The following is a 72,089-nucleotide window of genomic DNA, read 5'->3' as shown; positions in this document are numbered from 1 at the left end:
ATTTAATCGTGATTATGATTTTGGCTCCCAATGATCACAAAAACAGAATAATCAAGACAATTATGTTATTATATAATTATTATTATAAAACAATTATTTAGCTCATTACGTTTTGCAAGTAAACTCTTATTTTCTCTTGTTCTGAAAGAAAAAATACAGTTTCAATACGAAAAGTATTAAGGCAGAGTTCAGTTGTATGTGATTTTTTTTTTTTTTTTTTTTTTTTTACTGTTGATTTATTTAACTTTTTCCACTGTTTAATTTCAGTAATTGCAACATCTTTCCAGAAGTCAAGTAATCGTGTTAAATTATCGTGATTTCAATATTCACCGAAATAGTTGTGATTATATTTTTTTCCATAATCGAGCAGCCCTACATGTGAGCCGTGAAGATTTGAAACCACATTCCATAAAAATATCATGGTATAGCTCAAATTATGAAACAACATGGCAATAACTAAATGAGCTATGGCCTAAATGACCAATTAGTGCAAGAAAGGTTAGCATAGTCTGATATTTCATTCTAAACTGAATAAACAATATTACTCTGAAACACATTTATCTCTATGTATGCAAATGTCAATAAAACAAAGTCGATACAAACAACGTTTTGTTTGCCCCCCTAAAACTATTATTTTGGCTGATATGACTTCCTGTTTACATGCTCTAGTTGGTTGCTTTTGATTGGACAGCACTACAGAAGTTCGCACCTAATTTACACAATGTGACAAACCCTTCTTGGCCTTGAAGAATCAAAAATGTATTTTAACATTTAAAAGCTCCACCAAACAGAACTATTCATTTACTTATTCTTCAATGCAGACACAATCAGTGGCTGCTTGTGAAATCATTTTCTATTGTAAGCACAAACTGGTGGAACTAGTAATGCACTGTGACCACCGCTAATGTCAACATATTTCCCAACTAGTATTATGAATTTGCATTTATGCTAGGACCTAAGGATTGGCCAAATTAGTCATCATTAGTCACCAAAGGAGTGTAACATTTATGCTGAAGATCAGTGAAGTTCACCTTCACTCTACTTAGAGCCAGCAGAATTTAACACATCACATTTTGTATAATAATATGTATTTTTGTATAACCTGCACAGTGCCGTTAAAGGGCGTCACGCTGAATGTATAAACTGATTATAATTGATGAGCAGTTTTGCAGTAGGTCATAAAAGTATGTTGATATGACATAAGCTATCCTGATTCACAAAATAGACAGACACAGTTCAGTGCCTCCTGTATTCTCTTAGCCTCTAATATCTTGCTCTTTTTATCTGTTGTCACCCTGTGACACCCTGGCTGCGCTTGATGGCTCTCTGTATTGGGTGTCTTTTTCCTGACCACACTCTGGCGAGCCGAGCCGTTGAGCCAGCTGAGATTAAACAGCAGGCTACATCAGCCAGGAACCTTCAACAGACAGAGGAGAGAACAAAACAAACCTCTATCCCATTTGATCCCCCCTTCTTTCTCTTTCTATCCGGGCCAGGAAACCTTTCCGTGACTATATTAGGAATCAAAGGGACTTCTACAGAAGGCAATGACCCTGCCACAGCTTTTGAACTTTTTGCTTTGCTCTTTGACAGCCAAGTTGTGAGTCATAGAAGAGAAATACATGTTTTCATGGTTGCTTTGAAGCTTCCCGAAGTTGCAGTGTATATGATTTTTTTCAGCCCTATTGCAAATCTGTCTTTGGGATAGCCGTGTCCATGCACCTGACTTATGTGAAACAAGACAGACATGCAGTCAGAAATGGACACAAACAGCCTATTTACAACATTGATTATTTCCTCTGAGAAACCATCCCAGCAACAGGCAACATGAAGCCAAAAGGTCAAAAGTCTTGTCAAGTGTGTCCTGGCAACAAGATGACCCTGTGTCGTTAGAGGAGCAGAGCTGGGGTTACCCCTTGGTTGGCAAACATGGTTGAGTAAAATGCTTCCCTGTGGATGACTGCTTTGTAATTCCCTGGACACTCATTCAGGTCACACAAGGGCAGTTTGGGGTCAACACAATTGATTGACCCAGAGAGAAACGTCAAGAATCGTTGATCTGATGACTTTGTAGTTAAGTAGTTTGCATATTCTACCAATCTGCTAGACGTAAGCTCATGGTTTTGTTCTGCTGCATGGAGTTTTTTTCATGATGGTATAATTTTACTATCCTAACTGGTGCACATTTGCATTTGTCTGCATAATAGACACATACGATTTAAAGTGAAAGACTGCCAGTAGGAAAAAAACAGCTGTCATACATCATGTTTGTCTTGTTTACTCTTAAGTATTTTTGTATTTATTTCAAGGCTGATAAAGAATACTTCTGAGAAATTTCGTATTACAGTTACTGTTTCCTCAAGCTCTTCGAGTCCTTCCTTCAATTCGTCATTTTCTGCCCATGTGAGTTGTGGACCTTTCTTTAAATTTGCTCCTCTATCTTCATTACTGTACACAAGAGTATCGCAGCTTTTCTTGTCACAATGGGATTCCATTTTCCCAATTGTTCTGTCTGCACTCTCTCATAAACTGTCATTTTTCCTGGGAAAGAGATGTGATCCTCTTGGGAAAGAGCAAATGGTGCACTCCCCCAAAACTGTCCTGCAATGCAAAATCCCCTCCCATGGTCCTCTCATGGTCAATGCTGTAGTCTGAAGAGCTGTTGTGAAATTAGTTTTGTAACCTGATAAAAATAACAACATACAGCTTGGTTATTTATCACATACAACCATTTTTGTACCAGTTCCACATTTGTTTTATAATCCTTTTGTGGCTTATCAAGACTTAGCTTTCGTCCGTTTATTGTGTGAAAGAGTAATTTCCGCTCATTCTCAGTCTTCTGATCAACTTGATATATTTCAGCCAGCCGAGTTTGATTCCACACTGACAGACAAAGTAGTTGTCAGTCCCTTCATCCCTGATATGCTAAAATGTGGCACACATTAGGATTAACTGTTCAGCTTGATCCTGATAGGAAATAAAACCCTCTTTTTCTTCCTGGTAGCACTGATCGGGGAAAAAAAAGTTCCCAGGGTCATCCAACTTGCCACTAAAACCCTCATCTGCATGTCAAAACTGGTGTAACAGGACCTAGAAGATTTTGCTAAAGTGCTTTAGTTTAAGAGGTAAAGGACCTCTAACATCTCATGGGATTAGGATGCAAAACTGGCATGGTTTCCTTGGCACCCTCTTAAAGCCCCCTCATTCAAACCCAGAGCTTCAATAAAAACACAAGATCATTTCTACTTGAGTGGGATTTGGATGGTCTCCACCGCGGAAGTGTAATTTTGGAAGGTTTAAATTACCGTCACGCCCCATCTACCTGAAAGTTAGCATGCAAAAGTAGATTTACAGTCAGGGTGTAAATGTGGACAGTTGGATAGAGATTCCTCATGTCGATTTATGAACCATATGATATTAGATTTTTAATCTTATCAACAAATCCACATTTGTCATCACCTTAATGGATTCAAAGACAATCAAATGCATTGATTTGTAAGGTTCCTAAAAGCATCTATGTTAGGGACTGGTCGGAAATGATTTGGGTGGGGAGGGGCTTAACGTTATGCCTGAATTTAAACTTTAACTTTTGTTCCCCTTTTTGTGAAGGTGGAAACGACGTCCAGTGTATTCTATGTTTCTCAAAACAGCCCTACAAGATATGACCCACCGTGCACACTAAAGCCACCACTGATTTGTAGTATTTTAATCTTTTTTTCTTGCATTAAATCTTGCAAGGGGAGGCTGAAATAAAATAAATACTCAACCCCACCCCACAAATCATTTTTGTACAGTCCCTAATCGAAAGGAGTTCAGTAAAATGTTTTTATTTTCATGTGTCCAGGCAGCAGGTATAGACATTCGAGATGGACAAAAAAATAGTGTTCTTATTTTTCTTCCTTTGCTGTGGTGTTCCTCTCCATCAAAACATTTAACCCACAACTCAACAGTTGGAAACCCACACCGCTGAAATAACACCATGCTTTTGTCTTGACTTGTCTCTGATTACTCCAGCGTTCAGCCTCCCAGCCCCCACGTACATACCCTGTGGGGATAGCCACCTGTCTCAGCTGACTCCTGGGATGCCTCGCTGGCCTAACAGACAGCTCTTTGTGCTGGGGGGAGGAAAGCCTCTTAGCAGGCTGTTACTGATAGGACTCAGGAGACTGCTGCTCTCGGGGAGGGGTTACAGCAGTGTATTACAGTGACGTCGTTCAGCTACTGTCACCATTGATATTTTTCATGATACAGCTTTGGTGGGTTTTGGTGTATGGGAAAGTCTTAAAATGCAGGGCCAATATTACAGTACAGGCCAGCTAAGGTGACACCAGCTACAAAACACACTGTATATCTGCAGAGACTGATAACGGACCTAACAGTGTTCGGGTTAGTGTTAGTGATTGCCCCTGTAGGGATCATCATTTGAATCACTGGTGCGGTACTCGCTGACAGCCTGTCTGCCCATGTAGTCAGATGGCTGGATGTTCTGCCCCCACCTTCTCTTGAGTGCTGCAGCCACATGGGTGAGGATGTTGTACTTGCTAAGAGACTAATGAAGACAAATGATTGTGCAGATTGCGGATAGGGTAAAAAGTGCTGGAAGAGCAAGGTAGATTTCCTTTCAAGTGCCGAATGCATTCAGTTGTGAATAACTCTGCTAATGGCTTTTAGGGAACATTTCCTCATCCATTTACACTCGGATAGATGAAGTTTTAAACCTTTTAAACTATTTTAACTTTAGAGAGATTCAGCAAATAAATACTGATGACATCAAGGAGAAATTATTTAGAAATTGGACTACCATAAGTCCCATATTTGTAGAGGCCACTGCTTTCCGTAATAAAAAAAAAAATTCTAAACTTGCAGTTCCCTTACTAGCTTTTTCTGTAACTTTTTACTGTATTTCTCAGCCATCTTAGGCAAATGGACCTTGCTCAGGTGCCATCAAGTTCTGTACAACAAGTCTAGAAATGCAGCAGGAGATGGACTGGAAATAGGGGGGGATGACAATAAAGGTCCCCAGCCCGGAATCAAAATAGGGACAGCTGTGAGGTACAGTCATAGGCCCTGGAAAAACTAGTAAGTGAACGTTGAGTTATGTTTTGTTCCAAAAAGGTCAAGAACGAAGCTGCATACTCAAGCTCCAATTTTACACTCCATCATATCTAAAATGACTATTTAGTCCACATTTAGTTTTATTCTGGAGGGGTTCAACCTCAGAGGAATATAGCGAAGACAATTCTACAAAATAAAAGCCTTTTTCTGTATCTTGCTTTTTGGAATTACTTGAAGCTAACAAAGCATTTGCCGCGTTGTTTTAGTGCTAAATTTCCTTCAGGAGATGTGTATGTAACATGAAAATGAATTGAATTTCAATTACAAGCTCTTTCTTTACAAAGTGTTGGAAAAGGAAATTGATGGGGCATCTCTGGATCTTGGCAAGCAATGCAACATAGCAGGGATTCCACTACAGCCCTCTTCTGAAAACAGTGGGAGGATGGATGTATGGCTGCAAGGCTTTGCAAAAAGCATTCTCTTTTGTTTGGGGGATGCTGACATTCCATCTTTAGGTTAGGTTTGCAAAGAGCTATTTGTATGTGGAGGATACTTCTGCGTTTATACAATGGAGTTTTGTAAATCTGATATTGCCTGTGTTAAATGAGCTTAATTTAGTTTACTAACTAATTATTCACATTTAGTTTACTACGTGCATGCATTTGTTAAGTTGTTGCAAAGTGTCTACCTCAACATTCAAAGGAGCTGAATAAAAGGCATGGTCTGAATGCTGATTAAATTGTAGTTAAATGGTTTGAAATACAAAGGGCGTGTTAGCATTTACATGGAAAAAGATGAGCTTTACACAACACTGAATACAAGCCATTATGTAAATTAAAACACAAGTTGTTACTAAGGAATACCCAATTCTTGGCATAAATTTGCAACAGGGGGGTTACTCTTCTGATGTGATCTGATTGATCTTGTTCCTTTTTTTTTTTTTAAGATGATTTTTTGGGGCTTTTTTTCCCTTTATTTCAGAGTGACAGTGGATAGACAGGAAAGGTGGGAGAGAGATGGAGGATGACACGCAGCAAAGCGCCACAGGTCGGATTCGAACCCGGGCCGCTGCAAAGGCCTCAGCCTACGCTCTTACTGGGTGAGCTAGAGGTCGCCCCCATTTTTCTTTAAAATGTGATGCATTCTGGAGAAATTGGTGCACTGATCTTCAAAGGACAGAATAGCAGGATATCTGTGACAATTCATTATTTCGGCAAACACAACAGCATATAAACTTTCAAGAAATGTGTGTCGATGATCTGGCCCCGGGAAAATGAGACCTGTCAGGTCATGTGAAAGTGTCCACTAATGATGTCATGTGTTAGTAAGACCCTGCAGCCATGTCTGTTGGCTGCTCACTCTCTGTGCTTTTCAACAAAACACAAATGTGCTGCTGACTTAATAACTTTCAGAAAAACAACAGCACTGACTCGGCCAATGTCTACTTTCGTCCTAGAAGTCATTAAATAAATCCTCTGAGCAAGGTAGCAATTTAGCCCAAATTAATCCAATTTCATTGGATGGTGACGGCTCTTTGCCTGTAGGAAAGTAGATGAACATTGCAACATATCAAGAGTGCATAAATCAGTTTGGCTCCTTGCAAATAACAGGTTCATGCAGGTCTGGTGGAAAGTGTCTCCCTAAATACCCTACAGCTTTGGTGTGATGGATGCTTTATAGGCTGCTGACACTTCTGTGCTCTCTTTTGCTTTTGACATTTTCTCATGCGGGACCTGAGTAAATGTGCTCTTAATCAAATAATGTAGAGTGCTGCATACATAGCAAAAGGCCATTTATTGTTGAACGGATTTTCTTTTGGTCTTCATATGCAGCTATTTTGTATTTGCATTTTATGGCGTTGCTAAATAACTGCATATGTATTTCCTCCAAGATATGGTCCTGTATACACACACTGCTAAATGTTTTATATTGTGTTTGACTTTGAGTAGGATTGACAGTTATTCATTTTAAAATTCCAATCATTGCCGTTCTCCACATGCATAAAAGGATTCCTTTTGAAGAGCTCTTCAAAACATTTTCCTCTTAGATGCATTTGCAGAATAAGTCAGGCTCAAGCATGCGTTTTTATCTTTTAAGGACATGAAACATTATCACCAAGTGACATTTCTTTCTTTTATAGCTAGTGTGACCTTCAACCAGATGCATGTCAGATAGATAGCAATCAATGAAATCCAGTCTATGACACCCATGGGTGTTGTCTTTTTATTTGCAATGACTAAATGGCAGCAGAGGACGTAAGCATGTGCAGGAGAAACACGTTTCTGTTCCCTATTTGCCTGATTTTACAATGACTAGAGGGCATGATTACACCTGTTTAAAGCTTGGAATCCACTCAGGAAGTATAACGCCAGCAGAACTATCTAGCATCTGTGATCTTGAGAAAAAAGGGCAGTGGAAGCAGACACTTTAACAGCACAAACAGACATTTACCGCAGGGATAAATTCACCTGGTCAGGGGCATGTAAACCTGTTTTAAAACACTGCTGAGCTCTGCGTTCAGCATGTCGTGGTCTCGTTCAGAGGCAACTGGAAGTCCTCATAAATCAAGCAGAGGAGCAGCAGAGCAGGATTTAAAGTGTACTGACACAGCAGTGTCATGGTTTGCAATGGCCACGGAACAGCTTCACACACTGCTGCTGTTGGATAAAAAAGGCAAACTTTTGTTGAAAGTCAAGGAATTTAGACTTTAGATATTTTTTTGTGCTCCATAACTAATATATTTTATAAAATGGGTAATGCAGTTTCTCCTGAAATGGTAACTTTGTAAAATGTGCATGTTGTTTAAAATCAAACTGGCTAACATACCAAAACTGAATTCAACTGTGGGAACTTAAATGTTTGGTCCAGAGCCTTTTTAAAAAAATATTTATAGGTCTGTCTGAGAATGCAACCTTGCAAGAATGCCCTCAAAATCCCAACCTCATACCTCACCAGTATTGTTTGGCATCTTCAAGCCATCACTGGAGCGCTACTCAACAGATAAGATGATAATAATAGAGTAGCGCAAAAAACCTTGCAGGCTTTGAAGCAAAAAATTGCAAAATAACTTCCACACAGGCTGAATTTTATGACTTTATCAAGCCTTTGTTACAGTATAAAACGACAATTATAGGTTAAGGTGAGTTAATGGTTGCGTGATGCAAGTAATGACTTGGTAAGATGCCAGATCAAAGACGGCAGAAAGCTCTCTGGGGAAACAGGTTTGAGTATGAATTGTTTTTAAGGGTTTCAGCTCCAGATTAAGTGGATTGGGGTCTCTGAACATGTCATCCTCAGAATAATAAAAACTAAAGTTAGACATTCAAGTCGAAGCCTGAGCAAAAGGTTATTTATGGAACATCATTTAATTTGATATGCGTTGCAAAGTCATGGCACAGGCAGATTTGCTGAGGGAAGATGGAAATGGGCGCAAATGGCAGCGAAGGCGTAAATGGGCTTTTATCACTAGCTAATTTTTCCATCCTGCCTTAAAATCACTAGGATGCCTTTGTTTTTACACCAGCAATGCAGAGAGACGGCAGTCAATAACACATACCATTAACAAAGGTGGAACAAGCACATTGCAGTGTTCTAGATCTTTGCTATGTTACAGTACTGTGTGTTGGCTCTAGTCAGCTTGTGGGTTTTTCCACCACTTCACCGATATATTTCGACAACTGACGTGTTGCCATAAAAGTTTGTACATACATTCATGGTCCCCAGAGGATGAGATCTACTGACTTTGATGATCCCCAGACCTTTCCTCTAGTGCCTCCATGAGGTTGACACGTTTGTTTTTTAGTGAAATGTTTAACTAACTATTGGATGGATTTGCTACAGATATACATGATGAATCTTTATAACTTTAGTGATCTTATTGACTTTTCATTTAGCACCACAAGCAGGTCAAATATATGTTCACTTATCCACAGCCTAATGACTGGAGATTTCCTGACTTTTTCTTCAACCATGAGGGTAAAACCTGTGATTTTGAGTGAAATTTCTTGACAAATATTGTATGGATTACCATACCATTTTCGTACATACATTTATGTTCCATACAGAAATAATTGTTATAACTTTGGTGATCCTCTGACTTTTCCTCTAGTTCCACCAGCACGTCAAATTATTTTCTTTAATACTTTGGTTTATGACCAAATGCTGATGACATTTCCATCAGCATCAGTTGCACTTTGTGTTTAATGCTAATAGCAAATCTTAGCATGCTAATACGCTAAAGTAAGGCAACATTCAACTTTAGCCTTGGCATGCATCATTTGATGTCATCTGGTGTCACAGCCTTGCAGCCGCGTCCTTCCACACGGTCAGACATGTACACCTCTCACGGGCAAACACAGGTGATTGTTGCACCCTCAGTTCTGCAAAAATTTCCCAGCGGCTATGTCACCGCATTACTTTACACACAGCTCATAAAACAATGATTACACACTCTGCCGTATCAGGCCTCAGCCACGGTGATGTAATTTGGAGCTGTAACTGAAATGCAAACATACCAAGAGAAACATGGAAGGTGTGTTTAAGACAAGCGGTGGCCTTATGGGGAAGCAGCTTCCTGTTTTCAGAGATAGTGTAGTAGTTTACTGTATGGGATGGGTCATTAAAAACTGTCTCGTCTGTTGTGTTGTCAGTGTCTGAGTAGTAGACTGTATTGCCAACATGTAATAACTGCAGTTAAGGGTTGAACACCAAACATTTAATGTCAGTGTTTGGTGTTCCCTCGCTGAACATGTGCTCTGTTGTCTGTGTAAACACGTGCCTCAGCCCTCACACTCCACTTTGTGCAAACACGCCAAAGGTGAGGAGGAAATCGGATCTTGCATGATGTCATCGCTGCTTTGGTTAACTCCCTTTTTTTTTCTTCTTTTTTTTTAAACAAGAGCGCAAGAGTGTGTGCCGAGCTGTAGCTATACTTGGAACTGTAAATCATGATAGCATCCAGCTTCCTGCTTGCAAAGTATGACTCTGGCATAATTTGGGTCTATGGAGAAGAAGCAAAGTATGTGTTTGTTTGCATCTTGCACTCAGAAAAACATAATTGTTAGCATCTAAAAAAAGGAGGATAGTTATATATGTTTTTGTTTGCTCTGGAAACAAGACACCAGTGTGAGATATGTAAAACTAGAGTAAACAAATTAAAACGCCAAATAAGTAGGGCTGAATAAAATTTGTCATGCAAAAAGAAATTTGTCTTACTCCCTATTTCTTATACTAGCAATAATTCCACGTTCCCAGTTTGAGTTGTTGGACTTGTTTATTAGTCTTAGGTATGCACTCGACAGCATGATGAGTTGCTTCCTCCCATTCCAATGTTTATTAGCCATTTAATGATACTGATTTGCAATACATCAATTTAAGACAGAAATGTTCATGTGATAGATTCACAAACAATCTCCACCCAAATTTGCCTGCAGTTCCACCACTGCGTTGAGAGGAAAGGACTGTTAAAGAGCAACTAGTGTATGCTGGCTCAAACAATGCCGAGGATTGTGTGCGCCTGTGATGTGCTAATCTGTTTGACAGCTAAGTAAAGACTTGAGGCAACAGAGTGCACCGTGCAGGAGGGCCAAACGATTGCCTCAGAAACCTTTTTATCATTAGCTCTTCCCTTCAAAGCTGGTGAAGGGAAAGTATTGTCTTCCTCTAGAGCGGTGTGTTCATCAAGCAGCAATTTTACACCCTTGCCACAGTGGAAATTTAATTCTGTTTGCTAGTTTGTGTATGCAAGGGCAGGCAGGGGATTGGAAGGTGACCTTTTAAGACCCTCTGATTTCCATGACAAAAAGTCACTCAGCGTGTAAAAGGAGATGTCTGATTATGTCTGACTCTTTTTCCGTGACAGCGGATCAGGTAGTCGGGAGATGAATTATGTTGTTTAACCAAGCGTGTCTGCTCAAAGCTGCATGTGTTCCTTGTGACAGTTTGATATGTCGGCAGGTTTGAGAATGGAAAGATGATTTTAACACTGGTAAGAAAAACAAATACTGGCTGTTGTACAAATACTTACTTTCCTCATACTGTCATGTGAGGGCGTGCCTCTGTGAGACTTGTAATATAAGCTGCCAGTTTTTAAAAAGACTAGAGTCTACAGCCATGTTGACGGTTCTGTGTCTGTATAGGCACAGCTAAATGCTAATGATAGCATGCCAACAAGCTCACAGTGACAATGCTGACATGTAGATGTTTAACAGATATAAGGTTTACCATGGTCGCAATTTTAGTTTAGTGTGTTAGTATTCTAATGTTTGCTAATTGACACTACACACAAAATACAGTTGAGGCTAATGGGAACATTGTTAGTTTTGCAGGTATTCGGTCATAAACTAAAGTATTTAAATTCAATATTGTGACCTGATTATGGCGCTAGATGAAAAGTCACGGTGTCAGCAAAGTGATTACAATTCATCGTAAGGGGGACTTGAATGTGTGTAAAAGAAATCATAGCAATCCAATTGCTGTTGAGTTTTCACTTAAAAAACAAAATTGTAAACCATGTGTTCATGTAGACCATGAACATCTGTTCAAAATTGTGTACCATGCCGTCCAGTAGATGTAGAGATATTTCACAAATTATAGTTGACTTATTGTTTGTCATGGAGTGACAGGATCAAAACTACAGTCAACTAACAAACACACATGAACATTAATCTCAGTCAAATCAACAAAACGAAATACCACATGAGGAGGAGGTTGGGGTGATGGGGGGGATATGAATGAGCCAATGATTCTGAAGTGAATTAGAAACATCTGACACTCAAGTGTGACTTGTGTTGATACATTTGAACCTTTATCAAAGTATTAGTTACACCATGTTTGCTGACACAATTACACGTAATGGTTGATGAAAACCCAATTTAAACATCTCTTTGATGCATTTCATGTTTGGCACAATTCATTGGCCACATTTCTCAGATGATAAATGATACATTCCTCAGTTCAGAGAAATCCACTGCCTTCCAAGTTTGAACAAAATCCACTTTGACAATGTCATGATTCAAATTTGTCCACCACCTCTCCCTATGTGCCCTCTGATAATCAATGATAAACAAATGAGCAAAACTATCATCAACTATAGGTTTCTGTTTGCTTAACCTCTTGCTAGCCAGTGTGTAGCTAGCATGAGTCATGATGATACTGAGCTCTGAAATGTTTGAACGGGCGGCCGACAAACTTATCATACAGGCTGCATCTAAAGCTACGGGGGCAAACGCTTTAGTTATGGAGTTGACATTTTGCGTGGAACGGGACAGAAACGCTGTCTTTGTTATAACTCTGGTTTATTAGGTTCAAGAAAGAAGTCTTTTTCTTAGTAGAATCCCATGAAAATGTACAAAGAGGCCTGACTGACATCTTGATAATGCAGTCTTTTAAAGTGATTTAGCTTTGGCGCCATCGATGTGGTAACTTTACACCATTCGCCCGCATTCAAGCCAAGCGTGACGCAGTGGCAACATCTGATCTCACATCTAAAAGGCTTGTGCAGACAAGTCTTGTGTAAACCAACCAGCGTCTCCTGAACCTGGAGGGAGGCTGGGTGACCTCTAAAACCCACTGGGGCCATTAAAACAACAGGTGCTTGAGGAAAGCTCAGCTGTCGAGTGCAGGCGGTGGCTAGCCGGTTTGTGGTTTTGCTCGCGGCAGCTGCAGGTAACTGTTGGGTCTTGACCTCAGGGTGAAGGAGTCGCCCAACAGTTGAGCATATGTACTTCTACTAACAGCCCACTGAATCTGAACGCACCCCAGACCTCATTAGACAAAGGGCTTCAAAGGTCTTGCGTGACTGGTGTGATTAACTGGTAGCCCCCATGTTTGCTGTAAACTGGCTTAGGAAATGGACTTTATGCATAGGACTCCACACAAACCACGCAGCAGGCTGTGAAGCAGCTGTGCTTGTCAGTGTACAGACAGATGGGATGCCATATTTTAAGGGAGAGCTCTGTGTCTCTCTCTATCCATGCTTTATTGAGTCTCAAGTGACAATAGAGTCTATTCAAGCAAGTCCACACGTGCTGTTCCACATGGCCGTATTATCCCATATCTATAAATTTTTATTCATGTGCATTTAATTTCAGTGCGTTTTAGCTTCTGACCTCCTGCAACAGTAAATTGCTGGATAGAAAACGTATTTATGTGATGTATGGCAGATGTATACTGTGCAATAATCCAAAGTAAGGAGCAGTTTGATAGAGTAACAGCTGGTGCACTTGGAAGGTTGCCCTGCCTTTCACGATGCTTAACTATTTTTCATTTAAGAACATTATATTTTCATATTTGAGTTTATAGTCACTCTACTGAGGTTTAACTAGCTACTTTTCTCATTGGATTCAATTATGTGTTTTCAATTACTGTACAAAAAAGGATGCTGAAATAAGAATGATGTCTTCTTCAGGCATAAAAGGCACAACAAAAAGCAAAAGTGGAACACATTGAATCCAAAGGTCACTTTTATTTAATTCAGTGTGAATAACTTTAATACTGTCACATTGACAGTGCTAGAGACACATATTTAAAGTGATAAGACAGAGAACAGACACATTTCTCATAGACTAGACCACACAACACATGCCTAATGCTTTTAGGAGGTACACACTAGATGACTTTGTTTTGGGTAAACAATAAGGTCAGAATAAGCTCAGGTCCATTATATATTTATTTAACAATTTAAAAACTTAGGAAGAAACAATTGTCTACTCCAACTAGATAGCAGGTGCTTTTCCGTGCACTTCCATGAAGTGATTACTTAATACTTAAAAAAAATCCAAATACTGACATAATACCTTATATATTGGCTTTAGCAGCACTATATTTCAGTGAGTAGGTCATACACACGCACTCACAATTCTTCATCTAGCCAAATGTGCACTCAAACCACGCTTCTTAGTTTAAGGATTTCACATCTTTGTGTATTTACAATATGAGACTTCTAGCCATCAGCACTTAAAAAATGCTCTATTGGCCATTTTTGCTAAAACAACTGCGACTTTATGATAAGTTGATTAACACCAGTTGGAGCAGCATCGGCCTTACCGGATAATCAGCATGGTTAGTGGCCAACAGCAGTGCAATGCCAAAGACAAATAATGCTGTTATCAGCTAATACAGCCATTAGCTTAATTCTGCTAATCTGTTAACTGCCTCAAGGCCGTTTTCATGCTGCTTCATGCTCTGAATTTAGTGGGAGGTCATCTCTATAAGTAGACCCCAGACTGTTAAAAACCTTGAAGAATAGACCTCTCCTCTGTAGAAATAGTCTGATTTTGCTATAGGGTGCTCTCTGTTGTAAAAATACTCCTGAAAATAATGATCTTCCAATGCATTTATTTCAATGCAGGAAACGGCAAAAAAAAAAAAAAAAAATGTTTCAGTGAATACTTCAATCCAGAGCCATGGAATGTAATTGAGTTGAGCCAGGATTCTAATACTATTTACGGCCTCTTTAAGATTCATATAACAACTTAATTAAAACTGTATGGCTAGTTATGAATTCATATATCTACTTAACATACTATTTTGCAGGACTGTTTCAGTGATAAAAGCTCTTATCATGACTATACAGTACATAAGTCTACTTGCTGTAGACTTACGTGGGTCACAGTGTTCAAAGCTACATTGAGCAATAGGCCCCTTCATAATTATCAGTGTATGGTTGTTCCTATTTCAGTGTTCATATTTTCACAGATGAACAGCTGGTGATTTTAACACAATCGTCTAGTCGTGAAATAATGCTGGTTTGAGTTCTCCTACTGTTAGACATGACATCACACCTGCAAGCTGTGTTTCTATTTTAAAGTTTCAGTCTTTGTAGATGTGGATTAACTGTGGGTGTGATAAGAAGTGTAGGAAAATAACTGAAGATTGTGTGTGTGTGTGTGTGTGTGTGTTTTCGTGCACCTGTAGGTGGTAGCGGGTGTGTGTGTGTGCAATTGTGTGTCTATGACAGCACTGTGAGCGTGACCGTTCCTTTGGTCCTTTTCAGGATGCCAACGGCTTCTTCATGAGTGACGCCCTCCAGAGTCTGCCCGTTAACGGCCATTATCTGGTCTCCTCGCTTCAGGCGGCCGTCCTCCGCTGCTGCCCCCTAAACACACACACACGCAAATAGAGTTGCTTAATAACACACTGTTTGTCAATTCTGCAAATTTGAAATGGAGAAATGTGCTACGTACCTTTCCAAAAACAGTTTTAACGTAGATCGGCAAGTCTCCATGCGGGCTGCCGTACCCTCCGACTATACTGAAACCCAGTCCGTCTGGTCCTCTTTCAAGATTGATGGTCTTATACTGAGGTGGGCTGATGGGAAGACAAAGACAGTTAGGGACTACTGTATACGGACTACATTCGCTTCCGCAAAAAGAAGAAAAAAACATAACCGTCCCATTTTTTGTGACCTCCCCCCACCCTCATTTTCATACAGTACTTAGACAGGCTGACATAAGGGGTAAGATTGATGTTGACACACAGCAAAATGTTCTTTCTGTGTAATAACCACTTCATACCCGAGGTCATCCTGGAAGATGCAGCTGGGTGTGAGACCTGCAGCTGCCTGCTCCTGAGAGGGACCCGTCACGGTGGTGTCACCACCCGCTACCACCTACAGGTGCACGAAACACACACACACACACACACACACACACACACACACACACACACACACACACACACACTTTTATGGTATGGTAGACTTGCAAGATAAAGACTGATAGCATTGTGGTTGTGCTGGATGAGGGAGACAAGTTTTATGGTACTTCAAAGCCTGCCGCTGGTAGCCTTCGACTTTTCTTTTCAGGTTTGTACTTTGTACACAGATAAAGAATAGACTAGATTATTTAACTGTGTCTGCGTGTTTATCTAATTAGAACACAAAGGGAGTGTGTGTGTGTGTGTGTGTGTGAGTGAGAGAGAGAGAGACCTGCAGCTGTATGGTGCCTGTGGCGTTCTTGAGCAGAGTGACAGCCTGTGAGTGGGTCATGCCTTCAGCAGAGGTTCCACAGATACTGACGATGCGGTCCCCAATCTAGACAAGTGAGAGTTTCATACAATTAAAAGGATACATGAGAGAAAACCAACTTGGCACGTTCAGCTGTGAAGCTGGCTTTCTCCATGTTTCTGACACATCAGTGTTTGGGTTGGAAATAGAGATGTTCCGATAGAGGGTTTTCACGACGCGTCATCAGACGCGTCATCAGACCCGAAGTCGCCATGTTGGAGGTACTCCGCATCACAACAAAGCATAGGCACTGAAGTAAATCCCGAACGGCGTCAAGGAAAATGGTTAATTATTGCCGTGTTTTAGGTTAGGTCAGACCGAGAAAAACATTTGGAATATTATCGACTTCCAAAAGTTATTAAAAACAAGGGAGAGGAATGCCAGAAGTTATCAGAGGAAAGGAGGCACTTGTGGTTGGCAAAGCTTAACCAGGATCTACTGAGGGAAAAATCTTGTTCGGTCTTTGAAATGAAAAAAAAAAAACTATTGAGAGTCAATTGGCTACACCTTGAGTATCACAATGATATCATACAGTTAAGGTTAGGTTGATTAAAGACGTTATTGCATTACTTACTTTGGCTTCACAACACATTGGTCGTTAATGACTTGGTACTGCGTCTCCCTCACCCATCCACACACCATCTGGTTATAAGCCTCCAAACTTTTGTAGGATTTAAGGTCTTCCGCTGTGTATGGGCTCGGCGAAAAAAACAGGTAGTTGACTATATCGGGATATGCAACTGAAGGAAGAATCACCGGGTCGCCATGGATCCAAGAAGAGGGAGCCAACTTGTAGGGATCTGCACCGCCAGTAAACTGTAATTTCTCAATATATCGCGCCTTTTTTGTGGTCCAAGTCCTTCCATGCCTTTGCATCTTGGACGCGTTTTGATGAGCTTTTCTGTTGTTTAGATATAAAGTATTAAAGCATCCAAAGTGCACAATACTCCATTACTCCATTCAGTTGTTTACACCGAGTGCCTCCAACATGGCCGCGCATCCAGGTTACCGCCCAGAACGTGACGTCGGTGAAAACCCTCTATACCGATACCAGTATCGGCTCCGATACTGCCTAAAATGCTGGTATCGGGAAGTACTGGAGTTTATGCACCGATCCGATACCACGTAATAAAGCCCTAAAGAAAATCTACGTCAAGTAGTTTATTTATGTTCTTTTTCTGTTATGACTGACTGTCAAACTGCATAGAGTGACCTGTGAAAGTTCTGTGGCGTTCATTGTTTGTGTTTGTTCATGTTTCACAAAGAGTTTAACCTAAGCCAGACTGACATCAAAGATAGAAATCATATCACATCCATACAGGGATAGTAGTATACAGTTGTTAAAACATAATAAAATATATGACACACTGGTATTGGATCAGTACTCGGTATCGGGCGATACGGAAGTTCAGGTATCGGAATCGGTATCGGGAAGCAAAAAATGGTATCGGGCGATCTCTAGTTGGAAACAATGGTAACAACAATGGAAATGTAACACAAGTTAGCTCTGTGGAGTATAAAACACTCAAATGTTTTCTTAATCCCTAAAACCGGTATGAATATGTGTCACCACTTTTCAAAGCGTGCAGAAGTGCCGTTATGTGATTTCTATGATGTTACTTCACAAAGGTCTGGATAACTCTGCATGATAACAGGATGTGGCTAATACTATTTGAAAATGTAATTCTCCAAACCTTACAAAAGCAAAACTATGCTTGTGTTCGGCTGAGTAATTTCAATATGTAGCGTTCTTATCTCTCATTCCCGCAGAAAAGATAAAGCAGCATGAATAAACTATTCAAGCTTTCCTCCCATTCATTTCAATGAGCCCTTCTGTAGGCTTAATGATCTGAATGCAGGAGTGGGAGATTTATTATCCGTGTTAGCAATGGCTTTTGTCCTCCTCCAGTCTGTGTCACACAGAGCTACTATTGTCACTTTCTCTGTCATTTAACTGCTAAGGTCACTGCTTAAGGCTGTAGGTTCTTGACCTTTGGGAGTCACACAGAGTAAAGTGAGTGGGAATGACATAGCTGTTCATAATTAAGATTCACATTCAATCCTACACAATAATTACTGACATGCAAATTCTTAGTCTTGTATTCCGCTGGAAGCTGAATAAAGGTTACTGAGAGGGAGGTGTAAATCTCGTACCTTGAGCTTCTGGGTCTGAGCAGCCAGGCCAACAGGATTCATCATGGCGATAAAAATGGGAATATCACCCAGAGGGCTGCCCACGCCCCCTGCTATACTGATACCCAGAGAATCACTGGGACCTTTAGTGAACTCAACTGTTCTAGTGTCCTGATGCTCTGGAGCTGCAAGGAAGCAAACGTGCAAAATGTTAGGATGCCTTGTACACAATTTATTTTTTCCTATGACCGCCTCAAATTAAAATCCCTTCTGAAGATACCTACAATCTGGATTCCTGCTTAGTTTGACAGAGTCACTGGGCACGTTCCCGGAGTCTGAACATGACTGTGAGGCCACCTTGGTGCTGCCTGTTTCACTCATCTGAAACAAAGACATTCAGCGCTGTTACTTTCTTTGTTTTGTTGTTCTGTCAGAACAATTTCTATTCAACATTAAAATGTTATCCTTCAAAGATTACAGTACCTGACTACATTGAGACAGCCGTCTTTCTGAGTGGAAAGGGCCTGCTTTAAACCTCCCTACTTCCATTATTATAGGCCCCACGCAGCACTACAACACAAGGCACATTATTTTGAATACAGTTATCCAACACAGTTTGAAGATGATGTGTCATTCACTAACTATGGTTCCTTCTGAGGGCCAGAGCAATAGATGTACCTTGAGTAGTGCAGCTACGGCCTCCTGAGTGGTCGACCTGACATCCTCCCCGTTGACCGACAGGATCTGGTCGCCCTGCATCAGTCGGCCGTCAGTGTCCACCAAACCTCCTTTCACAATGTCGGACACAAACACTCCTGTGTCATTCCTGGTAGGAAAGGTTGAAAGTTGGGACAGTGCAATATCATTTATTACTGTAAGTCATACTGTAATTTTCTCTACTAGTTGACCCTAATCGTATCATACTGCTGACGGGAATATGTAATTGGTAATATACTATTGATCCAGCTATTTTCACATTTTTCCAATGGACGTCTGCACAATTGTGGCTTACGTTCCTGGGAAGCGGCAGACGGCTGGTAAGATGGAATATTTAATAGCAACTGTGACCTCAATAAATGTTTTCCATCTCGAATCCTGCATATTTTTACTGTGAACATTCAGACCCAAAAAAGTGAGAAGCTATCATGTATTATTGAGAAAACACTACTTTAACTGCACAATACTGACTTCAACTAACTTAGTCAGTTCCTTTCCTCTAATTAGTGTATTGGTGGCATTTCTAAGAATCCTTCATGTTAAGGAGATATTAAGCGTTTATGAGAAGCATTTCTTGCGGATTGTTTGCTTGATTGACATGCGTCTACACCTCTACCAAAGTCAGCTGTGGTGATGTCACCTGCTTGTCCCACCTCAGCCCCTGCCAGGCTTTTACCCCTTTGACCCCTATATCTGCCAAATAAGCAGTGAGTGCTTAACAAACCAGTTGGTTTTGTCACAGGAAAATACAATTGGACCTTCTTCGTCTAAAGCCAAAGGTCATCATAGTCACACATGTGCTTGCTGAGTACTGACCTTTGGGAAATTAAGTTAAAGGAGAATTCCGGTCGATTTCAACACGTAGCTCTGTTTGTAAATTTGGAGTGCTGTCAATAGCGAGAAAAACGAAAACAATCAGTGTTGCCTACACCGTGTTATCCTCCTGCTAGAGTTAGCACCCAGGAGGCTGAAACAGGGCAAGTTTTAAACATGCTTTAAGCCTCTTAACATGTTCGAAATGTCATTACAAGTGCCTACCCATGTGAAGTGATTCCTTCCAAGTGAACACAGTGAATCTGACTGCAGTAGATGTGAAAGAAATGCATAAAAGTTCTGCTAATTCAGCTCTGTTTGCTTGCTTCAGGACCGGCTACAAACTACAACACCGAAAAGAGATACAACATTTTTTTCAAAAATAGGCATATGCTTATTTTTTTTAAAGTAAGTGATGTAGTACAACTAGCAGGAGACAAGTTGTAATTGAGGTAAGTTTGGAGACACTACCTTATTTAATCATTAAATTAATAAATATTTTTGTTGTATCTCTTTTCGGTGTTGTAGTTTGTAGATGGTCCCTAAGTCTTGCCGTCTCAACACCGGAACTAACCAGAGCTGAATTAGCACAACTTTTATGCATTTCTTTTACATCTACTGCAGTCAGATTCACTGTGTTCACTCGGAAGGAATCACTTCACATACACAAACTGTAGCAGGAGGATAACGCGGTGTAGGCAACACCGATTGTTTTCGTTTTTCTTGCTATTTGACAGCACTCCAAATTTACAAACAACAGAGCTACGTGTTGAAATGGACCGGAATTCTCCTTTAACTGCAGAGACCTGCGTCTGTTTTCCAAAAGCACATCTCTTCTGTTGACTTTGCATATCTGAAGTGCAAATCTCCACGTAGATTAAACCAACACAAGCAGAAGCTGTGAAGAGAGGCAACTTGATCATACAATCCCCAGTGCCAGAGATCCTTGGCTGTCACAGCTCCTCACCACTAACTGCTAGCTTGCAATTTCCATTTTAGCCCAGGATTTAAGGTTGTCTGTTACGTTGCAGCCTTTTCCATCCTATGGAGCGTTTCAGTTGTTTTTTTTTCCACTTGTGTAGCTAAACCACTTTGACAGAGGCAAAGATTTACAACTACATTTAAAGTTGAACTGCCTACTGCTGTCCAAGCTGTGCAACCCACGACCCTAACCTGACAAACCTTCAGTTGTCTTACTGAGGTTTGTATTTTTCTGACAAATTGATTTAAACATGGAACCAAAAATTGTATGCACCCTCATTAACACACTTGGACAAATCCAGAGTTATAAATTATTCACACACACATAATCAGCTGTGCATATGCAGGTGTGGTCTGTGTAAGCCATTCCTGAGGGTTGTCCCAGAGGTGAGATCAATCACCACACTACACACACCTATGGACCCGCAGGCCTTTTCCCAAATGTGCCCTTAACCAGTAAATGCTACTGCGAGAATAGAAGCCGGAGCTGAGTTTATGTGTAAGACGGTCTACAGTTTGCCAATCCTAGTAAGACTTGTGTAAATCTTCCTCCACAGCTCTAATGGGAAGGAAAGTAAAAAAGTTCCTGTGTATTTCTCTAACTCTCTATACACTACACACTATCTACTGTATATCTAAATATACAGGTCTTTTAACAATGATTACCTCTCGTCCCGTGATCTGCATTAAAAAAAGAAAAATACATACAGTTACTGCTGTCCAACTATGTGGAAGATTACTCGTATGCTAACTCTTTTTGTGACCATAATAAGCAACGTAATAATAACTGCATAGTATTAAGCAGTAGTACTGTACTAATAATAAATCTGTCTCACCTCCTCCCTACAATGCTCAGGCCCAGGCCCTGGCCAGGCCTCTTGTGGAGCTCCACAGTGAAGGAGTCCCACAGGTCTTCCTCCTTGTACTGGGCCTCGTCCCTGTAGACCACCAGCCGGACTCTCTGCGGGGTCTGCCGCAGCACATTGATGGCTTCATCATGACTGGCTGCACGCAGGTCGATGCCGTTCACCTGCGACCAGAGAAAAGGAGGTTAGTATTTGTGTGCGCCAGTAATATGGTGTTGTCCTATTGTAGTAACAATTGGCCAACAGAAAAATATAATAACAGACAGACTAATGTCTTAATAATCCTAACTATTGTTCATATTTTCAAAAAATGACTGAACTGTACTTCTGCAAAGTAGCGAAGCCCTTTTCTTCTATTCCTGATATAAAGTGAATGCAGCAGAGGGCCTAATTTAATGCTAAACTGATTTTTCCTTTTAACTGCTGAGGTCACATTTCTTCTTAAGAAATCCAAACTGCTGAGCTTTTTGAACACTGGATCATAATATTAAAAATGTTACAACGCTTAGATTTTCCTTAAGGGAAGCAGACTTCCCACTAAAGTCTGTGAGAAGCGTAAGTGGTCAGTGTAAGGATTGATGTCCTGCTTCTTTTACCACATTAAAGAGGGGAAATAGCCCATTAGCTATCGCCATGGACATGCAAAGGATTTTTCCCATCACAGCTAATGGCATTGCTGTGGACTGGGAAACCGCGTTTTTTTACTTTTCCCTCTCTGAGCCTATTCTCTAAACACAGCAGGCTTGGCTTAAGGACAGAAATGAATAGTAGAGGGCAATTAAGTCATAAGGGTGTGTATGTGTGGATGTGCATGCATGTGTGCCTTTCAATTCAGGTCTACTGATTGAGCTGCCATAACAGAAGTCTTGTGCTCCACCCCTGCCCTCCCTCTGTGACAAAGCATAAGGTCAGATGCAGGGCAAATCCAAGTTGAGCTGATACGCAACCTGTCTCTCCACATGATGCATGCAGGATTCATACCAGTGGTTACTTTCCCCTTACTTTTTGACTTTTTAACATTCTTCAGTACTTGTCTCACTAACAGCAATACGTTGTTTGTGATAGATTTTTTTGTTGCCAAAAATTAATATCATTTTTAGATATATTTGAGATGTATTTTATTAACGAATGTATCGCATGTCTTCCTTGAATGAACTTGGGAACCCAAGCTTTCATGTTAAAGCTCCTCAGGCAGCCACGTCTCAGTTATTGAAATGTGTTCAGCCTCTTTTTATTTTAGGTCACATGTAACGCTCATTATACCGCCGTGGACCCGCACCTCTAGGATTTGGTCTCCTGCCCAAAGCCTGCCATCTTTGGAGGCTGCCCCTTCTTCATAAACTTCATGGATAATGATGGCCCCCTGGAGTGAGAGGGAAAAAAACAGAGCAAATAAGAACAGAATAGCAGAAGAAGGTGAACAGGAATTCTAGGAGATGATTTGCAGTAATGATTTCTTTGGAGGAAATAACAGTAAATAGTGGGAGGGGGAACAGTAATTGTACAGGGAACATGTCGAAGATAATAATACATTTTGCATTTGACAGCAGACAGACATTATTTCAGACATTATTTTGGATTCTCATTCTGAGTGTGTATGTTCCTGACTTCTAGTGTGTTTTCTCTGCGTTCCAGTGTGAGTGTCATTTGGGGTTCAGAGGTTACATTCCAGGGCTGGATATTGTGTGCTGCGGCCGAGGCCAGACAAAGAGCTGCTCGTCCAAGCCTGACTGAGCAGACAGAATAGATGGGCTGAGGAGAGGACGACGGAAGGAGGAGGGAGCCTGTGACAACATCATTTCCTACATTCCTGAGCCACCATGGCTATTTGGAACCTGCGTTATACCACCACCAAAGATTCTAAGTGGGTGGCATGGTGGGTGTAACTTAAAAATACAGTCATGCAACTTTTTAAAGTCATTAAAAATTTACAGTATGTTTCAACAAAAAGGATTGTAGATTGGAAACAGTGCAAATATGTATTAACCTTATTTGTGTAGTGACAGTCATGTTTTTTGTATTATTTTAGTGAATGGATATACCCTTATTACCAGATTGTAATTTATATTTTAGTTTCCTACCAGCAGGGTGTCACAGCCTCCCACGATGCTAAGGCCCAGGCCTGTGCGGCCCTTGGAGATGTCGATGGTGGTCTCACAGCCGGGGATGATGGGACAGGTCGCCGGGTCGCAGGCCAGAGTGGAAGGGGTGGAAGAGCGACTCAGACCTAAAATAGAAGAGGTGTACAGTAACCTGATTGATCCTCAAATTATCTTCCTGAATAAGAAGTCAAACTTCTTAAAGGGGACTCACTAGTGACTGCTTCCGCCTCCTGTTGACTCAGGGTAGTCGTGGCGGCACTAAGCATGCTGGGTAGGCTGGCAAGGACGTCAGGCGAGCAATCACCGTCCTGGCAGGTTGACTGGAGAGAGGACAAGGAAGAGGGGGTCTCATTTGTAGAGAAGGCTACCTTCACTGGACCTTTGGCTTTTCTCAGTAGAGAATTGACCTAAAACACAGTAGAATTACTAATCAGACTCTTTACATCATGACTGTTGTTGTTTTCTAAGTAATTCTTATGAAAACAACAAATGTCAAGTTCATTACATTTGGAAATGTAAGTAAATCCTTGCCTTTACAGGAAATACAATATGATGATTACAGTTTATTTCCAATGACGCTGTACCTCTTCCACAGTGTAGCCTAGCACAGATTCACCATTCACAGCTAAGAGTTTGTCCCCTGGTTTCATGCAGCCCTCCTGCATAGAGCAGATCACAATTTTGATTATAAATCAACTGTATAATGTACACAAACCATATGCTGCATTGTGTAATACATACTTTGCCTGTGTGCCCTTTCCCTTCAAATATACTCTGAATCTCAACTCCACTCTCAGTGTTCCCCTCCACGAAGGTGATGCCAGGTCCTCCGTCCTCCTATTGGAGAACAACATGATTGCATAAAAAGGAGTAAAATAGATATAATTTAGTACAGTCTAAACATAGCCTGCAGACTGACACATAGCTGTAACATGAGCTAAGTAACGTAGCTGCACCAGCTGCCGAAAACAAGCATAACTGATGACAATTATCTCCAGAAGGATAATTAGTCACAGCTTCACCTTCCATCCTTCACACTTCTGATCTTTTGTTCCCAGCGGGGAACTTTTTGTGCTTGCGTGTTCATATCAATGAGCTGCCCAGATGCTGCTGCATTTACACTGTCATCCCCTGTCGCCTTACATACCATATGGATAGTCCCAAACCGGGGCTACCATCAAAGTCTCTTTTTCACTCATTTCTTTTTATTTGGTTAGTTCACTGGAATCACAGACATAACATGTTTTCCAAAGGACCTCTTGTTGTATGTAGCCATGCAGATGTTTATAGTTTAATGGGTAAGAGTTTGAGATAACACCTGGTGAGACTTCTTTTATATGATGGAGCTAAATGGATGGTGTTATTGGTGGTGCTCAAACGTTTCAAAGAATGACAAAATAATCCACAAACCTCACTGTGAGCAGTTTTCTGTGGGAACTATTTTCTGGAAAAGACATGTCGCTTGTGAGATATTTCTTTTAATGTCAGACATCTTGGCAAATAAAAAAAGAAAATACCTGCATTGCTAGAAAGAAGACACCACAAAGGGGCAACAATCTGTTCCTCTTTTTATTATTTGGGTGAACTGAGCCTTTATGTCCCTTTTGGAACTGCTCTTCTCCCATTGACGTGTTTTGTTTATTCACCCTTTCATTTGACAATTGTCTGTCTCTTTTCTCTTTCCTGGCAGCTTGTCAGACTTGACTGCTCCTGTGTGCTCCCTCTCTCTTTCTCTATCATACCCCATTGACTTTTTTTGTGTAAACCTCCCTCATTATAGCATATTTGCTTCCAAGACTTCCTCTCTATTATTGTCTTTATTTTGGGATTTCAAAAGAACAGGGTTGTCCTATGTGTATTTTGAAGTATGGGCATCACCGTTAGCAGCAGTTGTTTCTAGCTGTGAGGAAACGGGCAGTAGTTGATACAGTATTTAGTAAATAACTTAAACTTGTGTTCGTGTCTGTTGGCTAGTGGGAAGACAGTACTGAGTGTGTTTGTGGTTTTTGGTTGTCTTGGGAGTTACACACAGGCTTGGGAGGTTAGGAACTCCAGGACCACACAACGTGTGTGTGTGTGTGTGTGTGTGTGTTATACCTCAGTGTGGGGCCCCACTTTGTCTCCTTCGTGTTCGCTCACAGGTCCCACAGCCATCTGGTTCAGCGCCTCCGTGTTCCTGTTCCAAAGAGTCATAACTCACGTAAATCGTCGCTCCTCTGCTTTGTGACAGCGGAGCCATGATTTACGTGGGCTGATCACAGTGTCTCTTCCAGGGTTCAGAAAAGGGATACGAGTTAAGTAGAAGGTTAAGTAGTGTGATTTTGGCAAGGACTGTTTGAGGCAAGGGTCAAGGATCAAACGTGTCTGACTCTGTGCTGATATGTCAGTTGCTATGTCCCAATTACATACTGCATAGGAACTGTATACAGTTTATACTACATACTAATCTTTATAGTATATTGTTTTTTTGTAGTTAGTGTACAAGAAATGACCGTTCACTGTTTTATACTAGCTAATAAATATGCATGAGAGAGAATCTGTTAGTCACCACTGAATGTGGATTACTTCACCTTCAAGTGCATCCTTCTGTTGAATTACAATAGCTCCCTCTATTGAATTTTGAATAACATTACAATAGACTTGAACTTTTTCAGGTTTGTTTTCATCATAAGCAGTCTAACAATGAAATGTAGTTGCTGTTGCCATGGAAATGTATTCATAGAGGCTTTATAATAGGAAGACAAATGTTGTTTTTTACCTGACAAAGATGATTTTGACTTTGGATGGAGAGCTCTTGATTATGGAGGATGCATTCTGGTGACTGTGGCCATAAAGGACTTGCCCATTGATCTAACAGGATACAAAAATATAGAATTATACACACCTTTTCTCCAAGAGTAAATATGTAATACAAAACAGACGCCAAAAGACATGCACAGAAAAGCATGCTTAAATTCTAGATAAAAGATATTAAGGAGTCACATATCCGGCCAACTTTTGTTTTCAAACCCACGAGAGACCACAATCAATACACATCTTACCTCCAGCAGCTCATCCCCCACTACCATACGTTTGTCCAGGCCGGCTGCCCCATTGGGATCTATTCCCACCACAAACGCACTCATGCGAGAGCGGTCCCTGTTCCCCGCCAGGCTGAGGCCCAGGCCTGCCTTGCCTTTCTCCAGCTCAATCATGTGTATGACACCGGGGAGGCTGCCATAGCGCTGGATTATGTTCTCTGAAAGAAGCAGGTAAAGTCGTTGCAGACAGATGTAAGATGACAATACTGCTGAATAGGGCCTGATTTGTCTTGAATCTGGGTTTCCATACCAGTTTATGTCATGTTGCTCAAAAAAGGGAAAGGTGTTTGGATTGGGTGAGATGCGTAGGCACCAAAAGTAAAAATGGTAAAAGTTTTAAATGTCAGAGTGCTGGGTTTCTATCTCTTTGTCTCAATCTTATGTCCATTGTTATCCCTTCCCTTCTCACTCCAGTCCCCTCTCTTTCTCCCTCCACCTCTGCTGTCTCTGGTGTGTTAGATAGCCACTGTTCAGACCAATGGGCTCCTGTTGTTCTGGGCTCCCTGCCACTGTTGGACCATCAGTCCTGTACTAATCTCCACAACTCACCTCCCTGGGCCCTAACCTCATCAATCTTATCCCCGCAGGATGGGAACACACTCCCGCACACACACATTCACAACACTCCCAAGTGTCTGGAGGCTGGAAGTCTGTCCTTTATGCTGGTTGCCTGACTTGAATGTGGCTGACTGTGACCCGTTCTCCTTGAAGCGGTGAGTGCATCCTACATTAGAGCGTCTGCAGGATGCTAACAGTTTAATTGGGACATTGAGTCCTTTAGATTTTGCTAAAGTACAGCCACCTCAAGCATGTGAATCAGTGCTCTTTTTATTGCAGACTCTGGATGGCTTTATGAGCAGGCAGGAAACAAAATGTACCTTTGAGGACCTCTAGTGGTGATAAAGCATGCTACAGCTAGTAAATCAATATACTATCTGTCTCCTTTTAATGTATTCTTTTTAGCTGAAACTTCCAGGAGTATATGATGCAAGTCTCTAGAACCACACCATCCTCACGAGTCACATTCACACCAATAATGCACACACAAACACACAGGATTTACTTATGACAGGTCAGTGTGAAATGAAATAAACCAATGAAAAACAATGTAACAAATTACATCTTTTTACTGCTGGTTCTAACCGAATATATAATTGCACCCTTAGAAAAAGATGAAGGGAACTCACTCCAGCTGTATCCAAACTCATCCTCCACCACCTGCTCCTCCTCTGTCTCAGCAGGTCTTCCAGGAATCTCTGTCAGCGTGTCTGTATCGGTCTCTCCCACATGGGGCACCACTGGCAGGAGGACAGTGCTGGTGGGAGATGTCTTCGCCGCTTCACGCTTTGCCAGCTGTCACGCCACAGATGGAGTTGGAAGATAGTTTATTAGTGAAAGGTAAAGAAAAGGAGGAACGTTTTATCTTTGTACTTAAGTTTGAATTAACTTGATATGAGGTTTACAGAGATAGGAAAACACGTGAGCGCTGTTGATGTAATCGACAGAAGCCATGTGCTTGGTTCACATTAACAGCTTCATCCGTTTTAGCAGGATAGGTTAGTTTTAGCCTGAGGAATAATGATGTGATTATTCCATATAAATGCCACAGGCTCAAATCAGAATGAGGTTAATAAGAAAATAGCTTAATTTATAATAACATTATGCTTACTGAGTCATAAATGAGACATTTAATTGCTTAATTATTACTGATGTAATTGCTTATCATTAAATTAGTAATTACAATTAAACATTCAACCATCATGTGTGCACTTACCTGAAAACCAAGAGCAACAAATCACACTTTTGATTACTTAATTGTTGCTTAAATACAAAAGCTGAGTACAAACAAGATGTCAAGCCAAACAATCTAAAATTGGCTTTTGTCATCCACTGAAGTACAGCTCAAGATTTAAAAAACAAAACAAAAAAATTAACAAAAAGCAAAAGACAAAACAAAACATGTTCTGATTCCACAAAAATGTACAAAGGAAGTCAAACAGATGGAGGAGATGTTAGGACACATACGAGTGTATGCATGTACAGCATGAGTATATTCAGTACATGAACTATAATGTGGTGTATCGACATATCTGTACGAGCATACACAGAAAGGGAAAGTGGAAAGCACAACACAGAGACCCACAAACCTTAAACGGGGTAGGAGTGAAAGGGTTAATTGGGGAGAGGCGGAAAAGTCTACTGTGACTGTAACCCTCCTATGGAGAAGAGACAAAGGGCAACAACTTTAGATGACGACACATCGCTGACAGATACCTACATCTATTGACAGACATATGCCAGGGTTGCGTTTGACAACATATTGAGTGCAAAAGTTGAACACATCTACTTCTTATATTTCAGACCTGGTTCTGTGGACTGTGGAACGACGACAAACACAAAACACTGATACAAGTTGTCAGAGGAGGGTAATTGGAAACACCAACCTTGTCCTTATTGTCCCTTGTCATAGCTGCAGCTCTCTCCTCACTGGAGTCTGTTACCGATGACTGCGGCATATAAGACAGACATGAAGGTAAATCACTATACTCTACATCAGACATTCACAATAGCAGTGCAAGATATATTGACTCAATATCGTTATCGCAATATCACGTTGCGCAATATATCTTGGGGTGCAAGATATATCGATTCAATATCGTTATCGCCATATATCGAAAGTGTTGCAATAAGTATGCACTATTTTGTTTATTTTGTGGAGCGCTGCGTCCCGTCCGCTGGCTATGTGGCTGTGTTGTGTTTGATGTAGAGCCCGTTTGAAACGTTATAATGATCATGTTTCATTGGCCAGTTACCGTGCCACTTGCACATGTTAGTGCACGTCAGCGCACGGGTCCAGTACGTGACGAACTCTATGGAGCGTACCACGTGTCCGCATATTTCGACAGAGTGACAGTGTAAGTGAAGAAATAGATAGAGACAACAAAACGGAACGAATCAGAGAAGCGAAAGAAAAGTTGTGTCCTGTTCTCTTTATATATTTATTTTATACTGTACAACCAGTAAAACTGTTCTGTAGACATGGTCCTTATTCATTTATTCATGTTGTGCCAGTCCAATACGACCGTCAGATGAAATAAACCTTGTGTTGTAAGAAAACTTTAATTTGTTATGAATCTATTTTGATGCGTTTTCCCGTAATCAAAATTAATATTGATATTGCAGTATTCATAATCGATATCGCAATATCACATTTTGTCAATATCGTGCAAACCTAATTCACAATATGGAATTTTAAATGAATTTGCGTCGCCACGTATGGGGAGCAAATTCATAATATTCACTTCAGTGGGACCATACAGTATAAGATACTGACTCATATTGTAATCCCATAAATATTAATAACATTCATATATAAAGTCATAAGTGTTCTGAACGACTGATACCAGGACCATATGCCGTATCAGGAAAAGCCATCTGTTAAGAAATGGCACTACTGAAGAAAAATCCACATCTCTTAAATAAAGAAAAACTTTCACTTGTTTTCTTCAGCGAACTTGAAGCTTGGCAAAATCAGACTCTCATTACGCCAAAACACTGATGAAAGCTATTCCAGCACCACATGTCGATCCAAGCTTGACCATTTCTCCTCCTGATTGAGCTTAAAAGGTTTTATCCAGAAAGTCTGACATTTTGAAAAAAGATTTTGCGGTTTACATTTCTTCACATAATAGTATTTGTGTTGAGTGCCTACTGACTTATCAAGTTGTCGTCTTTACATTGGCACTGAGACGCTTGGGACAACGTTTGAGGGATAAGTGGGAGAAATTGGGCCTCCAAAGCTGGGGACAGGAGGAAAATAAAATGCACTTATAGCAAAAGCCTCTACTATGATTGTGTTTGATACAACAGACAGACGCAGCAAAGCACTGTAGAAGAGATATAAATAAGGCAACATATGCTAACAGATAGGGAAAAAATATAGATTCAAAATAGGCATACACACATGTATATACAGAAGTAAGTTTAAGGGTTATAAGTTTAGGATAATAATTTTCATGTCTGACAGCAGAGGTTCACCATAAAGGAAAATAAGTTTGTTTTTTCAGAACAATACAAATTTGAATCGCTATCTTGACACTAAATGAAATTATGTGGTAAACTTGCATGCACACTGAAACCAAATAATTTCTAATGTTTATTGCATGACTCCACACAAAGACTTGCAGTCTTTCTTTCATTTTCTTCTTTACTCATACCATGCAATTGTTAACACAATTCTAACAAGTCAAAGCAGTACATGTCAAGTGAAATACACCAATACAAAAGCAGGCAGACACAGACATGGGGTAGCTTTCTAACCTGAGGGAGGGCAGGTGCTAAGTAGGTTTGATTAGTGCAGCAAAGGCTCGACCCGCGGTGGCTATTAAGCTGCAGAAAGGGCAGCGGCGGCCTCTAAAAGCAACACACAGGGCCGACAAGCTGACAACATGACAAATATGTATTATGACGGCCAAGCCTTTCTGACAAATTTGAATCAGAGGCCATCCGGGAGGAAAAAAAACGGGAGTGTGTGGAAGACAGAGGCACCTCAGGTTTTATTTAAATGAGTAACCATTAAAGTTAGCGGCTTCCTTGAGGACAGCCATTCCTTTACGTCAAAAAAGAAAATCAGAGCAAAGCCTCTTTCTCTGAAATACTTTAACAAAATGTTTCAAAGATTCCTCCAGGCTACCTTGAGATTATTCACTGCTTACAAGAGAAGGATTTGAAACTTAAAGAGAGACAGCATAGACATGCTATTATACTCTCTAGGTGGATCCCAGTGGCTGCATTTAAAAACGGCTTTACTGACCTGCACTATCTGCCTACAGGTAGCCTATCATCCAATCAAAATAATATATTTCAAACAGTCCATTGTTGTGAATTCAGTGGAGCTGCAACTATATAGACTTTATAGTAAATTGAAAAATGTCTTTTTCCTGAATTTGTTGGGTCAAAGCATGTTTTGACGGCCGCCTAGCCACACAGGTATGAATGATTTCTTTTTTGGCTTTTCTATTGTTTACTTGATAAGTTCCTTTATAAGATATAGCAATGCAATTTCAATAACCCCCATGCTGAAACTGCATTAAGAATCTAGTTTGAATGTGTATTGAATGTCAGCATTACACACCTTCAGCACAGAGGTTTTATTAAAATACTTGCTATTGCCAGTGACAAAATAAATTTACCATTTTGATTAAAAACATAATTGTGGTTCATTTGATTGTCATGGTTAGATCACTTTGTGATAAAAAATAGAATAGGATGTCTGCATATTAAAATAAACCCTGTTTCTTTTTTCTCCCAGAAGAAACCTCCAATTCTAGTTTGTCTTTATTTCCATCAATACACATTATGTGTATATCAAAGTCAAATATGCAGTAAAAAGAAAGACTCTGCTAACAGTGTGAGAGACGGAAAGAAAGAGGAGGCAGGAGAGATAATGCAACAAAGATGAACTGTGATGGATAGCTGATGCAACATAAATGAGAGCGATTACCTGACATGTGTGGTGTGGCATGCATGTGTGGTGTTTCTCTACAGCAGGCGATGGAGCTGGCTTATATATTGACTCAGGCTGAGAAAGCAGTGCGGAGTAACATGCAGATTTGAGGCAACTCATAATGTAGCAAGGTTAAAAATGAAGGATAAACACTTAAAATAAAGGTATTAACACCTTTAAAGGAATTGTTTCACATTTTGGGAAATATAGTTACTTGCTTTCTTGCTGCGAATTACATGAGATGCCATTCTGATGTCTGTGTGCTAAATATGAAGCTACAGCCAGCAGACAGTTGGCTTAACTTATCATAAAGACTGGAAACAGGGGGAAATGGCAAATGTTAGCCTGACTCTGTCCAAAGGTTGTGTAAATTAGTTATCTTTAGAGATGCTGGTAGGCCAATTTTGCCTCCAAGCTTGCTGTTAACCCAGTTTCCAGTCTTTGTGCTAAGAGTCTGCAGGCTGTAACTTTAGCTACATATTTAGCTAGCAGACAGATGAGAGTGGTGTCAATCTTCTCATCCAACTTCCAGCCAAAAAGTGACTAAGCATATTTCCCAAAATGTTGAACTATTGCTTCAAGGGTAAGATATGAAGCTATTCTCTTGCACTATAGATTGTTATATATAATGATTGCATTGAAGGACAATTCCGGCGCAAAACGAACCTAGGGGTTATTAACAGGTGTGTACCCACTCTGTTGCTCTCTGGGACATGTTTTCATGCTAATGTGTATATGCTGTACACTTACAAAGTTCTCAATGCTTCGGTTAACATTTAGGGACCCTCATTATGCTACCGTTGAAGTTTGGTGATATTTTGAGCCTTTTTAGTGATATAAATAGCGATTTGTTTTAACGTTCCCTGTGCCCCGAATACTAGCGTTGTAAGCTAATCAGCGGTCCGCGCTAGCGTCTTTCAAGCTCCAAACTCATTCGATTAGCATAAAAACATGTCCCAGAGAGCGACAGAGTGGGTACACATCTGTTAATAACCCCTAGTTTCGTTTTGCGCCGGAATTGTCCTTTAACTAATTATTTGTCCACTTAGGAGAGTGGACCAAAAGCTGTAAACCTATCACTGAACTTTTATTTTATACACATCTACACATGGCAACATTAGCATTCATTTTTTTCTGTCACTTGGCAAATGCAAGTCCAATATTCACTCTCCTGAGGGAAATATCTGGCTGCTAATTTAAGCTAGCTGGTAAATACTCAATTGTTGTTACCAGCTAGTTGCTAACGTTGTCGGTCTGCTGTTTGGTGCTGGGCATTTTAGCATACACTGGGTTTTAGGGCTTTTTCACTCAAAACCGCTGCCTGCTATGTCCAAAAAGAATGTTAAGAGAGTAACACCCTCTGTTATTAAAAAAATATTCATTATAGCTGCTTTAAGATCTTTTTTTCAAGTCACTACAGTTGAGTATGATTCTCCATTAACATGAATTATTGCCCCCTCTATGTGTGCCACAGCACATTATGAGTTGCTACAAGGCTTTTAATGAGTAACCAGAATGTTTAGGAAAGTAATTGGGAATATCTCATAGATGACACTCAAAGTGATTGACTGTGAGAGATTTGACACTGGAGCCAAACCAGTTGCAGTCCCAGCAGGAAACTACTTAGTCATGCTTTAGAAGCCTGAGGGCACTTTCAAACAACAAACAATGTTGTTGATATGGTGATTTTCAATGAGTGTCGCAGTTAAAGGTTAAAGCTTGCTAATATATTTAATATGCCACACAGGGTTTGTTGTTGCTCTCATGAAATATTTCAAAATGGCTTTCTTTCAACAATCAAAAGCAAACCTGATACTTCAGGAGTTGTTGTAGTTTTTGAAAATGCCCTGACATGAGATTGTCCATGAAAATGGGAAATTAAATTGTGACCTTTTAGATTATGAGGTAGTTACTAGCAATTGGTTTGACACTATTATACAGACTTACCCTGGGCCTGTGGATAATGCTCTGCACCAAGAAAGAGACAGTGTTGCCTGCCCTGCGAATGGCCTCCACTGCCTCCTCATGACTGGCATCTCTTAGATCTGCTCCATCCACCTGACAAAAAATATCAGGGTAATGACTCTGTCAGGTACCCACAATCTCCACTCCACATGAGGATTTCAAACTCTCCTAAGGGTTTTTTGGTTCACTCGAATTACTGCACCTAAATAAAATAACACTGGATGAAGTAATAAGTCCAAAAGCCTTCTGATTGATTAAAATCTTCAAAAAAACGGTCAAAAACAACCTTTATTTAGCCTGTGACCTGAAATATTTCTTTACCTCTACGATTCTGTCTCCAGTCTTTAGGGTCCCATTCTGTCCAGCAGGACTGTCCTCCAGGATGTGCTTGATAAAAATGCCTCTCATCACCTCACCATTGTTCAGCCGGCTGCCCATCCCTCGGCCCCCGACGATACTGATACCCAGGGACTTGCCTGGCGCTCGAAAGAGCTCCACCCTGAGGAAGGTACACATGCTAGATTTGAACATTTATCCCTTCAAAGCTGTGACTCTGCTACTGATTTGATAGAGTAACCTTAATTGTATGCTAGACAGAAAAAAAGATTTTTTCCAAAGTTTCTTTGTGTGTCAATGCTTCAAGCTTGTGCCATCATTCTGTTGTATAAGTTATCCAAACCGTATCTGTCATGGTCATGTTCACAAAATCAGATTAGATGCGTAAATTCAGTGTGTACTCACTTTCTAGGTTGGTTCCAGTTGCTGTAAGAGGCGCTCTCCTCTCCCTCTCCATCTTCCCGTTCAGGGAGGTTAGGAATATCTCTAAATAGACAAAAGTGGAAGGAAAGAGTTTGTTAAAATTCTGAAACCTATTATCAGAAGTCCATTGAAGCTCTAGGGACAAAAAAACCCTCTGATATGTTTTGTTATATAACCTGTGGAGTTTCTGACCACTAGTAGTGCTATGTATCAATTTTGTTACGAGTGGGTCCCGGTTTTGTTTTTGAAGTGTATCAATGTGCTAAATAAGACTGCTGGGTAGCAGCATGGATAGCAGCATAGCTTAACATGCTTGTTAGAGCTCATGGGTTCCACCATAGACTGTAAAAAAAAAAAAAATGGTCGTAGCAGCAGTGATGTCACCCATTGGTTTTTGGACTACCGTTGAGTTTGGCAGTTGCCGTCTCGGTTTCTTGAAACTAGACATGACAATTTTAGGACAAGAGGGCGGAGCTGGGGAGGAGAACGTGGCCAAACCAGTCTTGATTATGGTTTCGATGGCTAAAGAGGCAAAGTTGGTGATTTTCAACCGGCGGAGATTTACCGGCTGGTAAACTATTTATTTAAAAAAACAATGGGACCATAATTTACAAACTGAACATCATGCTGTATTGAAGAAGACTTGAAACTAGCAGGTAATAAATCAAGTGAGAAGTAGAACATTTTCCCATAGACTTCTATGCAAGCCAACTTCGTTTTTCAACAGAGCACATTTTAAGTACCTGTTTCTAAGTGTAATCATAAGACACACATTACTGGGGTAGACAATGAGAACATACTTTGGATCTGGGACTGGAGCTGGTTCAGAAAAGAGATCATCTTTAGCCTGCTCTAGGCTGGTCTTGTACTCCTCCAGATACTCTGCTGGAACATATGTAATGCTGAAAACACACACACACACACACACACACACACACACACACACACACACACACAAGCACAGACAAACACATGCACACAAATAAGTCAAACATTTCTTGCAGCAAACAACTTGGCATCCCCCATTTTTAGACACTCCATTATCTCCTTAGTGGCAATTATGCCTCTGTTCACTATGAACTCACATGGTAATTTAACAAAAAATAGAGAAGAGCTGGCATTCAAGCGCAATCAGGCACTAAAACTGCCCCTTTTTTAACTGAACAAAGGAGCTTCTTTCAAATCTGCATATTTACATTCAGAAACTTTTTTTTCTCAACTCCAGCAAATATACCTGTAAGAAAAAGAGCAGTAACACTGAACTGTCTATTTCTTAAAATCATTCTCTCTATAAGCAGCCCAAAGTGAGATGCAATGACTTCTATATAGGCCCATGACATCTGACTATTCAAAACAGATACCTTTTTATAAATGTCTGAGCAAATCGTCTTCTATCACCTACTGTGTGACAAATCTCCAGGACGTATCCGTCAATAATTCATGAGCAGGTTACTAATTTATGTTAAGAAATGAACCAAATGCTAGCTGACAAAATCTGACACCCACTCAAAAGTCCCATTTCCAAACAATTCAGAGTGAAGTTGTTTCCGAAGGGCACATTAACACATTTAAGTGAAGCTGACAGATCTTCAACAGATGGGTTGATTAGGTTTTTAAACATGATGGCATGCAGACAGATTGGGAAATGAATCCTAGTAAAATAATGAAATGGATGAGTCATTTGAGAGCATCACAGCATGCAGTGAGAGATGACGTGGAGCTTAAATACCAATGGTTAATAATAAAACAGGGAGTTTAAAAAAAAGTGGGTTAAACAATGGTAGAAAAATATCCAGAGAACACAGTGGTAATAACTGAAAGAAACGAAAGAAAATGAGTTTATGCAGCAAGTTAAGTAAGTAAGTGATGCAGTCAATTAAGATTTATCCAGCTAGTGTTTTGACGATGTGTTAAGATGTGTGCACTGACACTATTTATGTTTTGTTGAGACAAATGTCAAATGTTAGTTAATACATAGTGCAGTGTCCCAGCATAATTAAAATATTAATTAAAAACCACATCTTCACCAATTAAATTCCAAAACATTTAACCATTTATATTTTGTTGTTTTCATTGTTTTTGACACTCCGCTAAATGAAACTTTCTGAATGAAAATGACTTTCTATTTCTGTGTCTGGATAAAGCTTTTTAACAGACTGCAATGAAGCCTGACAGCAGATGGAGAGAATGAGAGGAAGGAAACCAAAAATGCCACCAGCGTGGAAGTTAGTCATACTCACACATAAAATGGGCACAGATCTTCCTCAGGTGCACAAGCAGATCTAGAATGTGAAGAGTTGGCTTTTATGCACCGGAGCTGACAAACTGCCAAGTTTTTTAGCTTGTGAAACACCACAACCAATTTTCTTGTGGAACGGTAACTCCTTTAATGCAACATATGACTTTTGCAGGAACAACAAAGTCTAGTTATGTAAGAGGATTTACTTTTTCTTATTTTGCTCTTAGAATCACTGAATGCCACTTTTGACTGCATTCCCAGCACTGTTTGGAAAAGCTTTCAAAGTTTACTAAAGTTGCAACTTAAACATACCTCTTTTACATCAACCAGTTTATAGAAACAAATAATGAAGTGCATAATCAAACACAAATATTAAATGCTTAAAAGTAAATATTTGATACACACATTAATTACATCAACATATATTGTTTGTAAGGGGATCAGTTACTGACTGATAAGTTTCAAACATTTTAGATATTTCCTTATTTAAATCACAATTATATTGTATCTATGTTGTGCCCTCCCACTATTCATTTAGCCCAAAAAAAGTTTTTGTTATAAAAATATTTTACCAAGCAAAGTAGTAGGGATAAAATGCTTGGTATTGGTTCTAAAACTTCATATTGGTACTTGTATTGAACAATTCCAACAATTGCATTTGTGGCACAATCAACTACTTCCTTTGCAGAGTTTCAATAATATGTGTAAACGTGTGGCCACTGCTGTCTAATCATAGTCTCTTACCCCATGTCTGGTCCAATGAGAGAGTGTCGTCTGAGCATGCCGCGAGCCTGAGCATTGGTCAGGTTGGCTGTAAGCTCTCCGTTTATGGCGAGGATGAGATCGCCAACGCCCAGCCGTCCGTCTCTGCTAATGGAGCCACCGTTGATAATACTGCGAATCAGCATTCCCAAACCATCTTTCAAGGCGCTCACGGTCATCCCTTTGAGGTAGATTATAAGAAACTGTTAAACACTAAGTTTGTATGTTGATCTGAATTGATAACAAATAGTTTAAAGCTCTAACATTGAAGAGCAATCACTGAAAACTGAACTCCTTGAGTAAAGATCAAAACCTCAATGCCACCAAGAAACATTTTCAGGACTAACTCCATTTTAAATGAAAAAGTCCCCTAATATAGAAAACTATATAGTTTCATTGATAATTTTTACTTAAAATAAATCGGATTCATGGCAGTGGTATCAGTTCTGAAAAATAGAAAAACTCACATCCCAGCTAAGTATCCTAGAAACTGTCAGAGTATTCACACACTTGGTTTGTCATTCTCAACGGAGTTACTTCAGAGTGTGGATTTGGAGACAAGGTTATCTTAAACTTTTAAACTCTTTACTTTTAGCGCAGTGTACAGGGGTTCTAACATCAGTATGTTCTATTTAAGAGTGGATTTTGGTTTCATATTCAGTGTGGGAAAAAGATAAAAAATACAAAACCCAAATGTATTTTGTAAAACATTTTGAATTGAGCATGAAATAGAAACAATCTAAGAGTACTAAAAAGCAAAACGAGGTACTGTTTTCAATGAGGCACTGAGGATAAACAGTGTCTTCATAACACCTATTTGTTTCAGAAGCTGAAACTTAGTGTTCTCTGAGCCAGTAGCAGCCCCGTGGGTAGGTTTTGAAATGCAAATACCCCGTATAGCAAAGAAATTACCCTTTCAGACTGACAAACCGCCAACAATCTTTTCTATCATTTTGCTTCAAATCTGGCATTCATGAAAAATGCCACAAAAGTAAAAGACCAATACTTTCAGTCCTGCAATCTCATTTACACTTATGTGAAGAATAAGGAGAAAATAAACAAAAGAACAAATTAAAGAATGTGAAAAAAGTAACACAAACCAAGGCTGGAGTTGCCCTTGACGACTGTGATAGTCCTTTCAAAATTGCTCCCTGAGGTCAGTACTTCTTCGTCACCGTCTTCTGCTGATTCTTTCACACCAGCCTCCTCGTCCTTGAGGGTCATAATTCAACACACTTATTCATGAAAGTAAATGAAAATATTAGGCCATACAAAATAGGAGTCTTAAGAGACGAGATATGTGCAGCCAATTGGCTGTAGAAATGAATTGAAGGCAAAAAAAACATAGAACTTCTATTTACTTTTTATAATGCACCTCAACATATCTGTGATGTTCACGACATGCCATCAGAATATTCATTGCTCATCTTATTTTTTCCTACAAACTTATTATATGGTAAATCCTCCAAATCTATAGTTTGTAATTAGATAGATTAATTTACCTTAATGAACATCTTTATATCTTTAATGTCTTCAAAAGCCATGGGTGGCTCCTTCTGATAGGGAAGCGACTCCAGAGGTTCATCTGGGACAGACGATCTGATCCCTATTTCAGCAAACGGGCTGTATGAGTTTGAGCACTCCACAGGTTCTTCTTTGGTCGAGTGAAGTGCCAGAAACTGATCAGAACTGCTTAGTATGGCATTAAAAGTCGGGACATGACCTCTCAAACTCGGAGGAGAGAAAGAGGCGGACTTCTCCGGGGAGAACGCTTGAGTGTTGTCTGCAAGGCCAGATGGTGTTGCAAAGCAGGGATGCTCATCCAACAAGTCCAGGCGAGCTGTCAGCTAGGGCAAAAGAAAGTACAGCAGCAGAATGAACGTTCCACTCTGATAGTTAGACACTTGCCCAACAGGGGCAATTTGTCTTGCTCAGTCGCTATCCCACCCTCCTTGTAATGAGCCATAGAAAAGCCATCAGTGGCCAATAGAGAGCAACAGGAACTACTGGTGATCTTGAGCTTGCCATGCAAAAAATTTTAGTTTTATTGTAACAGCATTTAAGACTTTATTAGAACCAGACTGAGTAGTGATGAATCTCAATAAGCACTTCCCTCAGGGAGCCAGAACAGAAGTATAAATCTTTAGAAAAAAGATAAAATATGCAAATATGTATTATAGACCCAACAACTTCCACGCTGGTCATCGGAAGCTCCATGGTCAGGGACCTCTACATTCCCCCTACACCTAGTGGTCCGTCCAAGGTCTACTGCTTCCCTGGTGCCAAGGTCCGTGACATCCAGCACAAACTTCCCAGCATCCTCGCCTGCCACGCTAAGGTCGACAACATCATCGTGCATGTGGGCACAAACGACATCAGAGAGAGACGGTCGACAGCACTTCGAAAAGACTTCACCACTCTCATCACCACCCTGATGGGCACAGGAAAACGGATCGTCATTTCTGGGCCTCTACCTACCTACAGAAAGGGTGCTGAAAGATGGTCCAGACTGTTCGGGCTCCACACCTGGCTGAAACCCCACTGCGCTTCCCTGGGCATTCCCTATGTCGACAACTTCAACTTGTTCTGGGAGAGGCCCAGCCTGCTGAAACATGATGGTCTCCACCCAAACCGACATGGAGCCAGGCTGCTATCTGACAACATAACGACCACACTGAAAGTTAAGTATTGACATTCTGTTGAAAATATCACAGATTCATGCCCCCCAGGTATTGATCCTAATGGCACTTTACAAGTGAATGAATCTGAAAATGTTTTCTGCAGGGTAAAATGTAATACTAGTACTATTCCAGTTATAATCAACAATAGACCATACAAAGTGTTGAATCCCCTAAGTAATAAGGAGTTGACTGCAAACATAGTCAATTTAGCATCCAGTTCACGTCAGCCACAGGTAACCAAAAAAGGGGCAATACTTAACAACCTAATTGGAATTACAACTACCACTGCAATGATAGAACAGGATAGGAAAATTAGATGCGGTCTACTAAATATCAGATCTCTGTCTTCTAAAGCAATACTAGTAAACGAATTGATATCCGATAATCAAATTGATCTATTCTGTCTAACTGAAACCTGGCTGGGCCATGAAGATTATGTCAGTCTAAATGAAGCCACTCCTCCCACTCATATTAATACTCAAATTCCTAGAGGCTCAGGCCGAGGAGGGGGAGTTGCAGCCATATTTGACTCTAACCTGTTAATTAATCCTAAACCTAAACTAAATTATAACTCTTTTGAAAATCTCGTTCTTAACCTTCAGCATCCAACATGGAAAACAGTACAGCCAATTATATTTGTTGTTGTCTACCGAGCACCAGGTCCATATTGTGAATTTTTATCGGAATTCTCAGAGTTTTTATCATGTGTAGTCCTAAAATCAGACAAAGTACTTATTGTAGGTGATTTTAATATCCATGTGGACGTTGACAGCAATAGCCTTAGTACTGCTTTCAACTCACTACTAGATTCAATTGGTTTCAGTCAGAGTGTGCACGAGGCCACGCACTGTTTTAACCACACCCTCGACCTTGTGCTGGCATATGGCATCAAAATTGAAGACGTAATAGTATTCCCGCAAAATCCTTTATTATCAGACCACTTCTTAATAACTTTCGAATTCTTACTACCCGATTATACGAAATTAGATAAAAGCTTCTACGCTAGAAGCCTATCTGACAGTGCTATAGCTAAATTTAAGGAAGATATTCCAACAGCACTAAACTCATTAACGTGCCGTAATATAACAGAGGATCTTTATGTAAACTTTAGTCCCTCTCAAATTGATCATTTCGTAGACGATGCTACGGCCTGCCTACGGACGACTTTAGACTCTGTTGCTCCCCTTAAAAGAAGACGATGAAGCAAAGGAAACTAGCACCTTGGTATAACTCCCAAACTCGTAAATTAAAGCAAATCTCGCGCAAACTTGAAAGTAAATGGCGTTCCACCAAACTGGAAGAATCTCGTTTAGACTGGCAAGACAGTCTGAAAACCTCTAGGAAGACCCTAAGAAAGGCCAGATCAGACTACTATTCATCACTAATAGAAGAAAATAAGAACAACCCAAGGTTTCTTTTCAGCACTGTAGCCAGGCTGACAGATAGCCACAGCTCTACTGAGCCATCTATTCCTATAGCTCTGAGTAGTGATGACTTCATGAGTTTCTTTAACGATAAAATTATAACAATTAGAGATACTATTCATCACCTCTTTCCCCCAACCTCTAATGGGTCACCTTTAACTGACAGACTGCTAGAAAGAACGACTAGACCTGACATATACTTAGATTGCTTTTATCCTATAAACCCTCAACAATTAATGCTAAAGGTCTCTTCAGCTAAGCCATCTACCTGTCTCTTGGACCCCATCCCAACGAAGCTACTTAAAGAAGCGTTACCCGTGGTTAACACTTCATTGCTAGATATGATAAATATGTCTTTATTGACAGGTTATGTACCGCAGTCATTTAAAGTAGCTGTGATAAAACCTCTACTGAAAAAACCCACCCTCAATCCTGAGGTCTTAGCCAACTATAGACCTATATCTAACCTTCCCTTTCTCTCCAAGATCCTTGAGAAAGTAGTCGCTAACCAGTTATGTGATTTTCTACATAGCAATAGCTTATTTGAGGACTTTCAGTCAGGATTTAGAAAGCATCATAGCACAGAGACGGCACTGGTGAAAATCACTAACGATCTTCTAACTGCATCAGACAAAGGACTTGTCTCCGTACTTGTCTTATTAGATCTTAGTGCTGCATTCGATACTATTGACCATACCATCCTCTTACAGAGATTGGAACATTTAGTTGGCATTAAAGGAATCGCACTAAACTGGTTTAAGTCCTACTTCTCTGATCGATCGCAATTTGTTAATGTTAACAATAAACCCTCCAATTACGCTAAAATTAACCATGGCGTTCCTCAAGGCTCAGTGCTTGGACCAATTCTATTCTCCTTATATATGCTTCCTCTAGGCAATATTATTAGGAAACACTCAATTAACTTTCACTGTTATGCGGATGACACCCAATTATATCTGTCAATCAAGCCAGACGAAACCAGCCAGCTAGCTAAACTTCAAGCTTGCATTAAAGATATAAAATCATGGATGGCCTACAATTTCCTGATGTTAAACTCAAACAAAACCGAAGTTATTGTCCTGGTGCTCCAAACCCCTACGAACCTCATTAGCCGAAGATATAATTACTCTGGATGGCATTGCCCTGGCCTCAAGTACTACTGTCAGAAATCTAGGAGTTATTTTTGATCAGGATCTATCCTTTAACGCCCATCTAAAACACACCTCTAGAACAGCCTTTTTTCACCTTCGTAACATTGCTAAAATTAGGAACATCCTGTCTCAAAACGATGCAGAAAAACTAGTCCATGCATTCGTTACTTCCAGGCTGGACTACTGTAATTCCTTATTATCAGGATGCTCAAATAAGTCCGTTAGGACTCTCCAGCTGATCCAGAATGCTGCAGCGCGTGTTCTGACAAGAACTAAGAAAAGAGATCATATTTCTCCTGTATTAGCTTCTCTCCATTGGCTTCCTGTAAAATCCAGGATTGAATTTAAAATCCTTCTTCTGACCTATAAAGCTCTAAATGGTCAAGCTCCTTCATATCTTGAGGACCTCTTAGTACCTTATTGTCCCACTAGAGCACTACGCTCCCAGAATGCAGAGTTACTTGTGGTTCCTAGAGTCTCTAAAAGTAGAATGGGAGGCAGAGCCTTCAGCTATCAGGCTCCTCTCCTGTGGAACCAGCTCCCAATCTGGGTTCGGGGGGCAGACACCGTCGCTACATTTAAGACTAAACTGAAAACTCTCCTCTTTGATAAAGCTTATAGTTAGGGAGTGAGGAGTTGCAGTGAACGCCTAGACCGGCGGGGCAGGGTATATAGCTGCAGACACAGCACCCCTGCTTTTCTCTGCTTCTCTTTACAGTCATCAGATTTACCTATCGTATAATCAATAATATAGTGCCTCTCCTAGTTATGCTGTTATAATTCTAGACTGCCGAGGAAGTTCCTTCTTATGACACGCTCTTTTCTTTTGTTTCCTTTTATGCACATCATGTCTCAGAAGTGCTTGTTACTCACCTAGCTCTGGGGAGTTTACTCCCCGGAGTCCTTATGTTTCTTCTTCACCCAGAACATCGCCTCGGATTAGGGCGACACCAAGACCTGGGTCTTGGGTGCAGCTGTGGCTATGGACCTGCTACACCCTGCTACGCTCTGCGATTCCCTGCAATGCCCGACTACGTCCTGCTGCGTCCACCGCGTCCACCCATGCTCTGCTGTGCCACGCTACATCCTGTACCGTCATAACCCCAACCGTCAGACACCGCCCACCAAGAGTCTGGGTCTGCCGAGGTTTCTTCCTAAAAGGGAGTTTTTCCTCGCCACTGTCGCAATAGCCACTGCTAATGCTTGCTCTTGGGGGAACTATTGGAATTGTTGGGGCTTTATAGAGTGTGGTCTAGACCTACTCTATCTGTAAAGTGTCTCGAGATAACTCTTGTTATGATTTGATACTATAAATAAAATTGAATTGAATTGAATTGAATGTATTACAAGTGGGGCTCAATAAGCAGACATGAGAACAAGCAATAGGAGATTTCATTTTAATAAAGTAGTGCTATAAATTTGGGGTGAACTGGGCTGTAAAAGTATTCCTATATTGCAATTATAAAAAATAGAAAAGACATTTACAGGCAACAGTGAAAACTGTATAGTTTTTAGCCAAAAGTTTTGGAATTGCTGTATTATCATATAGTGTCTATAGTATAGTTTACATATTTACATGTAATGAGTCAATTTATGGTATGCAGAGATTACTAGAGAGGAGGGTGATACAAATACATTTTTGCAAATATCTAAGGGCAGAATAAGTCAGACATCTCTAAAAATATATCATTATAAAAACAATTAAAACATCAAACTTTGACTGTCATGCTCCAGGCATACCCAGATAAAGCTGAGGATGCCAATAAATTTATGATTTTCTAAATCACTTTTTAAAATGAATCTATTTCACAGCAAGAAATAATATTGGTTTGGTCTGTTAAATTATTCAAATTGGTTGCATTATTTTAAATATAGGAAGAGAAAAGACTAGAGTACTTTAAAAAATACTTTAAATATAGTTGTCTATGGTCTTGGACAGAACAACTAATGCATGTGGACATGAATGACACTCTTCAAAGCTAGACACCAGAAAAGCAAGAAGTACAATTGCAATCTATCAGTGCACTCATGAGAAAAAGAGCTGTCACTGTTTTATTGACAGTGGCTTGGAGGCTGACTTTGTGGACTCCTCTGATCTTTAACGCCCAGTTGACCTTTACATGTATGGGCCAGAAAGAAAAAAACATTCATATTCCTAAAAAAATATCACCTTAGATAGTGTCAGCAAGTGTGAAAAAAGCTGTTCCACCATTTACTGTCACTGAAGAAGATCTGAGCTTTATCAACAGACTTGTTGCCTCTCTCTCAAGCTTTAGGGAAGAACACATTTCATCATCACAAGAAGACCGAGCTGTCTGACCTCATACAAACATTTGAAATCTGTTTTGTGAAATCCCCCAGTAATATAAAATTCCCCATGTTGTCCTGGCCCATAACTGTCCCTCTAGGCTCCCTTATTATAGTATACATTTCTGAGGAAAGCCTACAAATAAGTTCAGCTGTGACCTTTGGAGAAACAGTTTGTGTGCCCCTTGCTCTTCTTTGTTTATTTTCCTTATAATTTAATATCCATTTGGGGACTTGCTGCTCTTGTGCACCCAGAGCAACAGAAGCAGCCACAGCTACAGCCCTCACATAACAAAAAAGTCAATAATGTTGTTACTGCCTTAACAAACAAAACAAAAAACATTTCTCATGATATTTTGGCTCTTCATCTTCAAAAAAAAACACAAACCGAGAATAATGACTACATGCTGCGTAGCTCATTGTAACAAAGGGCAGTAACTATTGCAGTAGTCTCACATTGCCAGACCATCCTCTACAGCGCTGCGGAAGAGGATCTGGCTAGTCCACACAGCATTCCGGGATGGGAGAAAACCGTGCTCTGGTTTATTGGCATTTCTTTAAACCAATCACAATCGTCATGGACGGCACTAAGCACCGGGCAGAGGCATGGCCTCTGCAAAATAGCCTCGGGGAAGGAACTTGTTTTGGTGGAACATGTGTACGTTCAAAAGTTGTTTTAGTCGTACAACAGAAAACTCAGATTGGACAGATAGTCTAGCTAGCTGTCTGGATTTACCCTGCAGAGATCTGAGGAGCAGTTAACCATAGGCCTCATAAATCGACCGGAGTTTAAAATTCCAACACAAAGAAAGAGGAAAGTAACGGGCATCCAGCCGAAGAGAGTGAAATCCGGCGGAATTTCCGGCGGCAACGTAGGAATCGCAGAAGTGGAGCGTCGTGGATACAGACTACTATTGCAGTAACATCTAATGAAATAAGGGAATAATTTCAAGTTGTGCTTTTGGTTTCAGTAGTGGATTTCCTCTGCCGTGCTGTCTAACGGATGCTTACCTTGGGCGTAGATGCGTGCAGGTAATCCAGGTCTGCGCTACAGCTGCTACCATGAAGAGCAATCATGGATGCCTGGAAAGTGTCGTCCTCCATCCCAGAGTAAGTGTGATCTAACACCTTTTCATCAGACAGATCCGCTTCGCTGGTGTCAATCTGTGATAATGAATGGAAGTAGTGTAACCAACTGACACAAAACTGGCCTTTAGTATTAATCAATTTGGTGAACTATCCAATCACATTGAACTACAAAAAATACAGCTGAGCTAACATACAGTAAACACACAAACACACCTCTCTTGGTAAAAAATTAGGCTGGAGCAAATATCACATGTTGAGTACAATTTGTTTTCCATTTTTCAGGATGTTCTGATTAATTTATCAGTTTTTCCCAAAAGCTAACTAACCAATGCAGGCTCTGCTCGGTATACGATGCCCTCAGTCAGTCCTTCTTCCTCTCCTTCTTCAACCAAAATATTGTTGAAGTCAAATGAATGGATGATGGATGATGAAGTAATTTCCTGCTCACCATATGGGTGTGGAGAGTGGGAATATCCACATATTGCCTAGGAAAGTGGAGAAATTCTTTCAGTGTCTCCAGTTTCATGTAATTTGATTTTTGATTTTTTTTTTTTTTTATTGTTACCAAATCAAGTACAAATAAATTACTATGGAATCAAAAAAAATGTTAGAAGTTAAGATTTTCCAATGCTAATTATAGTTAAATATTGATCTTGGTGCACAAGCGTTCAAGCATAGAAATTGCTCAAAACTGCACATCATTCATGACTCTCTTTGAATTATATGAACAGAAAAGCTCAAGAACATTTCATATGTATTCTTTCGTAATAGCTCTTGATATCGATTTTGTTGTCGCATGCAGCCTAGACAGAACCAGAAAACCAAGAAGGCATACTGGAGGATTACACTTGTCAGACTCAATTTTGAGAGGCAATACAACAAAATACCCCTCAGAAGTACATTCCACGTCCTGCAGGAGAGTTGGACAACTCCACAGAGGCTTCCTACAGCTCTGTAATCCAGCTAACCTTGGCCGCTCAGAGGTCTCACTGTGTAATCCAACGGCAGATTCAATACAAGAGAAATGCAGCACTGAGGCAGAAAGAATGCAAGTGGTTTTGCAGAGAGAAACATCCCATACAAAGAGTGCAGGTGCCTGGTACGACGAACATGCCGTTGGACGGACCCAATATTTTGACAGGTGCCCCAATGTGTTTAAATGTACAAGAGGGTCTGTGCTCTTGGAAAATTCAATAACATAATACATGACACAAAGGGCGCAGGCCATTTTAAGCTGGTTGCCTCCTCTGAATGAAACAGTGGGTGGAATGCTAAACCTTGCAGCCAACCTCCACTCTATTTTCTGCATGAAATATTCAAGCCCTTGTAAGCTGAACCCTCATGACTGGATACAAAGGCACATGATATAAAGACAACCTGACTCACAACCTCACACACATGCAGTGATAAATCCCTGACATGCTGAACAAATTTGACAAAAAGCAATATGTTTAAAAACTCTTAGTAACCCCAACAGATATGGATACACTTGTCCCTTTATCCCCCGACACACAAGTCATATTTTACCTTCAATTTTCAAACATGTTTAAAGCAAAGAAAAAAGAAACAATACTAATGCTTACAGGCAGTGGTTTGGCAACTCCTATCTGGACCTTGCCAAGGCCGGCTCCCTTCAGGGCCTGGACAGCATCCTCCAGACTGGCGTTCTCCAGGTTGGTAGTGTTAACATACATGAGTCGGTCTCCTGGCAACAGTCTGCCATCCTGCTCGGCCACACCGCAGGGAACAAGAGAGCGAATCACAATCACCGTCTTGGCGGGGTCCAGTGGGTCCTGTGGCGGAGCCAGTCCAGAAAGGTTCAGTGACAAGAGGTCAACAGGGAAACTATCACAGCCTTAAACTTACATGGAAATCACAGGAAAATTAATGTATTTGGTTAGCATTATACATGATGTCCTTTTTTCCCAGAGGAAATACTTGTATGAAGCAATTCAATGTGGATGAAAAAAAGACAATACTCCAAAATATCAAACATTTCATCCTACTGCTCCACACACGTGATAGAAAAATACAACATCTATAAAAGTAAAAATACGGTCTAAAATAATAACAATAACCCAATTTTTTATAAAACCTATAAGTCACAGGAAGATTTCCCACCTGGTAGTCCAGAATGCTGAATCCCAATCCCCCTTCGCCCTTTTCAAGCTCGATATTCTGGATCTCCAACTCCCACATAGCCAAAGGAGATCCTATCGCCTCCTGTGTCACATTATCCGCTGCCGCTGCATTCACTTCTGAGTCTTCAGCAACCACAACACTGCTCAGGTCTATTTGTTTCTGCAGAGGAAAAGCCCCAAATCTCTACGTAACAGCTTCCTCACTTTTACTCCCAACCCCATAGGCTGCTACCCGCTAGCCGTGTTTCTGGCAGCAGATAAAAGGGAAATATCTTTGGGATGCTAGGGCCTTAGTACATTATCACAGATAAAGCTGGAGAGATGAAAACCCCTTCCCCAAAGGGAAGCTGCTTTTGATGTCTCATATCTCTAGCAAATGTTGTTGTTGGCTGCTGCTGAGGTATTACTAGAATTGGTTCTAATAAACTTTCAGCCTCCCCTGCTTATTGCTTAGTCTTAATCTATCATGGTTGACAATGTGGGAAGCCAATGGAGCGATTGACAGCTCGGGCTAAACTAATAACAGTTGATGGGTTAAAGGAGGAGGAGAACTTTAGGAGTATTTCTCTCCAATCATATCTCCATAGCTCACATGCAGAGACAGGGACATATTTTTCATGATGCATTACTGCATGTCGAGGTGATGCAAGGAGTTTCCATCTCGTATATGCATCAGCTGCTTCAAAAAGCTGCATGTTTTTAGCCTTGAGAAAGCAAAGATTCCATCATGTTTTACAAGGTTTTTACTCCTAAACCTAACAATACTTGACAAATATCGAGGAGTTATGAAAGTTGAAAAATGTAAATTTTAAGAACAATACATATGAGTAAATTTGTGATGGTTCAGCACAGTACCTTTAATATAGACGTTTTGGACAAAGTCTCTGATTCTGGTTGGACAGCATCCATAACAGTCTGCAGGTAAGGGGCGGGCCTACAGCATGTCATGTATACACAGAGTGGAAGCTCCTTCAAGATCCTGACTACTTCCTTGTGGGTTTCACCAATCAGGGATATACCATTGACCTAAGAAAGGAGAGGTCAGAATTAGCTTCATTCAAAACTAAATGCAGTAGCTAAGATTTAAAGCAGCATTATTTGATTTTGTTTTCTTATGTTGGGTGACAGAACAAATTTCAACTTGTTGTAGCAAACATGTTAGGAAACAGTTGCCTATTTACACATCCACCAGACACAGAGCAACATTAGCATTCATGTGGACTCGTGTCTCTGGCCACCTTTTAGCTCTGGTATGTGAATACAGTATATCAAAATAACTTGTTCATTACTGCTCCATAAACAAACTAGCTTTAAATACACGTAGGTAGTTAAGCCTCTGCAAATATTAACGGACCACACACCTCAAGCAGTTCATCTCCACTGAACAGCTTGCCACAGCGACCTACGGGTCCCTCAGGTAGGACAGAGCGGATGTAATGATGCCCACTGTTGGCTTCTAAACTGATGCCCAGGCCGCTGTTCTCACTAAACTTCTCCACCTGAGCCACCTGTTACGGAAACAAGAAATCACATCTCAGTTAGCATGGTAGTAATTCACTTTAAATCTATTAGTGACTCAGTCCCTTTTGTTTGCCAACTAAGGTCATTCTTCCTTTTAAGATACCAGTTTTGAGTTATTTACCATTATAAGTCAATTCAAGCAGGAACAAAGTTCTGGTAAATATAATTTGATGCATGAGAGAAAGGAATTGACTTTGAAAAAGAAACTTACAACAACTTCATTACTTGGACCCAGAATCTCGAGCCACTTCTTCATTAGTTCTTCCTCTTCAAAGGGTGTTAACTTTATCCCTTGATGAACACAATACAAAAGTATTAATATACAAGACAACATTTAAGGGAAATTGTGATAAATCATTCACAGCCAGCAATGCAACATACATTTCTAACTATTTGCAAGGTACTAATGTTTTCTTTAAGATCAGACCCTCTTTAAAAAAAAAAATCTTTATCTTTGCTTATTAAAAATCTTCTGCGAAACTACCCAACACCCATCTCAGTATTTCCTCAGCGTGTGTGTCGCTAGTCGGTGTGTTACTGACAACAATAACCCCTTATCTGTCAGATGTGTGGCCATTATCTCTGCTGGTGCACTTAGAGAAGAACCCCAGGCTCGTACCATGTGTGTCTTCTGTTAGCTGATCCGTTGCTGGGCTGACATCAGATCCTCCACTCTTTGTCTGGAGTGGCTTTTCATCTGTGGTGACTATAAACACACAATGAAGAGTGAGACAGACCAAAGCAGGCAGCGTCACAGACACATGACAGTGTAGGCACCCAGCCACTGGAAAAAGTCATCTACTTTCCACTAGCAGCACACCCACAGACAAAAAAACACAAACATATACCAATGCTGAATTTTTTTGAAATAGTGTCTTTTTATTTTATTTGACACACTACTACTTCACTCTTCAAAAATAGTTTGAGCATTTCCTACTCTTTAATAATGACCCTCACTTTAGAAGAGGGACCCACCTATCTAATTTCCTTATTGGCCTGAAAAAGGATATACATACATGCCCTTGATGATGTTATCCATAATGACAGACTTAAACATTCCACGACTGCAAATATCTGTTTAATGACCCTGGTACTTTTTTACGACTTAATACCACTGTTTATGTCTTTGGAGTTCCACAGGGCACTGAAGTCACCCATGAAATTACTACCCATGCGCCCAGGCAAGCCATGGTCAACGCTGTACATCAGCACCTTTTAAGTGCTAACATAAAACTAATACTAGCTAGTCTGGTATGTGAAAAGGAGCTTAATAACCTTAACACTGACTTGACAACAATTTAAGTGAGTAGTTAATTTTCTTTTGTTAATCCCAACCATTATATGGCCTATTACAACTTGTAAATCAAACCTATGATCTTATGCCCAGTAAGTTAGCTAAAATATATTCTTACTCGGCAAACTCGTGTTTTTAACAAGGGAGCTCTAGGGACATAACCTCATATAATATGGGGATGCACTGATGTAGTCCTTTTTTTATCTGTAAATACTCAGAAGTGCAAACTAAACTGTTTTTAACAAGTTGCAAAGCAGCCAAGAAAATCCTCTGTCTGACGAGCGCCTGCTGCTAGTTTTCCTGCAGGTTTTTTGGGCTAGAACTTCCTGTTGCCAGATCGAATCACTTTCAAGCTCCATCTATCACTATTGACAACTTTTGCAAGTTGCTTTTCTTGCTTCTGTACTAGCCTGGAGGTCCTATCGGGACAGCTGGGGACAAGAATCTTTCTGTTTACTCTCTGTCTATCTTGTTTTGATGTTAACATTTTAAAACTGCAAAAAGTAATTGCAAAATTATTATAGGTACTTGCACACACATGCAGACCTCAGCTGTAACCCAACTGTCAATGTCTTAGATGATGTTGGGCATCATATGCTGATTCATTACTGGATATATTAGGGTCTAAACAACATGATAGAAAGAGTTGTGGGTTATTTCTTTAGAAATGTGGTTGTTGGGTCAGTCCACCCAGTGCATTATTCTGCCAGTGCAATACAATAATGAATGAGAAGGGTAGGACTTGACAGAAATTGTTTCACAAAGTGTTTACATGACTTTTCCATGTATTTTTCATGTCTGAGAAAATAATTTTGTCCTATTGGCCTCTCAGTGATTATTAATAAGTGCATTTCTCTGTCTTTTTAGGTGAAGATGGCCAGTAATGTGGGCGTACTCATTCTATTACTGGTATTGTATATGGAACCCTCTAAGAGGAAAATGTAATTCATTTTTCAGTATTAAGCAAAGTGTTAAACGGGGTAAAATGTACGCAAACTATTAACAAATAAATCCTTCAGTAGCAGAATAAAGACACCGGCTACATATTAAATAGAGGGCTACCGTTCTCATTCTATGATAAATCACAATGTTGACATCAATTTGGACTGTATTATTGGAGTATAACTCATGTAAGTGTTTTTATTTGCGGCTGGAGAAAGCCCTGCTTCTGTATTTTAACTATATTGATAAAAGTGACTGAAATTTCCATATGGAGTCACTCATTACTACATCATGACAACTTCTGTCTGAGCCACATTTACACATCAAATGACAATTTTTTTTTTACAAGGGTGATAAGGAATGTGTTTTTGTCTATCCTCATTAAATTTCTCTCGCTTCATCCTTCGTACCTTCAGCAGCCTCCTCAGCCTTCTTTCTGTCTAGCTCCAGCTCCATCATGACAACGGCGGTGGTGGGGATGGTGGTGCAAGGGGACAGGGCGCTGACACCAGGGGTCACAACAGGGGGGATCTCATCAGGTCTGAAGTCCCGCCGGATCAGCTTAAGGTGGACTGTCTGGCTCGTGTGTCTGAGCACTTCCACTGCCTGCTGATTGGTGTATCCCTGGATGTTTACACCATCAACCTGCAGAGGGCCATCATTTGTGAGCCCATTGATTAGACGAGGGCCAGAACAGCTTGTGCTGACGTTGTGAGTGTGCTAACTTGCCATCTACATTCTTGTTTGATAGAGGTGAGATTGAAACATGAGTGTTGCACATGATTATTCCCATCTATTTTAGCCATTCACTTTATTTATTTGGATAATTTCAAGTTGAAAAAAATCAGACAATTAAGTGTTTTACTAAGTTTTTAAGTTGGGCCCAAAAGCATGTTATCATTTATGCTTTAAGAACAAAACTTAATCAGGCACACATTCACACCAATACACCAGAACAAACGATTCTGTAAGAACTGTATAAAACACAAGGCAAGGCAAATCATGTTTCAAAATGATGCAAGAAATTACACAGAGTTTAACTTCATTGTTAATGTCGTGCAGTAATGAAATGAAAAAGTTAATTGCTCAGTGTGCTAAAGAAAAAAAACACTATGAACTATCAGTTCATTGTGAATTATTCATTATCTCAAAATGACCTTGCATTGACTAAATGTGATCACTATATTAGATTATATTAAACATGCACTGCATATTTTACCTCATGCCACTGAAGACTGAATAGTAATAGCTACAAAGAGCATAATTGGGGTACTTACAGCTATTATCTGGTCTCCAACGTGAATTCGGCCATCTTGATCTACGGCACTGCCTTTTGTTATGCTCTTAACAAAAATGCCAGAGGGCTCTGAGGAGTCGGAACAAGTACAACAAATGTAAGAGATGAGGAACACAGCCATGAATCGTGACATTAAATAAGACCCAAGGAGAAAAGCAAACAGATGTTTTAGTTTGATGTTAAAAGTCAGGGTTAGTGAGCATGTTTCAATATTGTATAAGTCATGGGATGATCCCAGTGCACTTATGCTAGCCTTGAAAAATAAAGACTTTTAAGCCAAGGCCATTCAATATTCAGTTTGATTCAATGAATATAGCAGCTTATAATAAAAGGCTGTCTGTGGTCCTATTATATTGTAGCTAATCGCTACATTTTAGAGGCCAATACAAGTGAAAAGATATTTTAAAGTTGATTATTTTGGACACTTTCAGGGCAGTGATAAAAGGGGTTCTTGGGGCTAACATGTTAGCATACAATTGTCACATCCAGCAGACAACAATAGCATTCAATTGAAGGTTGTGTTTCTGTCCACCTAATGACTGTAAGTCTAACATACATCCAAAACAATAAGCTAAAAGATGCTAAAACACTCTGTAGAGTTGGATGTTAATACCGATATTACTATGAGCAACCCCTTTCATATTACACATTTAATGTATTGTTCATAGGCTAGAAAATTATTAATCATTGCAGTTTAAATGTGCATTTAGGGAAGCACGGAAGTAATTAAGCATCAATATGACAATTTAAATTAAATGATCATCTATTCTGCCATTTCTCACCTGCATTTTTATCTCCAACATAGCCAGCAATAGTGATCCCCAGTCCCTGCGTGTTCTTGGTAAGGCTCACATCAAATGCTTCATCCTCTTCTTCCTCATAGCCCTGTGAAAAGATGAATGACAGGTCAACATCCACTGATAACAAAATAAAAGTATAAGATGATTAATTTCACACCAGCAGAAAAGCAAGTGATGGCACTTCAGTCATCCGACTGAACCACATGGGCACCAAAATACCTCGTAGCTATAAAAACACAGCTAATGTTTGCATTCAAAAAGATATGGTGTCATATAATGAGTCACTGCATTTCATTCATGTTTAAATAGGAATGAGTGTTGATAATAGCCATGAAATCGCTGTTTTAAGTGCTGTTGCTGAGAAAGTAAAGGAACATTTGCTCTCCAAAACGTGAGTCATAGGAAATGTAACCTGCTCTTTTCTTTAAATTGTGTTTATTTAAAGCTGTCAAGAGTTAGAACTGATAAAATTGGAGATGAAAGACCTCAACTTTAAGTCTTAAGTGTTTTCTAATATAAGTGTATAACTCTTGAGAGTGTGTCATTTATGGTCATCAATCATCATCTCAATCATTTGTTATAGAGAAACTGCTTTGCTATACTGACACTCCAAATAATTAGGCCTGGGCGAAAAATCGATTGAATGAATTAATTTGAGTTTTTTGTCGCGGGCGATTTAAAAAATAAGTAAATCGAGTTTTTGTGTAATGGCGCATTTTTGGCTCCCCTGAGCTTCCGTAGCGTTAGTTTCACATAGCAGTATGGCAAGCGACAACAACAACAACAACATCATAGCACACATGAAACAGCAAGCGACAACATGGCTACCGGTGAGAGTGGGAAGTTTGTTCCCAAGAAAGGAATAAAATCATCTGTTGTTTGGAACTGGTATGGGTTTGCTGCGACAGACGTGGAGCAAGAGACCCCACGCTGCAACATTTGCCTAAAGCCCATCACAGTCAAAGGCAGCAGCACCACAAACCTATTCCAACACCTGAAACAGAGACATCCAGCCGAATATGAAAAATGCCAGTCTCTCCGAGACGAACAAAACCGCAGTGACCAACAAACCTTAGCTAAAAAATAGCTAACTGTAGCCGAATCCTTTGCACAAGGCACAGCATATGACAGGAAAGGGGCACGGTGGAGAACAATCACCGAAGCGGTCGCTTTATTATGTAGGGGGGGAAAATCAGAAAAAAAATCGTAAATCGAATTAAAAAAAATAAAATCGGAGATTTTTATATCTATATATATAGATATTTTTAGGCCATATCGCCCAGCCCTACAAATAATGAAATCCATTTGAATGCGACACATTTTCATATTGTAAGAATGTGTATCACATTTCTGAGGGAAACAATCCCTCTCACCTGTTCATTGACAGTGGGGAGCACCACAGGCATGACAGCAGAGACGGAGGGATTCTCATCCACAGGGCCCCTGGTAACCACCAGCTTCACCCTGTTGCCACACTGCCTGAGGACTTGGGCCACCTGTTCGCTGCCCATGCCGTGCAGGTCAGTGTCTCCGATTCTCAGGATGTGGTCCCCACTGCGCAGGCGGCCATCCTGAGGTAGAAAAAGTATGCTTTCTGACTAAGTCTGTGTAGCTTCAGTAGAATTCAAACCCATAATGACAGTACCAATCAAAAGACAAGAGTGACAGTTAATTATGTGCTTGCTTGCAATTCTCATTATACCTAACTGACAAGAGCCATCTCTTTAGAACATTGAAAGTGTCATAAAATACAAACAAATTGCCTTTTCATGGTAAACACTGTATTAACAACTATTAACAATGCTAAAGCAAATTCCCAAATAAAGTAGGGATGCATTATTGCAAGCACCTGATCAGCTATGCCTCCAGGAAGGATGGTTTTGACGATAACCCCAGTGGTCTTTCCTCCCACAATACCGAAGCCGAGACCGGTGCCGTCGTTGACCAGCTCAATTGTTTCCACGTGCTGCCACTAGGCATCATAAAAGACAAGAAACAATAAAGCTAATAAATGTACTTTTGAACAAAAACCTCTCTTTATTCAACCATAAACGTTGGTGTTTTCACTGAAAATATAGTGTTGTCCAGTGTCATATAAGAATAACTTTTAATCAGTAGTTGTAGCAAAGTTTTATTTTTTCCTATAAGAAACTGTGTCTGCTGTTGTCACATTTTACTGCCATGCTGGATTGATGTTGGCTATGTGTATGTGTGTGACTGTGTTGCATGTGTGTTACACTCTTATGTCAAGGCAAGCATGTGTGTGTAGTTTTTTGTATCATGTCAGATCGTGTACCTATTCATCGTTCCTTGCAGAGATCAGTTTGCACAATACTTGTCCCAAAATTAGCAAGTGGGCGTGCAAGTTTAAAGGGGCGCTATGCAGTTTTGGCAATTTCTTCGCCGTTTCTCGCTTTTTGTTCACAGGTTTCTCTATAGAGTTCCACCTACAGCTTGGGAATAGATATTTGGCAACGCGGTCGTAAAAACTTGTTGGCGACTCTTCCCCCCCCTCCCATCTTCTCCCTCTGGTCATGTGCATTCGTTTTCAAAGAAGCCGGCGAACGCACGGAGCCATGTCCACTCTGGTTTTTCTCGAAATATTACCCTTCTCTCCCGGGTCCATAACATTATTCTTTTTTCGTACATTGGCCTTAGAACGCTGTCAGAGCAGAAGCAACTTGCGTTTGCCAACATCAAGCTGACAAGAAACTCTGTGGCAGATAAAGTTTCTGATCAAAGATACGTACAATAACAACAGCAAGAACGCCAGGTCAGCATCGGATTTGCAGGCTTGTGTTTGTCTCAGTTCTCGCCATTCTGAAAACGCAGCTCCAATGTTTACTTGTGTCTGACTCCTCGCTCGGTCAGTCTGCCGTTTCCTCTTTCTCTGTTCATCCGATAATCCTTTCCTAGCTTTCTGCTTCTTTTTTGCCGGCTCAGCCATGACGATAGTGTGAATAACTCATCGCTACCTTCTTCTTATAGCTAGCCAGTTCCTGGATGGGGGCGTGTAGCGGCCATAGACGGTAAAAGAAAGTAGCGGCCTGTATGTGTGCAGTGCCATAAAACAATTCGTTACATCGCGAGACCTGATATCACGCGATACTTCCTGACGCTGTGGCCGGCGGCTCGCCGGCCGAAAGTCGCATGGTTGGTTTTTCAGCTCACAGGCGCTAGGGGGTAGCGAGACGACCACCATTCAACCCGAAAAAAGTCATATAACCATTCCAATGACTCCGAAGCTGTTCAGTTAAGGTAAATTAAGCTAACTGCATAGTTCCCCTTTAAGTTTTCATGCGTGACATGAATGAGAATGTATCTATACCGCGCTGGAGTTGGCTGACAGTGTACTGGCAGCAGAGGGCGTGCGGGACACCACGGGACTGGTCAGTTGAGGTATTGGTCCTCGTGCCACCGTGAGCTGCACCCTCTCTGAAGCACTCTGCAGGATGCCTATAGCCTGCTGGTGGGTCACTGTCTGGTCCAGGAGCTGGCCATTGATGGCTAAGATCTGGTCAGCTTCTTTGAGCTTCCCATCACTGTAGGGGAAAGAAGCATGGAGTGTCATAGTGAGAGGGAGAGAGGGGGACATAACAGAGTAAATGGTGTCAGAGCCTCTGATATTTTAACTAAATCTGCCTCTGATCAAGTAATTATTCTTTATCTGTTTCCTCATTTCAGATATAGGATATTCACTGTCTACTCATTGACAGTGTTACTTACAGTGGTCAATTGTTCTTACAATTTTTGTCAAATGTTTCTCTGACAGAAATGTACAGGTAATAATTGTACACATTTAATTATGTTCCTATTTGTGTAGCATTTTTGTTTTGTATGAAGGCACTAAATGTATACTTTTAATTTGAAGAAAACATCTAAAGCCACAGTCTAGGCAAAAAAAATATTTGCAACAAGTTGTAAAAACTTATTTTTAGTAAAAGGGCCAATTTGTAAGATTCCACAAAATCTCCCCGAACGTCCCTGACTGTCTGAAAAGGACTACTCTAACTCCTTAATTCTTCACCAAATATTGAAACACTTTCTGGAAAGTGGACTTTGTTCAAAGATATGTTTAATCAGTCTTTGCATGCCATGTTGATTGTTACATACCAGTCAGCCACACTTCCTGGTTGGATTTCCTGGATGAAGATGCCAAGCTCTCCACGGTTCTCGCTCTTTAGGCCCACCACGCTGAAGCCAAGACCTCCTGACTCTGGCTTCTGCAGGTCCACGTGTGTCACGTAGCGCCCCTGGGTTATACACACATATGCAATTTGGCTCAAGGCTGATTCACTATAGCATCAAAGCTGCAGGCAGTCGTTAGAAGTCTATTTGAAGTGTCTCAAGAGAAAAGAACGCAGAGAACAGCCTGTAGCTCTCGTCTTTGATTGTCTGTGGGTATTTGGTTGGAGTTATGAAAGACATAATCAAGGTAATCTACCTGTTTACTGATGAGGTGCTGATTTTTGTGCTTGTGTTAAAATGACCAAAACATAAAATAATGTGGTGATAAATCTACTGGGAACTAAACAACAGGCGAACAGCAGAATGTCCCATATAAGCTTAAGTTATTACATTGACATTAAACTCAAAAGCAGTGTACACACAGTACGATGATCGATTTGGCTTTACAGTGGTCTATACCTGGGCCATGGTGTGAATAAGGAGTTCAAATTCTTCAGATGCTGTCTTGCCATTGATGAGTGTAGAAGCTGATATGTCTGAGTAGGAAACATGGCCGCCATTGGGCTTGACTTCTGCTACGTGATCACTAAGGTCACTCCCACGTGACGCTGGGACACTCCCCTGGAAAAATAAAGAAATACACATGTAGTGAGTGATGTTGAAAGCAGCAGATGTTACACTGAAGAATTATTCTGATGTGCAGTTTCAACTAAATACCTAAATGTACTGTAAATGTGATGTTGTCTGATAGGTTTCGAGTTTGCAGCTAGATAACACCTTTGACTTTCTGCAACATGATCCTACAGAGACTAGTAATTACTAGTGACAATCCAACCAAAGACAATTAAAAGTTCAAACAAAAAACATGACTCATTCCTACTGTGGACGTAAACATTAAGCAAGTTTAATTTTAGACACCAAAACCCTGAAGTCTGAAACCATTGGGATGCTAGACAACTTGTTATCCCACCATGATTAGCTGGATCTATGGCAGCCTAATCCTTCAGGGTATAATGGCTCTTAGCTGATGTTCTAACAATGACTATGCTCCAAATACAATATTTCTATCATGGTGGGGGAAAAGCATCACTGGCCATCTGGATGCCTTAATATGCTTGGGTTCTAATTAGTGCAATGACTTTACTTGTGTGACAGATGAATTACATGAATGAGACAACTACATAAAATGGTGTTTTTCCAATTTCATTAGCCAAAGGGCACACTATTTATGACCATCTGAATTGGATTCAAAAGGACGGGCATAATACACAGCAGTATTTTCATAAACACTCCATTCGGCATATGGCATTGCCAAGCTAAAGCTGTCCTTGTGAACTTGTGCATTTGCATTTTGGAAAGTTGACTGAAATTTCAGTTTAGGAAATGTGTACTGTAAATGAAGACTCCTTTTATAAATACAGTCCCAGATTAGTCCTGGGAAACAAAACGCAATTGGACACATTAATGCTGCACACTGCAAACAAAACCCTATGGGCCGGGCTAACTTAGCATAGCATGCTGCTAAGTTGCTGTCCTCATGCGTGAGCTTTGTTAGCTGGGGCCTGGCTAAGAGGATTAAAGTTCCAGTTTGGTTCTTGCACATTTAAGAAATTATTTCTGCCCCACTTCACACAGCGGTCTCTTTCTCATTGGAGAGTAGGGCCTTGTCGCCATAGCGACATGGGCTGAGCAAGGTCTAACTAGCAGAGCCAAAAGACGGACAGTGTGTGTGTTTATGTGTCTGGCTCTTGTCTCACAACAAAACACAAAACACACCCTCTCTCCAAATTGATTCTGCTTAAGTGGGCCAAACAAGTGCAGTTGTTTGGAAGCTCTATAAAAACATAACGACTTGTTGCAGTTTCTGATATACGTCTCTTTACAGTGTTTACAACGTAGAATGGGTCCATTTCAAGATCCGAAGGGAATTTATGATGAATGGCTGCTTGATAAATTTTGCTCAGTAAAACAAACACATACATGAGCACACGTAGTAGGAATGTACCTCTTTTGAAATAAGCTAAATCGCCAGCACACAAAAATGCCAGCAGGGCTTTTATAATCTAAATTCCACAAGGGGTAAAAAAAAAAAAAAACTCTAGCATCCCTGCCTCCCACTGCATAACTCACATATTTTCGTCTCTATTTCTCAAATACTTACCCTGGCCCCTTTCCACTGCGACTTAAGAGCTCTTTCCTTCCACTCAAATGTTCTATTCTCAATGGAGAGAATCAGCTTGAAAAAGAGTTCCTGACTTAGACCAACTATCTCTGCTCATGTACCCATATTATGTCTGGCTCTTGTGAACCCTGACAGCAATTTGGCCATAGCAGCAACGCTATTGGGGATGGGGATTTAAAGGGGTGGGGGAGTGTGTGAGCCAAAAACAGAATCAGTGAGGTCGCCCAGGAAACAGGAAAGATAAAGGCAGTAGAAATTGTGGAGAATATGGAAAATATTCTAACCTTAATGTGTGCTACAGGTAACACAGGAGTTTCAATTTGACCTTCTTCTTGGCGATGTTATGTTTAACATGTAACCATTGACATAAGACTTCATGTCAGTCTTAAACCAGTACGTACATGCCCATATGTACATCAAAAACATTGTACCCGCCGCAGTTGTTTCTCTTGTCCGTAGCATCTGTTAAGAGCCTTCCTAATGTGATTCCACAGTCCTCTTTCTGTGCAAAACTGCATTCTAAAGTTAATGCAAGGCTTTAACAGTCTGAGTTAGTCTGACTAAGTGGATATCTTCCCAAGGTCACAGTCATTTTAGTTTGTGGGGATCTTGTGTCTGATAATGTCTTATTATTATGTCTTATTCCTCCACAGTTAAGCGAGAACACTGTTCGTGAAAACACTAAAAGGCAAGACTTTCAAAGACCAACACTTGATTTGGCTAATTTGGCAGCCTCATATTTGCTTCAGCTGAACTTTAGAATGTATTTGTGCACAGAACGACCAAGGTTTTTGTCCCCCATCACCTACATTGATATTGCTTAAGGATGGGAACTCTTTCAATGTACACGGCATGGCATTCATTATTAAGATGAAAAAAGTGAACCTATTTCTCCGAATCCATTGTAACCTAAGCAAATGCATTGTGGTTGGAATAATGCTTGGGCCTAAAGGCTAGTTAATGTATTAACATCAAAATATCACCATAGCTTAGCCATGGGAGTAGCCCAACCCCCCCCCCCCCCCCACTTCATGACTACTTCTGTTTATATTACTTCTGTGCTAACAAAGTGTGGCGCTGCCATCTGGCATTTTATAGTCATACACTAATAATGCAGAACTCTAAATAACCATAACCTTTTGATGCCCTTCCATGGAGCCTTCACAGCCTGGGAACCAAGCATCACTCATTTGTATTCAGCATTGTCATTCTAATCTAACATGTTCACAGTCTCGCAGGCCCAGGTAGGCTTACAATAATCAATACTGCATTGTTTACATGTAAATAAACACAACTTTTAATAGATAAAGTCCTATACTGTAGTTATGTTTATTGCAAGGACAAAAAGTGGACACCATGAAATCATTTTGAGTTTACCTGGTCTCTGACATGCTGGACAGACTTCTGCAAGGCGAGGATCTGGTGGAAGAGGGGGCTCTGGAGCACTGATTTGAGCAGGCTGAGCTTCTCCTCAGTGGGCACCTCCCCCCGCTCCTTCAGTTTGGCCTGGAGACGTTCCACAGCCTGCAAGGCACGCTGCGTATCTGCAAGCCGTCGCATATTTCAGTGACAGAGTGAAGGAGTGGATGCAGGGAGAAGCAGGCGTGGGAGAGATAGAGATGGAGAAAGGTGATGAGGACAGAGGCTTTACCAGTGCATGGGCAGCGATAGTGAGACAGGGAAGGGTGTTTAGACATGGCCTCATTTTTTCATTTGAGTATCCTTATTTAATTTTACTTTTAATAGTACACTTCCTGTTAAATATACAGTATTCCAGACTGCCTTTAACTTATTTCTTTATGTTTACAATGGCATGTAAATAAGCTTACTTAGCTTATGCTGACTGGTTCTCAACAGACCTAACAATATATTGAAATCACATAGCATCAGGTTTTGTATTAGAGGAAAGAAAACATGTTCTGTAGGTTTTCAAAATTGCCATGTTTCCTTTTTTGCCTTTAGGGTTAATGGTGGGTTGCGCAGGAGCATTGAATGGGTATCAGGTGGGATAAAGGAACCAGGCCCTCCACATTTTGCTTGCTGGACCCTGCATAAGCCCCACAATCCAACTCCAGAGTGGCTTGTTAGTAAGGATGGGCCAGCCCAACGTCATCTGGACAAAAATGAAGCAATTTCCGAAGCTCACCAACTGTGACTAACACCTAATAGGGCGTGCACAATGTCCAAAGCACATTTTGCACTTACAAGCTTTGTTGTTGGAACAAAGGTTGTAAACAAGCCAATGACATTGGGGTCTCAGCAGGTTCTTTTCTGTTCGCCACTGGTCCTATGCAGGTAACTGTATCATTTTCATTGCCCCTGCCTCAGTGAGCATAACCCACCAGAGTGTGGCATGTACGTGTGCGTCGCTCTGTTTGCATTTTGGGTGTGTTCCAAAAGATGGGCTCTGGAGCATAGCATCAGGATGATACTATTAAAATTGTCAAAATCGCAGGCCTAGTTTGATTCATTCAAAAAATAAATACAATACAAATACAGTTTCTCTAAGTATGAGGTAAAACATAAATTGAAATGATTTAAGCCTCAATTCTCATGCTACCATCATGCAGTTGATAGTACATAAGTACATGGTCAACATGCCAGTCTTGATAGTGACCACAGATTGCGGCTTTAAAGAAAGAAGCTGGCAGCCCCAATTTGGCTCCATTCTTGACAGTTGGACAAATAAATCTCTATGAGGACAAACATACAATCAAGTATATGGCAACATTTTCAGATATGGCAACATTGGCAGTCCACACGCCTTGAACTGAATCCAGTGCCTCTTACACTGGTTGAGAAAAACTCACAGCAGGAGCCAAATACGGATGCAGAGCCAGCAAAGACGGACACCCAACTGACTAGACCAAACCCCTCTGCAAAAAACGCTCATTTTAGATATGGAGATTGGATGGAGATGGAGGCAATATTTCATGTGTTGTCTTATCATGATAGAATTGAATGTTAACTATTGGAGACATTAAAGCTTGGGCCTGTTAAATTAGAGATAGAGGAACGAGAGAAAAGAACATTTGATGGATACAATGAATACATACTGTAGCCATATGCACAAGCAACTATCATTTCCCTAACATGTATATATGTAATCATAATAAATAACACACTGACTCAATTAGGTGTATCTGGCTGCCATAAAACAATAAAAAAAAGATTACTTACCCATTGTTTCTATCATTTTTAGAACTCCATGTGAATGTGATTTCTCCCCATTAACAGCAATTTCAAACTCTTTCCTTTTTCAGGGCCTGTAAAGAACAACACATTGGTGTTATGTCTTTTTCTCAACAATCAGAAAACATCAGCTGAACTGTTTTAATTTCCACAGCACACTGGATGCAAACAGGAAATAATAAGCTCATTCTCCTCTATTCGAAAGGTCAACATGAAAGAGAAAATGGATATATTTCAATTCCGTCGGGCCATATTTATCTCTTAAGAATGCTTCACCATAACATCACAGAGTAACCATTGTACTGAAGAACTGTAGGCTATTTACTGAGTCCCCAGCGCAATGGTGCAGGGTGTCTGTCTGAGCACACATCCACTGTAGGTTGTTAGTTCCCTTATATTTGACTTGATAGATTAACCGTCCTGGCAATTCAGATTCCTGGGACTTCATTCAGTGCACTTTGGCAGTAGTTTTGTAATATGCCAGACATGTCTGCAGCCGGCATTAAATATGATTATCCATTTTAATCCTATCAGATAAATATAGCCATATTTCTTCCTGAAACAACATTCTGATGATTAATAATCATATTCAGGTCTTATCAGTTATTTTAAAACTAGTGTAAGACCCTGCTTGCATCATAATAGGGCTGCAACAATTATTTTGATCATATATTAATCTGCCAATTATTTTCTCAATTAATCTACTAATTGTTGTATTTAAAATGTCAGAAAATAGTGAAAATGGCCATCAGAATTTTTCACAGCCCTAGGTGATCTATTGCAATAGCATGTTTTATTTAACAACAGTCATATATGACAAAGAAAAGAAAAAATCCTCAGTCAGCCTAGATAGTTGCAGATTCATTTTGTCGACTGACTAATCCATGAATCGTTGCAGCTCTAAGTCATAATTTCAGTAGCCAGTTGTAATGTAGATTTTTGCTTTTTTTCTTCAAATCAAAGGCTGCATGGACTATTATTTGTTGTGCTTCTTTGGATGAAAATATATATTAAGGTATATTGAAGGTCCTCATTCTTTCCCATCCCACTGTAACTCATTACATCTGATCTATAATATGATTGACAGTAAGTAGACTATACATAAATTCAATTCAATTTTATTTATAGTATCAAATCATAACAAGAGTTATCTCGAGACACTTTACAGATAGAGTAGGTCTAGACCACACTCTGTAATTTACAAAGCCCCAACTATTACAGTGATTGCCTCAAGAGCAAGCATTAGCAGTAGCTATTGCGACAGTGGCAAGGAAAAACTCCCTTTTAGGAAGAAACATGTTGCCATTAAATTACATACATGTCACATGCTTGAAATAACATAGGTAGTTATGTGTTTTATATTTGACTAATGCGGTTATCAATGGTGTCATGGCTGTCAACTCCCATCTTAGGAATGTCACACTTGACTTTAGAAGCATGGCATGACTCAGGGAGACATTACACGATTAAAGGAGATTGGTTAGGCCATTAAAAGCCCTATATAGACGCTCAGAATAGCTATAGTACATGTGGCAACAGGATCACCACAGCACTGGTTTGTTTATAAATGCTCATGTCATTTGATTCATCAAATGTTAATAACTTTCCACCTGACTGAGCTTCCGAAATACTGTATGTGGCCGTTTTCTTCATCTTAGACCTGTATATTATTCACTTTATTTAGTTAGTTAAATTGTCTGTACTAGTATAGGCTACATAATACATCGCTGCAGGAAAATATATTAGTGCTGCATAAATATGATTATCTTTACTACTTTATTACTGCTACTGATCCTGTATGACCCCTCAAACGATGATTAAAATGACTACTGGCACCCAGTTCCAGAGAAGCATACAGCCTATATTTCAGACTTAACAAATACACATTTATATAATATTCCAATAGGGCCTTGGGCTTTAGCAGTTAGTTTATTTCTGTAGGCTGCCCAGTAGTGGTGTAATACATTTTTTTCTGATGCTATTACAATAATATGGCTATAACATAAATATAGCCTTGGTGTTGCTTTCAGGGACATATAGCAGAGTGCCCGTTTAAATGTGTAGGACGTGTATTATGGTTCATATTCTTAAGCAAGAGCAGTTTTGATTCACTATTTAGGTAGCACATCCAGTTGCTTGGAATAATTCACAGAAGGCTTAGCTAAGGAACTCATTAGCTACTGTTACACAGTGGACTTCAACCCAAAACACGGGAGCTTTAAGGTGGCATTTACCTCCGAAAATAACAGTTGAAGTCATGTGTGAGCTTTGCCGTGACCACACATAGCTAATGATAACGGGTTGTCGTTTCATCGTGCAGTTCTTCGCCAAAATAACTGGCAATGTCGGTCGAGTGCTTATCTTATTAAAGCGTTTGCTACAATATAAGTATGCGTATTGTTTGTAAATCCAGTCAGGTTTGCTAGCTAGTATTTTGAATAAAGTCGCCAAGGCACTTGGGACAATCCGCTTTTCTCAACTCCTCCTCCACCATCTCATCCATGGAGCAAGAAAGCAACAGGCTTCCGAAAGAGAGACGGTAAAGAAGTTAGATAGTATCGCTAGCTTGGGTCAGAAAACGCCACCCGGGGCTACTTACAGTACACAGATAATACTTTATGTTTGAAAAGAGACACTAAAAGCAATGTAAGTCCCGCCTTTCTTGCTGAGTGACCCACCGCGACAACAGGCGTCTCAGAATATTTTTCTCTCATTAGCGACAATATGTAGCTAACAAAGGCACATCTCGGAAAAGCGGAAGTTGGTAATATATTCCCAAATCTTCAGTAACATGTACTCAAGCGAAACCTGTCAAAAATAATCACTTACATGGGTGTGGAGCCTTTGCTTTCCCGGCGGCCAGTATCCTATCCTATCCTCTGTTGTCCTGCGGCTAACGGCGCACTGACTGGGGCTTAAAGATGGGGCGTAGTGTAACTCGATCCTCTATGGACATTTTCAGCGACAGCGGCACCGAGACTTGAGCTGGGGCTGAAGCGCCGCTTGCTGGTTGCCCTGACACCTAGGCCTGAGATGTCAGGCCTAACTCCCAGCTTCAGGGTCAGGGCTGTGGTCAAATATAAAAATAAAAATAAAAGGTTAATGAAAATCAGACTCTAGAGGTCCACTTGATACATTGAAGGAGAAAACTAAGACATGTAGGCTACCTCTAACTTTTATAGCCTACTATCACTAATAAGATGGTTTTACCAACTGGGTAACTGTCCCAGACACCCAGGGCCCCTAGTTTAGTGTGTCTCTAGATGAAATGCTGTAGTCAGCTGTGTGCACTTAAGGGGTATTTAGAGTCGAGCTTGTATACATAATGTACAGATAGCAGGGTCAACAGGGGCCTAACAGGTTATGTTTGCTGAGGGCCCCCATATTGTGTTAATTCAACCCTTCTTATCACGGAATATTTCAGCCTAGAAAACCACTCGGACAGTTTTTAAAGGGCAACAATTGTGAATTACATTAGATATACTTTGAAGGATAACTTCTTAACATCATGCTGTTTAGTCTAAAGTAACGGAGTTAAGTCCTTAAAATTAGAACATATGGGAGTACCTGGCCTGAGTGGCCTATACATGTGACAGATGCAGTAGTGCACTGTTTACATGTCCTTGAGCAAAATGCTGATCTCCGTATCTTAACATTCATACAGAGAAATAATGCTGTCATTCTTTTTTAGACATATTGGAGTCATTGTAGGGCAAATAAGTAAGAAAGCAGACCTGAATTCCTAATGTAGGCCTATTACCAACATTGCTTCAGGGGAAATATTCTTGGCAGAATTGACACAAACTTTTGTAATGATTCTTGACCATTTTTGGTGAATCATTAACATTGGTCAGGCAAGAATTGTGCGGTTCAATCTTCTAATAAAACATGAGCGAGCCAACTCCAATACACATTTAGTTTATCTGTCACCCACATGCAGACATGGTGTAATACTGAACAAGTAAGATATCAATAATACTCCCACACAAGTACATGTAAAAGCTACATGTTTTAGACTACAAAGAATTCCAGTGTCATCAATCAACTGGTGTGATTTTGATTACAAGTAGAAAGTAAAGTATTCTTAGGCCCAGGAAGCACCTTGGAAAAGGACACAGCCTGCTGATAAAACCAGAATTTCTGTGTTTACAGGATTATGCACTCCATTTCAGGTGGCAATGTGCCATGCTTATCAAATTTCATATAAGCAGTTACTCAAAATGAAATGCATCAAATACCCACTGGGATAGAAGCTGTTGCCTATTAACTCATGACTCCGATCTAACAGCAGCAGCAACGCTCTGATTATATTTGCATCGTTTTTCCCGTCATTGCAAGGGAAAGAGAAGGATTGTGTCTTAGGTACTGGCTGGTCAGGTAGATGCCACCAAGCAGTTGATTTGCCCTTTTGACCCTAACTTCAGAACTTTTAGTTTTCATGAATCACGACCCCAGGAAGCAGGAAGGAGCAAGATCACTGTGTAAGAAGAAGTCATTTCAACAGGGGTGAAAGGGATACAAGCTGCTTTCAGAGAGCTGATACTGACTAAATCCCTTCACCATTTATATTTTCACTTCTACCTCCCTCTTATCCACCCTATAACTCCCCTCTTACTTTGACAATAAGCCACTTTTATGTGGGAGGTCTGACTCAGCCAAACGCTGAAAAAGACAAGAGATTGAAACAAGAAAGAGTGGAAGAAAAAAAATCTCAGCTCGGTGCTAGGCAGCTTCAGCAGTTTGTATTTTTATACCTGCCTGTCATGGGCCCTCAGCGGTAGACATTGTTTGAGACTCCAATTCTGTGGTAACTGGATTCATATCTTCAGTGTTTTTATCTCAACTTTGCTCCTACATCAGGGCCAGACATTCATTTAATTTGTTCATATCAATATCCTTTTTAAATGGTAAAGTTTAGTGTAGTTAAAGCTGTAGCTGGAAATGTTAGTTGGTGTATTTTGTGCCAAAAACACACACCAAATAACCTTTTATGTGGGGGCCAGTGTGAGCTCTTGTCCATGACTACAGGTGTAACTAATAACATTATCGAAGGCACTGCCCCAATTAGAGTATAGCACACGTAAATGGCATGATTAATGCTATTAGAAACACCTGTGTTTGACAGGTCAAAATGAATGGTCTGTAGATAGCTGATATACAGTACTTTGTGCCAATCACGGTCTCAAGGCTTCGCTGACACTGCTTGATTGCAATTTAGTGTGAAGATTAATAGTGAAAGTGATTATTCAAGGTTACAATGATTTAGCAACCTCTGCTATAAAAAAAAAATGAGATCACTGCTTAAAAACCACACTTTTTTTTTTTTTGGATACTGGCGAAGTATATGAAGTCATATTGTGTAATAAAGAAATACCCTGAAGGATTCAGAAATTCAGTGATTGGAAAGCTGACATTGTCTCCCTGTCTTGATTTATTGCCTATAAATCTATCAACATTCAAATAGCCTTTGAAACTATACCATCCCAATAGATATAAAAGGGTTCACATAAAGAATCAGACAGCATTATTACTAGTTTTCATACAATAGGGCATGAGAATAATGAAATAATTTTTCACTGCGGCTGCAGCTGGGCGACTGCATGTTGGGTCAATGGTACTGAATGGCATACAACAAGAAAGAACAACGTAAGGTTTAGGGGATTTAAACATTTGAAAACTAAAGATTTTACTGATACTGGCCCTACAGGGAATTCTAGCTTTGTGTCAGCTGATCTCCGATGTCACAGGATTGAAAATTAAGAGTTTGGCCTGATAGCGTTGTAGAGAAAAGGTGTTTGGAGTTTGAATGTGCAGATGAAAGTTAATGCCAATCTAGCGTCTACTTTCAGATATTTTGGAGACTATGTTGGCCACAAAAAGTTTGATGTGGAGCGTTGTGTCAGAAGTCATGAGGTCATCAAAATCAATCAGCTTCTGCCTCTTGGGAGCAGTGATGTGCACACCAAATGTCATGCCAATCCAGACATGGAAATAAAATCAATTGTGCACATTCTGTGATAACTACTGAACTGTAACCGTCCATTTTTCTGGTATTTAGCCCTGATGTAGGACTGAATTGTCTTAATACATAAGTATGAAAGCTGGGTTTCAGTCTTCTAGATTATTTAACGTTTTTCCTTATTTTTTAATAAAGTTAATAAATGTAATAATTAAAGAGTCCTATAAGATTCATCCTCTCCTCAAGACCACTGTGTGATTAAAAAAAAAAAGGTGTGGCGGAGAAAGTGCAATTGAGGACATTTTCCGTCAGCTGTGCGATTGCTTGCTATAGGTCTTTGATTGCTAACCTGGCATGGTAGCTTAATACGAACAATTGCCTCAATCTTCTTTTCAAGTTTCTATAACATCACATTCAGAGGAAATTACAACCTGCATCACATGAAAGAGCTTTTAGAGCACTTATCTGACCACAGTATATCTGACAGCTGAAATTAGGGCCCTAAAGCTTATATTCAACACCGTGGCGCTCTATATGTCCCACGAAGTCGAGAGCTTTTGAATGCACCCTGAGTCACAACAGGTGAGGTGAGCAGCAGTGAGGATAATAACAGTGTTTGTAAATGTTGGGGGGAAAAAATCTGACAAATGAATGAAAAGGAAGGAAGAAAGTTCAGATTTGGTTAATTTACCTAATACCGCAGGTTGTTCCTCTCATCTAATCATTGGCTATATATTTGAGACTGCATTGATGAATATATTCAAGTCACAGAGCTATAGCATCTGTTTTTGTCAAAGATAAAATACAAGCCAGACTGAAAAACACCGCAGGTCACTTAGCCTAACTGCTGTTTTGAAGACTAATCCTGGCTCCTCAAAGACTTTTCCATCTGGCTGCAAAAATAAATATTCAGTGAGCTGCAAATTAAAATTGTGTAAAATGTGTAACCTGCTTCTCAAATTTCTCTTTCTCAGCCGAACAAAGATGGTATCTGGAAGTGGCATCATATTTCCATTTATCTATATTATACAGTATATAATCTTGAATCTGCCCCCAGAGTCATCCTCTATCTCTAACCTTGCAAATATCTGGTTGAGATCTAGTGACTGCATAGGCCATATGAGTCCATCTTTATTTTACATGATAATGAGCTAATAACGCTAATTGTCCAGCAACTCTTAGCAACCAAATTGAAGTGCAAGACAGAAAGTAGTATTTGGGTGGATTAAACCTTTAAAATTATAAATATTTGGACAGAAAATAGTATTTGTAATACTGCCTTGGTTGCACTTTTGCTGTCATCCAATTTTCTTGGTAGCGCTGTCATAATAAAACTGGGGTCCTATAAATGCGGGACAGCCCTGAAACTGCAGCTTCCTCTTTTGCAGGAACATAATATTGCAAAACTCGCAAATCATAATTGTTCCTCAGATCTTCAAGCTTGGTTATTCATCAACAGTTCAATCAGCTTCATTGTAAGAGAAATCAAATGAATGTATTAACATGGTGCACAATAATGTTGAAGAAAGAAAGCCTTTGACCCCCATCGTGACGTCATTATTTTAGTGATTTCCAGGAATATTCCCCTTGATGGAGTCTGCTGATGTTTGCAGGTTTGCCTTCTTGGTTTTGCATGTTAGCATGCTGACAGCAATCAATTTAAAATACAGCTGAAGCTTATGAGAAAATATGTGGTTTTGCGAGTATTTGCAATACTTTCATGGTAATCCATTCAATATTTGTAGAGACACCTGCAGCTATTGTGAACAGTGCTACACCAGCACAGTCCATGTTAAGTTGCTAAAGTGTTCATGTAACTAGCTTTGTGTTTCACATGGCTAATAGGCTGCATGTAAGTACATGTGTGCAGTGACATTTCCCTTCAGAAAATATAATACATATTTTGAATCCAGCTAGTAATTAATTTATTTTTAAGAT

At 40.2% G+C, this 72,089-nt stretch overlaps 1 protein-coding gene across 7 annotated transcripts; it reads right to left on the bottom strand.

Moving 5' to 3' along the window:
* Positions 1–14,325: 14,325 nt before the first annotated feature.
* On the bottom strand, positions 14,326–67,168 carry LOC116039889 (multiple PDZ domain protein). 7 transcript variants are annotated; one of them, XM_035993701.1, is made up of 49 exons: positions 67,022–67,168; positions 64,181–64,266; positions 62,378–62,544; positions 59,278–59,439; positions 58,744–58,883; positions 57,959–58,172; positions 56,480–56,602; positions 56,004–56,201; positions 54,613–54,715; positions 53,811–53,899; positions 52,944–53,178; positions 50,917–51,003; positions 50,509–50,588; positions 50,138–50,284; positions 49,632–49,802; positions 48,757–48,936; positions 48,219–48,428; positions 46,962–47,120; positions 46,558–46,710; positions 39,486–39,830; positions 39,084–39,195; positions 37,966–38,164; positions 37,223–37,264; positions 35,783–35,884; positions 34,965–35,045; positions 34,545–34,722; positions 34,206–34,316; positions 29,197–29,259; positions 28,900–28,968; positions 27,940–28,105; positions 26,714–26,910; positions 26,431–26,522; positions 25,770–25,848; positions 24,414–24,509; positions 24,257–24,331; positions 23,884–24,079; positions 23,652–23,797; positions 22,850–22,933; positions 21,541–21,734; positions 21,371–21,385; positions 18,872–19,019; positions 18,677–18,763; positions 18,478–18,574; positions 18,215–18,378; positions 15,983–16,087; positions 15,570–15,664; positions 15,240–15,363; positions 15,000–15,151; positions 14,326–14,964 (listed from the first exon to the last, which is right to left on the bottom strand). In XM_035993701.1, exons 2-48 carry the CDS (start codon positions 64,194–64,196, stop codon positions 15,005–15,007), a joined length of 6,243 nt encoding a protein of 2,080 aa, XP_035849594.1. In that variant the 5' UTR covers positions 64,197–64,266; positions 67,022–67,168; the 3' UTR covers positions 14,326–14,964; positions 15,000–15,004. The 7 variants fall into 7 exon arrangements, with proteins under 7 accessions (XP_035849594.1, XP_035849598.1, XP_035849595.1 ...); XM_035993705.1 differs by having other exon boundaries at positions 23,884–23,992; XM_035993702.1 differs by lacking the exon at positions 21,371–21,385.
* Between the last annotated feature and the right edge of the window lie 4,921 nt (positions 67,169–72,089).

Source organism: Sander lucioperca, chromosome 17 (assembly GCF_008315115.2).
Source record: "Sander lucioperca isolate FBNREF2018 chromosome 17, SLUC_FBN_1.2, whole genome shotgun sequence".
NCBI lineage: Eukaryota > Metazoa > Chordata > Actinopteri > Perciformes > Percidae > Sander > Sander lucioperca.
Note: the sequence above shows the minus strand (reverse complement) of the source record. Positions and strands in the feature narration are given on the sequence as shown.

What these genes read in the sequence shown, in the direction of transcription:
- LOC116039889 (XM_035993701.1), bottom strand. An exon ending in CTGGAGACAGAATCGTAGAG is followed by an intron (nt 34,317 to 34,544) that starts GTAAAGAAATAT and finishes ATTTTTTGTCAG; the next exon opens with GTGGATGGAGCAGATCTAAG. An exon ending in TAGGCTACACTGTGGAAGAG is followed by an intron (nt 24,080 to 24,256) that starts GTACAGCGTCAT and finishes ACTGTGTTTTAG; the next exon opens with GTCAATTCTCTACTGAGAAA.